At 52.6% G+C, this 70178-nt stretch overlaps 3 protein-coding genes across 3 annotated transcripts; 1 reads left to right on the top strand and 2 right to left on the bottom strand.

The window, feature by feature from the left end:
* Positions 1-6483: 6483 nt before the first annotated feature.
* On the top strand, positions 6484-7452 carry LOC103662609 (olfactory receptor 12-like). The gene has a single exon (XM_008690275.1). It carries the CDS (start codon positions 6484-6486, stop codon positions 7432-7434), a length of 951 nt encoding a protein of 316 aa, XP_008688497.1. The 3' UTR covers positions 7435-7452.
* Positions 7453-23632: 16180 nt separating this feature from the next.
* COPS9 (COP9 signalosome subunit 9) lies at positions 23633-28401 on the bottom strand. Its single transcript, XM_040638353.1, has 3 exons — positions 28286-28401; positions 26327-26399; positions 23633-23891 (listed from the first exon to the last, which is right to left on the bottom strand). Exons 1-3 carry the CDS (start codon positions 28346-28348, stop codon positions 23854-23856), a joined length of 174 nt encoding a protein of 57 aa, XP_040494287.1. The 5' UTR covers positions 28349-28401; the 3' UTR covers positions 23633-23853.
* A 3877-nt stretch (positions 28402-32278) lies between these two features.
* OTOS (otospiralin) lies at positions 32279-33495 on the bottom strand. Its single transcript, XM_040636989.1, has 3 exons — positions 33372-33495; positions 33244-33270; positions 32279-32556 (listed from the first exon to the last, which is right to left on the bottom strand). Exons 1-3 carry the CDS (start codon positions 33427-33429, stop codon positions 32372-32374), a joined length of 270 nt encoding a protein of 89 aa, XP_040492923.1. The 5' UTR covers positions 33430-33495; the 3' UTR covers positions 32279-32371.
* Positions 33496-70178: the final 36683 nt, after the last annotated feature.

The following is a 70178-nucleotide window of genomic DNA, read 5'->3' as shown; positions in this document are numbered from 1 at the left end:
GCTTTCAGTCCTTTGAAATTTGTTGAAAGCTGCTCTGAATATAGTCCATGAATATAGTCCATGTGTGAATATGTTCCTTGTAAACTTGAAAACCATGTACATCCTCTGATGAATGGATAAAGATGTGGTATATGTACATACAATGGAATATTACTCAGCCATAAAAAGAATGAAGTCTTGCCATTTGTAACAACATGGATGGATATAGAGGGTATTATGCTAAGTGAAATAAGTCAGAGAAAGTCAAATGTCATATGATCTCACTCATACGTGGAATTTAAGAAACAAAACAAATGAACATAGGGGGGAAAAGGAGAAAGGCAAACCAGAAAACAGACTCTATAGAGAACAAAATGATGGTGCCAGAACGGGTGGGGGGAATGGGTGAACGAGGTGATGCAGATGAAGGAGTGCATGTGCTGTGATGAGGATGGGGTGGTGTGTGGAAGTGCTGAATCACTGTATTGTACACCCGAAACTAATATTACACTGTATGTTAACCAACTGGAATCTAGCATTCCATATCCAGTTTGATACTCTGTATGATGGTTCTATCAGTTCCAAGAGAGGGGGTTAAGATCTCTCACATAATTGTGGATTTGTATTTTTCCCCTTTAAGTGCCATTTTTGCTTTGTGTATCCTGAGGCTCTGCGGCCATGTGCTTCCACATTAAACAGGGTTGCCTGTCTCCCGGGTGAACTGAATGTTTCGTCTTCACTGTGAAGTGTCCTCTTCTCAGTTGGTGCTTCCGTGTTGAAGTCTGCTTTGGGCTTAGAATAACAACTCTATTTTTTGCTGAAATGTTAGTTTACTGTGTATGTTGCCATCATTTTTATTTTCAACACTTTGTTTGCTTTTTATATCTCTTATATAACATATAGTCAGGTTTTGTTTCTTCAGCCTGTCTACTAGTACACATCTTTTCATTGGAAACTTTGTTCCATCTATGGTTATACAATACACTTTAGTCCTTATATAATACTGACATACTTAGGGTTTATGCATACCATGTTCTTTAGTGCTTTTACTCTCTTGTCTATTTATTTTTTTACACTCATTTACTCTTTTTTCCTTTTTTTTTTTAGTGGTTGCACACAAATTACAACTTGTATTTTTGACTTAACACAACTGACATTAGTATTTTTATTGACTTACTGAACAATGGGGAAATCCTTTTAACTCTACTTATTTCCTCCCAAATTACCTACCTCTGTTGTGGTGTATTTTACTCTCTGCATTTTTAACCTGCCGTGCATTTTATAAAATCAGTATTTACTTAGCTATTGGGACCCTTTTTCTTTTTTCTTTTTTTTAAAAAAAGATTTTATTTATTTATTTGACAGAGAGACAGCCAGCAAGAGAGGGAACACAAGCAGGGGGAGTGTGAGAGGAAGAAGCAGGCTCCTAGCGGAGGAGTCTGATGTGGGGCTCGATCCCATAATGCCGGGATCACGCCCTGAGCCAAAGGCAGACGCTTAACGACTGCACCACCCAGGCGCCCCATGGGACCCTTTTTCTTAATCTTCATTCTTTCTTTTTTTTTAATGTTTTTTTATTATATTATGTTAGTCACCATACAGTACATCCCTGGTTTCTGACGTAAAGTTCGATGATTCATTAGTTGCGTATAACACCCAGTGCACCATGCAATACGTGCCCTCCTTACTACCCATCTTCTTCATTCTTTCTGCCTTCACTTCCCCCGCAGGGTCAGTTTCCTGCTACCTGAAGGTCACCTTCTGCTTTTCCTCCTTTGTGTGTCTACATATTCTCTCGACTTAGTTTTTCTTTATTTTTAGATGTATGCCCCTTTTTATTATGGATATTCTCAAACACACATACAAAAAACTAGAGTAGTAATGGATTACCTATTCGCACCAACCAACTTCAATAATAATCAACTTACAGCCAATCATGTCTAATCCTGTACACAAATGTTCATATTTGTGTACAGGCTCTTATATTTTGTCAATTCTCTTGGGCAAAAACCTGCATGTGGATTATGGTGGGTCATATGGGAACTCTATGCCTAACTTTCTGAGGAATGGAAAGACTATTTTCTACAGAGGCTGCACCACTCTTATATTTGTACTGGCAATGTATGAGGGTTCTAATTTTCCCAAATTCTCACCAACACTTGTTCTTCTCTGTCTTTGAAAAAATGTAGCCATTCTAATGAGCAAAGTGGTATCTCATAGTGGTTTTGATCCACATTTCCCTAATGACGTTGAACATCTTCTCTTATACTTATTGCCAAGTTGTGTATTTTCTTTGGAGAAATGTCCATGCAAGTCCTTTGCCCATTTGAAAATTTGAGTGTTCGTCTTTTTCTTGCTGAGTTGGAAGAATTCTGTATATTGCATGGATACTATATCCTTATTAGATATATAATTTGTCAATATTTTCTCCCATAATACAGGTTTTGTTTTCATCTTCTTGATAGTGTCCTTTGATGCACAAGATTTTAATTTTGATGAAGTTCAATTTGTCTATTTATTTTATTTTTAGTTTTTCTATTTTGTTGTTTGTGCTCTGGTGTCATATTTAAGAAACTGCTGACTAATCCCAAGTCACAATAATTTATGCTCATGTCTCTTTCTACTCTAATATTTTTATAGTTTTAGCACTTGCATTTAGATCTTTGTCCATTTTGAGTTAATTTTTGTATGTGGTGTAAAAGCTCTTAATGCGTTCTTGTGTGTGTGGATATTCAGTTTTCCTATCATGCAAGACTATTTTTTCCACTATTGAATGGTGCCCTTCGTCCCCTCACTGAAAATTGCAGACGTGTGATTTTATTTCTGGATCCTCGGTTCTATTCCATTGGTCTATCTCTATCCACTGTTCTGCTTCTTAGCAAGTTCTGAAATCAGGAAGTGTTAGTCCTCCTACTTTGTTCTTTTTAAATATTGTCTTGGCTATTTAGGGTCAGTTTCTGCAAAAAAAAAAAAAAAAGCAATTGGAAATTTGATAGGAGTGCATTGAATCTGTAAGTAAATTTGGGGAGTACTGCATCTTGACATTATTATGTCTTCCAGTCCATGAAAATGGGATATCTTTACATTTACATAGGTCTTCTTTCATTTCTTTCAGCAATGTTTTGTAGTTTTTCTGTATCTACTGAGATAATCATGTGTTTTCCCCCCTTAATTCCATTTGTATGGTGTATTACATTGAGTGATTTTTGTATATTGATCCACTCTTGCATTCCTGGGATAATCCTCATTTGGTTATGCTGTATAATCCCTTTAAAGTTCTTCTGGATTTAGCTTGCTAGTATTTTGTTAAGGATTTCTGTATCTATATTCATAAAAGACATTGATCTGTAGCTTCATTTTCTTGCAGTATCTTTGTATCAATTTAGTGTTAAAGCAATACAGACATTATGAAATGAATTAGGAAGTGTTTTCTCCTGTTCTGTTTTCTAGAGTTTGATACGTACTGGTGTTATTCTTGAAAAATTTGGTAGAAGTCACCAATGAAACCATCTGGTCCTGAGCTTTTCTTTGTTGGAAAAGTTTTTTGGCTACTGACTCAATCTGTTTTTTACACATCTGCTCAGATTTTCTATTTCTCCTTGAGTCGGTTATGTTAGTTTGTGTGTTTCCAGGAATTTGTTCATTTCTTCTAGGCTAGCTAATGTGTTAGCAACAACTGTCAAATATATTCTTATAATACTTTTTATTTCTGTAAGGTCAGAAGTCATGTCTCTGCTTTTGTTTCTGATTTTAGAAATTTAAGTCTTCTTCTCCCTCTCCCTCTGATCCTCCTCCCCCCTTGTGCTCTCTCTCTGTCTGCCTCAAGTAAATAAATAAAATCTTTTTTAAGAAAAAGGAACGTTCCTTATGAAGAATTCAGTATTTATATCCCAAAGAATCTATATTTTGTAAAGGGTACTAGTACTATCAGACCTACAAGAAATACTAAACGGAATTGTTTGAGCTGAAATGAAAGGACACTAGAGAGTAACTTACACCTGCATGGAGAAATAAAGAGCACTGATAAAGATAACTACACAGGTAAAAATAAAAGGCAGTTAAATGTAAAAGGAAGGAAGGAAGGAAGGAAGGAAGGAAGGAAAGAAAGAAAGAAAGAAAGAAAGAAAGAAAGAAAGAAAGAAAGAAAGAAATTTAAGTCTTCTGACTTTTTTTGGTCAATCTAGCCAAAGGTTTGTCAAGTTAAACTTTTCAAAGAACCAACTTTTAGTGTCATTGATTTTCTGCATTATTTTACTCTTCTCTAATTCATTTATCTCTTCTCTAATCTTATTATTTCATTCTTTCTATTTGCTTTGAGCTTAATTTTGTATTCTTTTTCTACTTTCTTTTCTAAGATGGAAAATTAAATTATTGATTTGACATCTTTTTTAATGTTGATGTTTATAGCTATAAATTTCTGAGTCCTTCTTTCATTGCATCTCCTAAGTTTTGGTATGTTGTGTTCCCATTTTCATTAATCTCAAAATACTTTATAATTTCCATTGTGATTTCTTCTTTTACCCATTGGTGATTTAAAAATGTGTTGTTTAGCTTCCACATATTTGTAAATTGCCTTATGTTGTTGATTTGTGATTTCATCACTTTGTTTGGAGAACATACTTGGTATAATTTAAATCTTTTAAAATTTATTGAGACTTGTTTTGTGAACTAACATACGATCTATCCAGGATAATGTTCCATGTGCACTGGCGAAGAATGTATTCTGCTATTGTTGGATACACTGTGTTCTACATATGCCTGTTAGGTCTATTTGGTTTATAATGTTCAAATCAATTATTGCTGATATTTAGTTTTGTTGTTCTATTTGCTATTGAAAGTGGAGTATTGAAGTCTTAAATTATTATTGCTAAATTCACTTTGGGTCTTGAAAGATATTTTGGATAGATGTAGAATTCTAGTTGGTAATTATTTTCTTTGAACAAAGGAAAATGTAATTCCTTTTACTTTGGCTTCCATTATTTTTAATCTGGTAAGCCAACTGTCAGTCTTACTTCTAAGGTTGATACTTTGAAGCAGCTATGTCTTCTTTAAAAAAAAAATTATTTACTTATTATAGCGGGGAGGGGCAGTGCGAGAGGAAGAAAAATTCTCAAGTGGACTCCAGGTGCCCCTGAAGAAACTATGTCTTCTTTCTCTGGCTGCTTCTAATATTTTTTCTCTTTATTTTGGTTCTAAATACTTTTATTATGATATGTCTAAGCGTGGTGTTCTTTGTATAAATCCTGCTTTGATTTTGTAGGGTTAATGAATATGTAGAATAATATCTTTCATTGGTTTGAGATAATACTTGGCCATTATCTCTTCAAGTTCTGATTTAGCCTATTTATCTCTTTCCTTTTTTTTTTTTAGGAACTCATACTATGTATGTCTCTATATCTTCGGTCTCTAACTTCATTTCTGATTTTTCTATCCTTTTTCTCTTAATGCTTCACTCTGAATATTTTCTACTGATCTGTATTCTAGTTCACAAATTTTCTCTTTAGCTATTTCTAATCTGTAAAATTCATTCATTGAGTTCCTAATTTTAGTCATTGTAGTTATAAAAAGTTACATATTATTCTCTGTATTACTTACACATTTCTGCTAAAATTTTTTTATAATAATATTTTTTATTATATTATGTTATTCACCATACAGTTCATCCCTGGTTTTTGATGTAAAGTTCGATGATTCATTAGTTGCGTACAACACCCAGTTAACCGTGCAATACATGCCCTCCTTACTACCCATCACCATTTCTGCTAAATTCTTAGTCTCATCTTTTGTCCTTTAAATTTAAATTCAATTAGCCAACATATAGTATATTACTAGTTTTTGATACAAGGTTCAATGATTCATTAGTTGTGTGTGTGTTAACTCCAAAATCTGCAACCTCTTTGGGTTTTCCTATTTTTTGTTATTTTAATTCATATTGCAGGAACTCCTCAATTTTTGAATTGTGTGCCTGGCAGTATATACATAAAACTTTTGTGGATAACACTGAGGTATAGCATAATGTGTCTTCCTCTTGAGATATATTTATTTTTGCAAGGTGTCAGAGACACTAGCACTCAGATCGCATCTTAATACAATTTCAGTGATTGAAATGGTCAGAAGCTGAGCTGCCTACCCAGTCCTTATTTAACTCACTCTTATGGTGCATCTGCCTGGTTCCTAGTAACCAACCACTGTCAGCATTAGTTTTATAAGACATAAAAAAAACCTCACTGCTTAGCCACCTGGCCTCTCAGACTTCCTCTTCAAAATTGGCTTATGTCTCAAGGGAAAAAGAAGCTCTCAGTAATGAAATCCCTGGGCCTCTGTGTTTATCTTGAATTTTGTTTAGTAATTCTTTACTAAATCATTAACTCTCTTATACCTTGAATTGGATTTAGTTTTTGTTGTAGATTATCTTTTCTTAACAGTCTTCAGCAGGAAGTTTAGCTTGACCTACTTATTCTGCCAATATTGGAGCTGTAATTCTCCTGGTGAGGACTGAGGCTCATGCCACCCCACAGAAATGGAAACCTCTCCACGGTCTACTTTCAAGATTTTGTGCTGGAGGGATTTGAGGGTGGCCTGGAGACCCAGGCCCTGCTCTTTGCTGTGTTCCTGGCCCTGTACATGGTGACTGTGCTGGGGAACGTCACCATGATCATGGTTATCACCCTGGATGCCCACCTGCACTCCCCAATGTACTTCTTCCTCAAGAACCTCTCCTTCCTGGATCTGTGCTACTCATCTGTCATAGCCCCCAATGCCCTGGCCAACTTTTTCTCCCCATCCAAGGTCATCACCTTTGCAGGCTGTGTCACCCAGTTATTCTTTTTCTCCCTACTGGTCACCACTGAAGGGCTCCTCCTGGGTGTCATGGCCTATGACCGCTTCATGGCCATCTGCAGCCCCTTGCACTACCCCATCACCATGTGCCATTCTGCCTGCATTCGCCTGGTTCTGGGCACCTACTGTGGAGGCTGCCTCAACTCTGTTGTGCAGACAAGCTTCACATTCCACCTCCCATTTTGCAGCTCCAACCACATCAACCATTTCTTCTGCGATGTTCCCCCCCTGCTCCAGCTTGCCTGTGGCAACACAGCCATCAATGAACTTCTCTTGTTTGGCATCTGTGGGCTCATCATTGTGGGTGTGACATTTGTGGTCCTTGTCTCCTATGGCTACATCACAGTGACCATCCTGAGGATGCACTCAGTAACTGGGAGACGCAAGGTCTTCTCCACCTGTGGCTCCCACGTGGCTGCAGTGACTCTCTTTATTGGGACTGTCTTTGTCATGTATGCCCAGCCAGGAGCAATTGAGTCCATGGAGCAGGGCAAGGTGGTCTCTATCTTCTACACGCTGGTCATCCCAATGCTCAATCCCCTCATCTACAGTCTGCGAAACAAGGATGTGAAGAAGGCCCTGTGGAGGCTGGGCCAGAAACACACAACCATGTGAAGGATGTGCTGGAGGCAGACAATGTGTTCTGCAGACTGGATGGAGGCCTCAGAGGGACGCTGAACTGTGAGGACCCCCTCAAACCTCTTTCACTTCCAGATGGAACTGAATATGTTAAGAAACTCATTCATTTACTCTTTCAATCAATGTTGCTTGAAAGCATTTAATGGACCAGATGCTTACTAAGTGGGAAATGCATAGACAAATAAGGATGTTCTTCACCCAAAACTCTAAATGTTCAGAGAAGGAGCAATGACTTGAATCACATGAAGACTAGGCAGAGCCATCACTGGGCATCAAGGCAGGGGTGAGTCTTCTGCCTATGACTCATCACGGTTCTCTGGGCCATCCATGAGATTCAGTGGGAGAGAAGTCAGATGTTTGTGCACCTTCATCAAACTTGGAAGGAAAAAATGTCTGTAAACACAGTACCTCCACCCTCCTGTCCTCCAGATGCGGGGCCTTGCTCTCTCCTGTTGGCCAGACATGAGCATTTACCTCTCATAAATGGGCTGCCATCTTCAATACCATTGCCAGAGAGATCTGTTTAAAATAATAACGTAATACATGGCCAAGGCATTCCCCATGGTGGGTCTGGTGTCATTAGGAATAGGCTTGGCTGGAGCGGTTCGGGTCTGACGGTAGGGCCTCTCTCACAGAGGAGCCAGGTTGGTGGTCTGAGACAAATGCATTGGTTTCATTCAGGGGAAGGAGCTCCCTTGGGCTCTGCTTCATGACACCGAGGGCATGGAAGACACTGTTACTAGGAAAGATGACCCAGAGCTCCAGCTGTGACATCCACCTTCCTAGTCACAGAATGGGAGACATGAAGTATAAACATATAATTTCTATGCATCTACAGAAAATATATCAAATCATATGCACTCAGGGAGATCACCACTACCCAAGTTAAGAAAGAAACCTACCCAGTTTCTACAATACCCCTGCCTCCTTCTACTCATTGCCCTGCGAGGTTAACACCTATCCTCCCTCTAACACACCAGATTAGTTTTCTAATTTTGCCTGATGTGAACTTCCTATGAATAGAACCACACAATTTTTCTTCTTTTGCTTTTTTTTTGTGTGCTAATATTCTCTCTGTGAGGTTAATCCTTGTGATGGTATATCATAGCAGTTCTTTAAATTTCATTACTATATAAATTTCATTACTATATAAATTTCATTAAATGAAGACACCTTAATTTATCCATCTTACTGTTGATGAACACTTGGGCTGTTTCCAGTTATTGTCTTTCAAAATAATGCTATTATGAAATACATTTATTGATTTGTTTATTCATTTATTGCTGTGAATTAATTCCTTTGGGCATTCTCAGGAGTGGAATTGTTCATTTTTTTGGCAAACTCAAGTTTTCCAAATATGTTACAGCAATCTTTGTTCCCAAATATAGTGCCTCAGAGTTCCTGTTGCTGCACAATCATCACAAACAAGCCATGTTGTCTATCATATCAATTTTAGTCATTCTGGTGGGTAGACAGCCACATATCATTGTGGCTTTCATTTTCATTTTTCCAATGGCCAATGGGCTGACCAGATTTTCATATATTCAGAAGCTATTTGGATGCCCTTTTGGGGAAGTATATATGTTTTTCTCAGTTTTTCTACTATATTGTTTTTCTTTTTCATATTGACTGTAGAAATTTTGTCTATATTCTGGATATGAGCCCTTCACCAGTTATAGGATTTGCAAATATCTTCTCCCTCTTTGTGGCTTCCACATCTGCACTTGTATTGATTTAAGACTTTTTCTGTTAACGGAGGTTCTTAAATTTACTAAGTAAAGTTAGTTTATCAGTCATTTCCTTCATGGATACTTCATTCTGCAGCATGTTTAAAGAACCACTGTCCATACTAGGTCCAAAAGATATTTCTCTTTTTAAAAAAATTTTTTATTATGTTATGTTAGTCACCATACAGTACATCATTAGTTTTTGATGTAGTGTTCCATGATTCATTGCTTGCATATAACATCCAGTGCTCCATGCAATACATGCCCTCCTTAATACCCATCACTGGGCTAGCCTGTCCCTCCACCCTCCTCCCCTCTAAAACCCTCAGTTTGTTTCCCAGAGTTCATAGTCTCTCATGGTTCATCTCTCCCTCTGATCCCCCCCTTTTATTTTTCCCTTCCTTCTCCTAATGTCCTCCATGCTATTCCTTATGTTCCACAAATAAGTGAAACCATATGAGAATTATCTTTCTCTGACTGACTTACTTCACTTAGCATAATCTCCTCCAGTTCCATCTATGTTGATGCAAATGTTGGTTAATCATCCTTTCTGATGGCTGAGTAATATTCCATGTATCCCAATGTTCATAGCAACAATATTCACAATAGCCAAACTGTGGAAGGAGATGAGCTATCTTCAAACAGATGAATGGATAAAGAAGATGTGGTCTATATATACAATAGAATATCACTCAGCCATCAGAAAGGATGAATACCTACCATTTACATAGACATGGATGGAACTGGAGGGGATTAGGCTAAGTGAAATAAGTCAATCAGAGAAAGACAATTATCATATGGTTTCACTCATATGTGGAATTAAGGAATAGCACAAAGCACAATAGGGGAAGGGAGAGAAAAATGAGTGAGAAGAAATAAGAGAGGGAGACAAACCATGAGAGACTCTTGACTCCAGGAAATAAACTGAGAGTTGCAGATAGGTGGGTGGGCAGATAGCATAACTGGTGATGGGCATTAAGGAGGGCACATGATGTGATGAGCACTGGGGTGTTATACGCAAGTAATGAATCATTGAATACTACATCAAAAACTAATAATGTACTATATGTTGGCTAATCGAATTTAAATTTAAGAAAAGAAAAAGAAAAGGCAGTAAAAGAGTAGAAGACAAAAACAAGAACAAAGAACAAGGGGAACAACAGAAAACAGTAACAAATATGGTAAATATTAGTCCAAACATATCAATAATCACTTTGAATGTCAATGGTCTAAATGCACCAATTAAATTATATAGATTGTCAGAATTATCAAAAAACAAAACCCAATTATATGCTGTCTATAAAAATCCCACTTAAAATATAGATTAAAATTAAATGAATGGAGAAGGAGAATCTAGGCTAACACTAACCAAAAGAAAGCAGGAGTAGCTGTATTCATTTCAGACACAGCTGACTTCATAGTAAGGGAAGTTATCAAGGATGAAGACAGACATTACACAATAATAAAGGGGTCAGTTCTCTAAGAAGACACAACAATCTTTAATGTGTATGCAACAAACAGGAGAGCATCAAATTGCATGAGGCAAAAATTGGTAGAACTGCCAGGAGAAACAGATGAATCCATTATTATTATAGTTGGAGACTTCAATTTTTAAAAGATTTTATTTTATTATTTATTTGAGAGAGAGAGTGTACGAGTGGGGAGGTAGGAACAGAGAGAGAAGTAGACTCCCCACTGAGCAGGGAGCCCAATGTGGGACTTGATGCAGGGCTCAATTCCAGGATCCTGGGATCATGACCTGAGCCGAAGGCAGACACTTAACTGACTAAGCCACCCAGGCGTCCCTATAGTTGGAGACTTTAACACCTCTCTAATAGAAATGGACATATTCAACTGGCAGAAAATTAGTAAGGACATGGTTGAACTCAACAATGCTATCAGTCTATTGGATATAACATACACCTATAGATTACTTCATCCAGCACCAGTAGAAAGCACATTGTTCTCAAAATTGCTTGGAACATTCACCAAGATAGATTACATTCTGGGCTATAAAACACACTTAACAAATTTAAAATAATAGAAATCACACAATGTCTACTCTCAGCCCCCAGTAGAATAAACTAGAAATCAATAGCAAAGATAGCTAAAAATCCCAAAATACATGGATCTTAAACACACTTCTAAATAACACAAGGCTTAAAGAAGAAATCTCAAAATAAATTTAAATATATTTTGAACTAAGTGAAAATGAAAACACAACTCACCAGAATTTGTGGGGTGCACAGAAAGTACTGCTCAGGGGGAAATTTAAAGAATTGAATGCATATATTAATGTAAAAGAAAGATCTACAGTCAATCATCTAAGGTTCCATCTTAGAAAAAATAGGGGGGGAAAGCACTAATTATATCCAAACTAAACAGGAGGAAAAAATAATAAAAATTAGAGCAGAAATTAATTAAGAATAGAAAAACAGTAGAGGAAATCAATGAAACCAAAAACTGTCACTTTTAAAAGATCAACGAAATTGATAAGCCTCTAACCAGACTAAGAAAAACAGAGAGAACAAAAATTATTAACATCAGAAGAGACAAAGAGGAAATCACTACAGATCCATGGACTTTAAAAGGATAGTAAAAGAAAACTAAAACAACTTGATATCCAATAAGTTGGTAACCTAAATGAAATGGACCAAATTCTTGAAAAACAATTTGCCAAAACTCACACATGAAGAAACTGACAATCTGGACATGCCCGTATCTTTTAATGAAATTGAAAGCAATAATTGATAACCTTACAAAACAGAAAGCATCAATCCCCAGATGCTGATGAATTCTACCAAACATTTAAAGAATAAACTGTACCAATTCTCTACAATCTCTCTCAGAGGGATACTTCCCAATTCATTGTATGAGGCCAGGATACCCTAATACCAAAACCAGATGAAGACATCACAAAAAAAGTACAGACCAATATCTCATCTGTCATGAACAAAGATACGAAAATCCTCAACAAAATATTAGCAAATTGATTCTACAATGTAAAAAATAATTACACACCACAACCAAGTGGGATTTATCCCACGTATGCACGGTTAATGAAACATTTTAAGTCAAATAATATAATACAACAAATCAACAGGCTAAGGAAGGAAAGTCATGTAATCGTATTGATAGGTGTAGAAAAAACATTTTTCATAATCCAACATCCATTTATGATAAAAAACTATCAGTAAATTAGAAATGAAAGGGACTTCCTCAACCTGACAGGGACTGTCTAAAAGAAACCTAAGCTAACATCATACTTAATGGTGTGAAATGTGAAGCCTTCCCACTCGGATCGGGAGCAAGACAAGGATATCCCCTCTCACTACTCCTTTTCAAAATCATGCTGGAGTCCTAGCAAACTCAATAAGGTGGGGAGAAAAAGGAAACAAAAGACATCCTGATTGGGAAGGAAGAAATAAAACTTTGTTCACAGATGACACAACGATCCCTACAAAAGCCCAAAGAATCAACAACAAAAAACTCTTGGCACTAATAAGCAATTACAGCAAGGTTGCAGGATATAAGGTTAATACTTAAAAGAAAATCTCTTTCCTGTATGTCAGCAATAAACAAGTGAAATTTGAAACTGAACACACGATACTGTTTACATTATCACTGCTTACATTATCACCCCCCCAAAAAGAAATACTCAGGTATATATTTAACAAAACATGTACAAAATATATATGAGGAAAACTACAAACTTCTGATGAAAGAAAACAAAGGAGAGCTAGATGAATGGAGGGATATTCCATGTTCATGGATAGGAAGACTCACTATTGTCAAGATGTCAGTTTTTTCCAACTTGGTCTATAGATTCAATACAATTCCAATCAAAATCACAGCAAGTTATTTTGTGGATAATAACAAACCAATTCTAAATTTTCTGGTAAAAGACTCAGAGAAAACAACAAAATATCAAAGGAGAAAAACAAAGTTGGAGGACTAATACTACCTGCCTTCAAGACTTCCTATATAGCTACAGTGATAAAGACAAAATAGTCTGATTATTTGATACTACTTTCAAATATAGAAATCAATTGTTGGACAAACTAGACATTGTTGTGAAAACAGGAAATGATCCTCAACTCTTGCCTTTACTGTGCATAAATATTAATTTGAAATGGATCATAGATGTAAAACAATATAACTTCTAGAAAAAAATAGGAGAAAATTTTCACAACCTTGCAGTAGGCAAAGATTGCAAAACCCAAAAATACTAACCAAATAAAGGAAAAAAACATAGACTCCACCAAAATTTAAAATTTCTGCTCCTCCAAAGACACTGGTAAGAAGGGCAAGCCGCAGAGGGGGGGAAGATATTTTTATCATACATACCTGGCAAAGGACTTGTAGACTTGTATGCAAACTATATAAAGAACTCTCAAAAATGGGGCACCTGGGTGGCTCAGTTGGTTAAGCGTCTGTCTTGGGCTCAAGTCATGATCCCGGGGTCCTGGGATCAAGCCCTGCATTGGGTTCTCCACTTGGTGGGGAGTCTGCTTCTCCCTCTCCCTCGGCCCGCCACTCCCCCTGCTTGTGCGCTCACTCTCTCTCTGTCAAATAAATAAATAAAATCTTTAAAAAAAAAAAAGAACTCTCAAAAATCAATGATAAGACAACAAACACCCTCCAAAAACAGGGGGCCAAACATTTTAATAGATACTACACCAAAGAATATATACAAATGGCCAATAAACGAGTAAGATACTCACCATCATAAGTCATAAAGGAAACAGAAATCAAGACCACAACGTGATGGTTACTATTACACATTCACTTTCAGGGCTTTAAGTAAAATTCTGACAATGTTAAATGCTGGAGAGCGTGCGGAATCCCTGGAACTGGACATCACCACTGGAGACGTACACTTACACAACCACCTTGGAAAAGCATTTACCAGATTCTTGTAAAGCCAAACATACGTTTCCAATATGACCTCCACAGTTCTACTCCTAAATATATAACCAAGAGAAATGGAAACACATCTGCAAAAAGACTTGTACATAATGCCAATGCCAACTTTATTCACAGTACCCAAAAACTGAAAACAATTCAAACGTCTGTTGTAGGTGCATAGCTAAAAAGTTCCGGCATATCCATACAATGGCATCGTATTCAGCAATAAGGAATGAACTGCTGATATATGGATCAGCACGGATGAGTCTTGAAAATGTCATCTCAGCGAAATATACTAGATGCAAGAGAGTATGACTGTGTTTGTATGAGATGCTAGAATTGCACAACGTATTTACAGAAAGCAGGTCAGACGTTGCAGGTGGAGGGGTCTGACTACAGAGAAGTAGGAGGGGATGTTTTGGGTTTGGGGATAATGGAAATGTATCTTGAATGTGTTAGGAGTTATATGGATACATACATTTGCCAAAACGTCACCTGTACTCTTAAAATGGGTACCTCGAACTACATGTAAACTATATGGCAACAAGTTTGCTTACAAAGAAAGAACCTCTTGAAAATTCTTGTTTTTGCCTGATGACTAGAACAAGGACAGCTTCTTTTCTTATTTAGGTGAATACAGACATCTGGAGCAGGGCAAAATTATAAATCTGTTTGTTTTCTTTCTCTTTCCTTAAATGTCCACATCTCTCCATAGAACACAGTTCTAGGATTCAACAAGTTCCTTGCATTTTGCTTCTAGGGGTGAGCGGCAAAGGTGCCCAGACCCAGATATGGTTGGACGACCATCCTTCCTCTGATCTGCAATCGAGGGCAATGCCCTTGGTCAGCAAGCAGCTCTCGGAACAGAAGCACAGGCAGAGGCGAATTCCATTGATAAAGTGGTCCTTCCTGCCCCAGTGATTTCATGCCAGACAAGCAAGGACCCACACGTGTTCCTGGTTAACAGTCCCTAAGAATGGATTCAAAACAGCATGGCCTTCCAAAGCAAACTGTGATGATGACAGCTCCCTCTTATTTAGCGTGCGTGGGGCTCCGGCTCAGGTCTTACCTCCGTTGTGCAATCCGTACAACCACTCTGCAAGGTAGGTGTTATTTTTCCCTTTTAAAAACTCTCTTTGTTATGAACTGAATTGATTCCCCCAAAGTTCACAGGTTGAAGCCCAGCACCCCCACATGACTGTTTTTGGAGACGGGGCCTCTGAGGATACGGCTGAAGTTAAATGAGGTCTAAGGGTGGGTCCCCAGTCCCATAGGCCTGGTGTCCTTATGGGAGGAGGAGGACACACCAGGCACTCACGGGGACGAGGCCACATGAGGACACAAGGAGACAGCCATCTGCACGCCTACGAGAGCGGTCTCAGCAGAAACCCTGTCCTGGCAGCACCCTGGTCTTGGACGTCCTGCCTCCAGACTGTGAGAAGAGAGGTTTCTGCTGCCGAAGCCGCCCGGCGTGCGGTGTCTGCCATGGCCGCCCAAGCAGGGTAGTAACACTGCCTGTTAAAAAAATTATTGAGGGGTGACTGACGTATAATCAAGTGCACAGACCTAAGTGTTCAGTTTGATGGGTACTGACAATTAAATGCAACCATGTAACGACCAGCTGCAGACAAGGAAGAAAATTCCATCCCCACCAAAATGTCACCTTTCACTCCCAGTCGACCCCACCCCTGCGTCTAACCTGCGCCCTCCTGTATGAGCTTTGTCTGCACCCGGACTTCACATACATGAAGTCCTGATTACGGGCTCCTCTGCGTCTGGCTGCTTTCTCTCAGCACCATGCTGCTGTCCGCCTGCGTTCTCACTGTGGGGCGCGCCCCGCCGCTGAGCGCACTTGGGTCAGCGTCCCGCGTGGGGCCACGGCGTGGAATACTCCTGCACAAGCCTCTCTGTTCCGTTTGGTGCACACAGTCCTCATCTCTCTTAGGCAAACGCTGAAGGTGCAGCTTGCAGACAGATGGTCTGTAGGCGAGATGCAGGCTTAGCCTTCTACGGCACTGCCAAGCCACTGCCCAGACTGGCAGGCTGGATCGCCCACCAGCAGAGTCCTGCCTCCGGACCCTGCACACACCCAGGCCACTCTCCTCTCCCTCTCCTGATGTTCCCTCTCCTACTCACCTTGAGGACCCTGATATCTTCAGTTGTCATTTTAGACTGTGGCCATTGAAGCAAGTGTGAGATCCCACCCCGTCACCATCACCCTGACTGACGACGGCGAGCATCTTTTTAGGTGGCCACGGGTCATTTGCATACCTCCTTTTATAAATGTTCTGTTCCCATGTTTCATTAGGTTGTTCATGGTTTTATTGCTGATTTGTAGAAGCTCTTTATGTATTTTGAACACGAGTCCTTTGTCAGTTAAATGTACTGTTAATATTCCTCAGTCAGCAGCTTGATTATTCCTCAATGGCATCTCCTGTCAAGCAGAAATACTTAATTTTGTCTTGAGCTAGACGTCTCTCTAGATGGGAAACAGAGGCAGGGAAGTTTTTCCCAAGGTCACACATCTCAGAGCGTAGAACTGAGACCTGCACCTGAGTGCCCCGAGCATGGTCGCCGTGCCGGACATCTCCAGGACAAAGCCGGGCTCTTCCTGTCCTCAGAGGGCCTGTCTGGGTGAGTCAGTCACCCTGCTGAGCCTCGGTTTATTCATGCAAATGGCACACGCCCTGCCGCTCTGGAACATCCCGGGGAACTTAATGGTAGAATATAAATGCTGTGCTCCAAGTTGCCTTTCAGTGAATGCCATCCTGTGGGATTGTTAAGGTCATCAGCAAGACGCTAAGAAAAACTACAGCTAACTGTTCCAAATGTTGTTTTCACAGCAGGTCTGGTGGTTTTCCTGTCTCAGCAAAAGTTCTAGCAGGTTCTTTCAACATTTACTTAATGCACTGGGCACAGTGGGGGACAGAATTCTGCCCTCCTAGTGACAGGATAAATTAAGTCTCAGCAAAACAAAATCTAAAGTGAAAGAGTAAAAAGAAAAACCAAACAGAACAAAACCGACAACACGATCCAAAGAGTACAAGCTAGGACAGATCATCCCAAGTCCTACACAAGTCCCGTCCTGTAGGAAGCCTCCGTCTACCGACCCACAAGTGACCTTCCAATTGTGCAAATTCATCTCCGTCCTGCCATGGCGTAGACGAAATCGCCGCTGGGCACAAAACCCTGCCGTGCGGGGCAGACCGCAGATGAAGGCCCAGGCGCCATGCCTGGCAGAGCCCGGCACACCCTCTTCCTCAGGCAGCTCCCACCCACCCGCAGGTCTCGGCCAGGCCCTGGCGCTGACAGCTTCTCCACGCTCTGGGGACTCAGCCTCGAAATCACTTAATGGTACTTGATCTTGAAGGCTGGACCTTCTTTCTCTGCTTCAGCTGGCGACCATGGAGCTAAAAAGTTGGAGTGCGCCCCAGCGTGGGGCAGATCCAGGAGACGGGAAGAAAGCCATCGGAGTGCTGCCCCCCACACCATCCGGGGCTCACCCCAGGGGCTCCCTCCAGAGTGGGGCCTATACCTGCCCCAGCACCTGCCCTCACACTGTTTTCACAGGCTCCTCCACCCTCTGTGACACACTCACACACACGCATGTGTGAGCATGTCCCAGCCGCATGATCACGGCCACACTGAGATGGGTGCACGGGAGGCGTGCGGAACTGTATACACACATAGGTACACTCTGCACACACGACAAAAGGTAAATGCCATGTAGCAGATGAACAGGCATAAATGTGTCACTAACAGCACCCAGCTCTCTGCACCTCACCTTTCCCACACACACACACACTCTCACGGTCCACACCACTCACCCACGCCTGTGCACGCACACACACACACACACACACACACACACACAATGGAACATCACTCAGCCATACAAAAGAATGAGATCTTGCTATTTGCAATGACCTGGATGAAGCTAGAGGGTATTATGTTAAGTGAAACAAGTCAGAGAAAGACAACTACCCTATGATTTCACTTATTTATGTGAAATCCAAAAAAATAAATGAATAAACAAACAAAAAGCAGACTCAGACCCACAAATACAGAGAACAGGCTGGTGGTAGCTAGAGGGGTGGGGCGGGGCGGGCAGATGGGGAGGGGATGAAGAGGCACAAACTTCCGGTTACAGAATAGCGAGTCACGGGTGGAAAGTACGGTGTTGGGAGTGTGGCCAACGATACTGTCGTCACACTGCGTGGGGAGCGCTGACTCCTGGAGAGAACCTCCGATCACTATGTCGTACGTCCGACACTGATAGCCTACATCAGCTATACTTCAAGTAAAAATGAAAGTTTCTTAAATGTTTGCCCGTCTAGTGGGCAAAGTGATGTCTTGCTGCCTTAGTTGACATCCTACCAGCTTTGGGAGACTTTGAGTACCTGTAACGATTTACTGCCACTGGCCGTTGGTTCTGTGAGTCGTCTTCTGGGTCCCGCGTGCCCATCATCGTCTGATGCGTGGCTTCATCTGCCATTTGGCACAAGTGCCCTACGTTGGTAGGTATCAGCACTTCGGCCCTTTGTCTGTGATGCACGGTTCCTGTGGCTCCTTCCAAATCCACCGTCTGTCCCCTGGCCTTGTCTGTGATCTCTGGGGAGAGAGAATGCAGCCGGAGTCCAGGACGCGGGTCTGGAGCCTCCCGAGAGCCGTGCGACCTGGGGCGAATCCGTGTGCTGAGAGCAGACGGGGACTCCAAGTACAGGAACTCAGGAGAGAGGGGGGGAGCCGAGGACAGAGGACACAGCGCTCCTGCGGCCCACGAATGTGCTCACGGCACCGGTAGCTTGCATTGCCACATGCGCAGGGGGCTGTCCCAGGTGTGACTCGGGGTCACTCAGGCTCAGCACCCCCATTTCACAGGCTCAGGCACAGAGACTCCAGTTGTCCCAGGACCACCCAGGGGACGAGCAGCTCCAGGGAGCCTGGTGATGCCATCTGTGCTCCATGTGCCCCCGCCTCTGTCTCCTGACCAAGCAGTGCATGGAGCACGCGCTCCGGTCCCGTCCCCCATGGGCCGTGTGGCAGGCAGCCCCTGCACTGGGATGTGTTTGCACAATGCTCTGATCCCAAGGCACCCCAGGACACCAAGTCTAGGAGGTCACCTGGGGCTGTGAGGACCCCATCTCTTGCAGTCTTGGGCCTGCAGGGCTGGAAATCCTCAGGCCTGGAAGACCCGTGGCTGTGCTGTCAGCACAGCTGCTCGGTTACCTGTCCCTCCTGCCTGATGCCTGTTTCCTCTGTCGCGCATCTCACACACGGCTGGACTGGCCCCACCAACATCCGAGTCCACAGCCTTGCAGCTCAGCCTGGAGCCCCGCTGGCCACAGGGTCTGTCTTCTCTCTGGGCAGCCTCTGGGCCACGGTTCACCCCCCATCTAATGATCTAATGAACTGGGTGGGGGTGGGCAGCAGGGAGGGTTGCCACATGGCCTGTTGCCCCCAGAGCAGGAACGGGGAGCTCTCTCCAAAGTGCAGCCATGCACCCTGGCACCAGGAATCCAAGGCCTAGAGTCTTACCCAGGCCCCTCGAAGCCTCTGGCCTGTCCCCAGGCAGGGTCAGTGCAGCCTGCACTTTCTGGAGGCAAGGGGACAGCAGTTTCCATTTGGCTAGGCCTGTGGGGTCCAGGTGATGTCTGGCCTGTCCCACCTCCAGGATTCTGGGTCAGGGGTCCGTCAGCGTCTCTCTAGCCAGGCGTGACTTGAAGACCAACAGGAATCCAGGTTTCCCAGCACCACGTCCCAGCCTCTCCCCCGCCCTGTGTCTGGCTGTGCGCGTAGCCGTGCCGCTGCCTTGAGGTGTGCTGGGCCCCACGAGGTGTCGAGTGTGGACACTGGGCCAGGGCGCAGAACCTTTCCGGGCTGCTTTCCTTCCCTCTCCAGCAGGACCCAGGACTTGGCTATTTTCAAAGTCCCTTGCATATCAAACACACCATTATTTATTTAGATTTATTATCTTTATTGAAGTGTAGTTGACACGTGATATCACATTCGTTTCAGGTGCACAACGTAGCATCGCTACCATGTCACCAGACACCATCACAGGATCACCGACTGCTCCCCACGCTGCGCCCTTCACTCCCGCCTCCCCGCAGAGCTGCAAGCAGCACCTCCCCTCTGGCAGCAACCAGCGTGTCTTCCGTGTTTATAGGTCTGTGTCTTTTTGTTTCATCATTTATTTTGTGTTTTCGATTCCACATACAGGTGAAATCATATGGTATCCGTCTTTCTCTTATTTCACTTAGAGTAACACCCTCTAGGTCCACCCATGTTGTGGCAAATGGCCAGATCTCATCCTTTGTTACGGCGAGTAATATTCCATTGCACATGCATGTGTGTATGAGCGCGCGCGCACACACACACACACACCCCTTCCCTATCCACTCATTTGTTGATGGGCACCCAGCTGCTTCCATGTCTTTGCTATTGTAAATAATGCTGCAATAAACATGGACTGCATGTACCTTCAGATCAGTGTTTTCGTTTTCTTTTTTTTTTTAAGATTTTATTTCTTTATTTGACAGAGAGAGACAGCCAGCGAGAGAGGGAACACAAGCAGGGGGAGTGGGAGAGGAAGAAGCAGGCCCCCAGTGGAGGAGCCTGATGTGGGGCTCGATCCCGTAACGCCAGAATCACGCCCTGAGCCGAAGGCAGACGCTTAACGACTGAGCCACCCGGCACCCCAGTGTTTTCGTTTTCTTTGAGTAAATACCCAACAGTGGATCATTTCTCACAGAACTAGAACAAATATTACTAAAATCTGTTTGTGCAAGAGCTCAGAGGCCTGCCCCCTCCCTGGCGGTATCCAGGAGTCCAGATGAAGGCCACAGGCAGGTCTCTGCTCCAACGAAGGGCCAGGACCAAGGCTGCGTGGGGCGAACGCCGCCCCTGCCCAGGAGACACTGAGGGCTGGGAGAAGAGACGGTCCCTTCAGAGGCCCTGACTGCAGTCCTGCGAGAGTGTGAAACACGGACACAATCTTACTCTCCAGTTGCTTCCCAAGCCCTACGCCCACGTGGTTGGTCACAAGGGCTAGAAAGGGCTCCCTCTTGCTAGCATCCTCACATCCAAGAACAAGCAGCTTCGGATCCCGAGGATTCTGAAAGTTAACGTTAGCACAAATTTCCCCAAAGACCCCATCACAGCCTTGGAGCAGTGGCCATCCCTCAGATGCCTTCCCCTGTACAGAAAGGTGCTTCCCCAACTGCGGGGCTTTGAGTAGTCCCAGGGGACGGGACCAAGGGTGGGTGCGCCAACTGGAGGCCTTCTCAGGGACACAACCCCCAGGAGGGGGAACACCAGGACACATAGAGCCAGCACCATCAGAACCCTGTTTCCACCTGGCCAAAGAAGCCTGTACAGAGGAAGCCAGGAGGCGGCCTTGTCCATGGTCCCTGAGCCCAGGGCAGCTGTCCTCCCCTCACACGTCCTTCCAGCCTGCCAACAAATCCCTGCTCCCACTCTCCAGGTGCTGGGGCGTAAGCTCCCTCCTGTCCTCACTGAAGAGTCTCCTCCCTGCTACCAGAGGTCTTCCTCACCCTCAGCCAGTTCTCCAAGGAGCCAGCAGCCATTCCAGCCCAGCTGTGTCTCACCTCCTCATGTCCCACAACTTGGCTGGCAGCCGGGCCTGGGGTCAACTGTGGCGTAACTTCCACAGCATTTTTAAATGTGGCAGAGATGGGCACATACGTCCCCGTGATCAAGGCAATTAGGTATAAGAAGTGAGAAAAAGTGTGTTTTTGTCACTATCAATGAAAATATATTACTAACAACAGAAAGAGTTTGCCAAAGGAGTCAGCACAGGCACAGAAATAAGCAGGAGCTGCCATCTGTCTCCTAACGCACCCGCCGCTCCCCCATGGGGATGGATCCAGGCGCAGCCGCATGAGCGAGGGAAGAGGTGCAAATTCTGTCTCTGGGCCTCACGGTCCCGAGGCCCAGGGTGCTCTACAGCTCAAGTGCTTAACCAGGTCTCACCTCATGCAACACACACGGGGATTACCATTCCCAGAGCTGCCTGGACCAGAGCAGTCTGGAATTCTAAGGCTCACACAGAGCCCTGTGGGGTCCTCACGCCAACTCCTCACCGGGGCCCACGGTGCCATCGAGCTCCTGTGCTCGGTTCCCCTCCCTTCACCTCAAGTCACTCGCTCCTGCTGAAGAGCAGAGATCCAAGAACCAAGAGGCACCTCAGGGACCAAGGGCCTTGTTGGCCAGCAAGGAATGGAGGCCCAAGAAGTGAGGCGTTTGGGCAGGGCCCACAGCTCCTCGTGACACGCAACACAGGGGCCGCTGTGGGGCTGAGCCAGGGCCAGCCCTAAAACAGCACAGCACAAGCCTCACGGGACTCTGTTGCGAACCTTAACAGACGAGGACTGTAGGGTAACCGCCGAAGAACTCACCCCAATACCTGGTGATCCCCACAGACACCTGTGGGCCTGTTCTGAGGAACCCACTTAGGAAATGGTAAAAACTGCTCGTGAGAAAGCTAAACCTGAGAAAGCCACTCTCAGAACGCAGACAGCGTGCAGCCTGCCTGTGGGGAAGCCTGTCGTTCTGAGTCTCTGACACAGAGGCAGCCCTGAGTCCCGGCCCAGGCCGAGCCTCAGAGGAAGGGGCCTCCGACACCACAGAGCACGTCTGTCCCGTCACCGGGCAGTGACCCTGTTCTCGCTCCGGCTCAGGGAAGCGTGCCTGACTAGTTCTCCCAGGGCCTGGGCTGTCGTGCCCTCAGGACAGGAGCACCGTCTCAGCCACAGACTGCAAACCCGCACGCCACTCACAAGATCACAGCAGAGGTGACGTCACCTCCAGTTTCAGACTTCACGTGTCTTCAGGCCATCAGGGTGATGCTGTTCAGCACATTCTCCCAGGGGGAGGTCGGCATGGGCCCTGCTTAACTCTAAAATATGGGGACTGCAGCAGTCCTGTGTCGTGGGCGTTTCCTGGTCAAAGAAACACTCTTCGCTTTGAGATCAACATGAAATAGGAATCTTAATTTTTATAGCCATTATCTATTGCTGAGCTGGGCCAAGTAGAAAGACAAAAACACCTTTTAATCCCCTCCACGTTACATTCCCTCTGGAATGGCCCAACATGCATTCTCACGAGAAAGGCACCTCTGTCAGGGTCACTGTCTAGCTGTCCTGAGTCTCAGAGCCTCAGGTCTCGGGACGGCAGCTGCTCTGGGGCTTAGGCAGGCGATGTGAGGCCCGACGGTGGTGGGGGAAACGTGCCACGCACACCTGCCCACCACAGTAAGGTCTTAACAGAGTGCCACGAGGAGGGCCCCCCGCATGCCTCACACTGCTCACTGACCTAACACGAACACCACTTCGCAGGCTGTGAGCCTCACAATTACTCAATACGCGTTCAGGAAAAAAGCACATGGCGTATTTATAAGCTGACAAATGTGTTTCATTCACTAAGTCAACACACACACGCACCCACACGTACGCACAGGGGCTTTTAGGGATTGTAACATTTGCTCAAAAATCCAAGAATTAAAATTACCCTGCAAATGATGGCATCGCTTTTTAATTGAAGGACAAAAGTTGGTCACATTCAGAGATCAGCGGGCCTCATGCAGATAGTTAAAACCATCCTTCTCTTCCTTGGTTAACAATCTCCTAATTTCAAGTAACGTCCACGAGTTCTTTAGGACCATCTGAAATTGTCCCCTGAGGCGCTCTGCCACACCACCTCGCAACAGGCAAGACCACACGCGCGGTTGGACGGCGTCTCACTGGATATCATCATCATCAAACAGGTCTTCAAAATCTATGTAAACGAACAAAACCGCGTATTAACGGGGCACAAGGTAAACAACCGAGAAAATAACTTCAAAAAGAATTACAGTCATTCAAAATAGAGAAAGAGCAGGAAATGGTCTAAATAAAGGACTCTTCCCATGACAGACACGATTTTATCCAGCAGTTTGTATCATCCAAGAGGACAGTGGCGTAGAAGACATCTTTATTCTTCCATTTAGATGACAACCTTAAGAAAATGCATGGAGGTGGAGGCGAGGCGGAGGTGAGGCAGCCAGAAATCCCAGGAAAGCATGAGAATGCGGGGGCTAGGCAGGAGGAAGGTGCTAGAAGAGCAGGGCCATGCAAGAACGGCTGTCTTTAAGGGAGTCCAACCCACGGTCATGCTTGAGAGACAGTCCGAGCCCCTCCCACTAGAAGAAGGGCCACACCCTCACAGCGTGCTATTTACTGCGATGGATGGCAGTCAGGGTCACTGTGCCCTTCTGTTTACTTGTCTATGGGTTTCCTAAACCGTCTACCACGGGCATGCCCCGCTCTCACGATGGGGAAAGGAAAACTGAGGGTCCTCTCAGTCCCACGAGTTCAAACTGTGCAGGATAAACAGTGAGCTAGAAGGAGGTGAGTGGGAGGCCCTGGTGGCGTCTCCGCATGCCAGCTGTCACAGACCATCTGGGAGGGTGGTGTCCTAACCACCTCTGCTCAGCACTGACGTGGGTGGTCCCACCGCAGCAGGGCTGGCCTGTGCTCCTATAGCTCTGTGCACTTTCTCCTCCCCCAGCCCCTAGCCCCAGCTAACTCCTCACACCCCCCCCCCCCGACACTGCCCCTGATGTGCTCCTAGAAACAAGACCACCCACCTCTGCCAGGGCTCTCATCACAGCTGTCCCTGCATGCTGCCTTGTCTAACACTCCCCTACTTTATCAAACACAGTGAGTGAAGACAGCAAGCCTTGTTCATGGTCTGAACCCCAGTGCCCGGGGGGACCAGAGGTCAGAAGCTCTGCTCCATGAACAAGAAGGACTCAGGAGAAACTCTATCCAAAGCACTCGTGGCTTTCTCACAGTAAGTGGCTTTCTGAACACATGGGGCTGCCACAACCTGATGGGGCAGCACGTGCTGTGTGAACTCTGTCGGTGGGCAGACCAATGCGGCACCAAGTTCCTCTGTGTTCTTTCCCTTTCCAGCCCTGACCCAGAGGGAGGAAGGCCCCACACTGCTTATGTTGCTCACACTCCCTCGGCAGGGCAGCCCAGGTGCCTCCCAGATACCCTTTTGGCAGGGCTATTAGGGCTATTTTCAGAAACCACATGAACTTGAACACTGGAATACAGCCAACAGTCTGTAAATCCAGAGGACGCGTGGGACCTTGAAGGAGATCATCACATGTGGGAGCGGGTCGGGTGGTGTTAGACATCGCCCTGCCCTGCCCAAGGTGAGGACCCAAGAGGACCCCACGTGAGTAAGGGCTTTCACAGGGTGGCTCCGGAGACCTTAGAGAAAGGCTGAGAAAGGCTTTCCCCATCCTCAAGGCCGGTGGCAGTCCGGATGTCGCCTCAGGGGAGCGGCCAGGCTCCCTGGAAGATGGCACCTAATTAAGCAGCCTGGCTTCTCTTTTTAGGCAACAACTTGCCGAAAAGATGCCACATAAAATAATATGGATTTGGGCTCCAGGGAGATTTGGTGCGTCAAACCAGTGTGGCCCGGTAGTGTCCCAGCTGCCACTAACTAGTGATAGTTCTCTGTAGTGGCAGGCACCTTGGACGAAAGGAGGATGACAAAGGGAGTCTCCTAACAACACCTGTCTTGTGTTCCCGCTCATGATTTGAACCTTTAGTAAGAATATAATCTGTAGGAACAAGGCCTCGGGAAATCAGAAGACAGCAGGAGAAACAGCCCTGTGGCACGTGGGACGGTGTCGCACAGTTGCTTTTTCACTGCTTACTGTCCATGTTCTTGGGAAGCAGCACAGAAGCTCTTCAATACAAACGAGTCCCGCTTTCAGAGAAAGGGCGGGGAAAGGTGGTTGTCACTGCGGAGGGGGCCAAGAGACCAGAACCCAGCAGCACACAGGGAAGGAAGGAAAACCAGCCGTCTCCTGACAGCAGAGATGAGAAAGCCGGACGGGGTTCCTACACCCATGTCTCAGGTCACGAGCAACAGACCAGCCTCTGCAACAGGTTCAGGGGCCAAAAGCATGGCCACAGCTCAAGCTCAACTACTGGAAGGCAAGACTGGGAGCAATTTTACACTGTTCTGTCTTGTGACACACAGCGCTGACGCCGGTGCTAACAGCCGTGTTGTCGTTCTGTACAAACCACACTGCATCTGGCCTTTCCTGTTCCATGACCCCAGTCAGTCATGGCACAAAGTACTCCACTGTTTAACACACACACAAGAAACACTCAGATTCAAACTGGAATCCCCATTCCCAGCATCCTTACCATTAAAAAAGTCTGCATGAACTGCCTTCTCATTGGCTGCCAAGTCCATCAGGAGCCCCGTGCTGCCTCCTGCCTGGGAAGGGAAAGGTGACGTGGTGTCAGTGCTCTTCTCCGGGAGAACAGGAACAGCGCCTTACAGGGCCCACTCCACTCTGTGGCAGAGGAAGGCAAGGGATGGAAAGGCGCCCAGGCTGGAGTCAAAATTTAATTTGACAAAATTCAGGCAAACGAAGTGGGTGGGAGAGGCAGCATTCCAAGGAATTATTCTGAAGATCTCCTTGGGTCTTACCTTCCTCGATTCCTCCTGTTTTTTAAACAGAATCCTGCTGTTGCCCCAACCACCACCACTTCTCTGTAAACCTTGAGCAGAGGTTCTGATTCCCTAGAAGAGGCTACCACAGAAGCCCCAAACATGTGCAAAACTGTGCTGATGACTTCCCTACTCTGCATTGCCCCCTGCTCCTTCTGAGAATGACACCATTTCCCTTGGGAAACTGACCTGCTGACCCCGGGTTCTGCTGCAGGTGGCATTACAGCACCCCCCACTGCAACAGTTTACGGTGGCAGTAAAACCACTGCCAGGCAATCTGATGCGTTCAGCATTTGGGGTGTCTGTGGAGCCACCCAGGGATGGTCAGAGCAGAGACCTCTGCCCACAGGTCCCTGCTGCTGCCCTGATCCCCGACTTTCCAAGGCTGTCTGCTCTGACCTTTCCTGGCTCTGGAGTAGCTGAGCATCTCCCATGTTCCTTTTCCTGGCTGCTCTCAGTAGTCCAAACCCGAGAGAAAAGTCCAGGATTCTCAGACTTCTCTCTTCTCAACCTGCCTCCCTTCCCCATGATCACAGCAAGCCATGCAGAAGCCACCGCTCGCTACTATGTTTAGTCTGTCCCTACTTCCATCCGCAGGTGCTGCCTTCATTCAGACCCTCCTCAAGGCCCCTGGAAGCAGTAATCCACTCTTTCCCCTCCAAACCCAGTCCCCAAACTCTCAGAGTGACCTGCCAGGAAGCTTTCTGCCCCCCACCGCAATGCCCTCCAGCGATTCCACACTGCCTCCGACAGTGACTTTAACAAAGAACGGAGAAACCGGGGAGAAGCTGGGGTTTGCCTGTCAGGAGTGGGGTGCAGAGAGACCACCTGTTCCAGAACAGCTACAGGCCACTTCATGCTCCACCCCTGACAACTTTTCCAGCTGCAATCTCTCCCCAGGCTCAGACACCTTACAGCCTGCTGTTGAACTGCAGGACCTGCCCTTCCCTTCAAGGCTCCACTCCTTCCAGGCCTTCTTCCTGCAGCCCGTCTCCTTAGCAAACACCAGCATGCCCTTCAGCATTCACCTACAGTCAGCAAGCCTGTGCTGGGCCACCCCAAAGCCAGGAGGGTGCTTCTATCAGGCACCTCCAACATTCCACGCAATCCGCCTCTCTCTGTCATACCCTAATCTCAGCGAGCACAGAGACAAGGTCTGTCCCCCTAAGCTTTGAGAAAGAGAAAATGAGGCCCTGACATTAGGCAGCGGACCTGACACCCAGAACTGGGCTGGGGTTCCACCAGCTCACAGAACACCTACATCGGCCGAGATCACCCCGTGGTCACGAAAGAGTGAGACAAAAACGCTAGACCACCTGCTAGCCCTGCATAATCGCCTGAGAGACCGGGGTCACTGTGCAAAGCACGCACCTGCCAAACACGCCCCCCCACCCCCACCCAGCTCCCTGTGCCGAAGGCCGCTTCCAGCCTCGCTCTAGCGGTGCCTCCCTCCGCATAAAACCTATTTCAGGACCCCGGCAGCACGCAGTCCGCAGCAAAGCCCACCCTCTTCCCCACGTCGCCGAGCAGAGGTTCAAGCGCCAGCCGGTCATCCGTCGCGCTCCCCGGGGGCCACGTCCCGGCCCCCCGCCCGCGGGCTGGAGGGCGCCACCGACTCGCCCGCCCCGGCCCGCCTCGGCCCGCCTCACCTCGTCCAGGTCCACGTAAGGCCCGGCGCCCTCGGGGAACATCTCGTCCACCGCCGGCTTCATCTCTCCTGCGGCGCCTCCCGCGTCCCCGGCCCACTTCCGGCCCGCCTGACGCGTCTTCCGGTGCGCGCCCGGCCGTGGTGCATCTAGACGCCGGAGGACCGCCGACTCTATGGTTTCTCCTGGCACCCGGGTCGGGCACTTCCCGGCCTCCCGCTCGCCCGTCCGCGCTCGGGGGAAGCTGCTCGGGGACTCGGGGTGGCCCGCGGCCACAGACAGCTCGGCCCGAACGGCCTGGCACGCAGAAGGGCCCAAAAGATGCCCGTTCCAGAATGTGCGTGGTCGGAAAGAGCCTGGTGGTGGCCGCAGCGGCGGGGCGGGGGGCGGGCCACATGGGGGAGGGGGTCAGGAGTACAGACTTCCAGCTGCAAAGTGAATGTCTCCGGAAAAAAGATTAAAATAAAATAAAATAGTCTGGGGGATGAGAAGCACAGCCTGGGACCGTAGCGGATGGCACTGTAATAGTCTTGTACGGGGACAGGTTGTGCGCACTTGTCAGCGCCGTGTTGCACGCCGGAGACTAACAGGGTATTGGAGGTCAACGGTGCTTCACAGAGGAGAACGGGAATAGTCAACGGAGTGAGAGGCAACCCACGGAAGGGGAGGAGAGATTTGCAGGTTGCACACATAGTACCTGTCTGTAAACACACACACATACGCGCACAGTAAAGGGTTACTATCCAGACTACAGAGAGAACTCCTAAAACTCAAGGACAACAAATCCCACTCCAAAGGCAAGTGACTTGAATACCTTTCTCTGGAGTAGATGTACGAATGGTGGAGCAGCCCGTGCAAGGAGGCTCAACACCACTGAGCATTAGGGAAATGCAAATCAAAGCCAGCTCACTCCTCAGAACAGGCACCATTTAAAAACCCAGAGGACAGCAAGTACTGGAGAGGGTGGGGGGAAGTAGAAACACTTGCACGCGGCTGGTGGGAATGTGGGGAACGGGATGGGGGTGCCTCAAGCATTAGACTTAGAACTACTCCATGAGCCAGCAGTGCCGCTCTGGGTACACACCCAGAAGAGGTGGAAACAGGGTCTTCGTGAGATATTTGCACCCCCGTGTTCAGGGCACTGTTATCCCCAAGAGCTCAAGTGCGGAAGCTCAGTGGATGAGCAAGATGTGTTCTACAGTCCATAAGATGGAATTCCATTCAGCCAGAGAAGGAAGGTAATTCTGACAGGTGCTTCAACATGGGGGAAGCCTGAGGACATTATTGTGAGTGAAATGAGCTGTCCCACAAATCCTGTAAGACTCCACTGACATGAGGTCCCTACAGTGGTCAGATTCACAGAGACAGAGAGCAGAAGGGTGAGCACCAGGGGCTGGGAAGGGGTGGGCAGTCAGTGTTTCATGGGGACAGAGATTCAGTGGGGGAAGATGAGAAAGTTCTAGAGATGATGGTGGGGATGGGTGCACAACAGTGTGAATGTGCTTAGTGTCACTTGGAAATAGTTACCGTGGAAAATTTTATGTTATATGTATTTTATCATAATTATTTAAAAATATGTGAATGAGAGAAGGGGATAGGAGGGAGGGGGAAGGAAGGAGAGGGGAGGAAGGGAGGGGGAGCGTGAGATACTTGAGCTAGACTTGTGGAAGTAGGTAGTCTTGGGCTGGACTGTGTGAAGTGGAGGTTGGGGGGCAGAGCAGGGAGTCAGGGAATGAGCCCAGATTGAGGGGGACCGTGGCCCATGTGGGCAGTGCAGGGCTCAGGGAGAGGGGAGGAGAGGCTGAGAGTGTGAGTGAGCCTACGGTGTCATGGTGACAGGATCACCATGAAGTACCCCAGCACAAGTCAGACCAGGGAAGCCATGACTCCGCGGCCACCAATAGGCTTCTCTTCTGAGTGGTTAGTAAACATGGGGGGCCCCATTCCCAGGCACCGCGGCAACGATGAGAAGGCGGTGGCTATGGTGGTGCTTGCCCCTGATGAGGAGCTCAGTGGGGCAGCATTGGAGGGGAGGGGCTGAGGGCGTGGGGCAGGAAGTGGAGGGTCCCCCACGGGCTCTGCCCGCAGGGGTGGAGGACTCAGGAGGGTGTGCCCAGAGGAGAACTGAGCCCGTTGGGTGCTGAGGTGAGCAGGGAGGGCTGCGCCAGATCTGAGTCCTGACCACGGAGTGGGATGCCCCAGGGGCGGCCAGCGCAGCAGGTAGGGGGTCAGCTGAGGGTGGCTCGGGTGGGGGGATTCTTCCTCTGAGAAGAGAAGGGCAGAAGGGAGGCCTTTTAAGAACAGAAACGCAGCTGCGTGTCCTGGGGAGGCTGCAGGCTGCTGATGCCCGAGAGGCAGAAGAGAGGAGAGGGTCAGGCCGGGCGGCTCGGGGTCTTCCCTGGAGCAGGGGCTGCATTTGGGTCCCCCGAGCAGCCTGCAGGGCGGCGGCCTGGGCGGTTCTGTAACACGCACCCCAACAGGAGGCGTAACAGTCTGAGGGGACTAGGACCGTGCACACGTGCGAACTGACAGGCAAGTGAACAACACGGAAATCCCGCGGTAAAGCGTGCCATTTGTCTGGTATGTTTGGTTGAGCCCAATTGTCCCCAGTGGGATCTTGAAGACCCATCCTCTCCCCTGGCTATCCTGTGAATGCGGACTTGCGTGTTGTTGAGGTGAATTTACGGAAACCAAATTCACACCAGCTCAGGGTGGGGAAAGAAAGAGATGAAGAGGTAGTGGCTTTTCCTAAAGCCACTGGCTTGGCCTCCTCTGCACAATGTCACCTGGGGCACGGGCAGCCGTGGCAAGAAGTGTGGCTGGAGTGAGAGGGACAGCTACGGGAGGCGAGGGGCCCGCTGCCCTGGGCACCTCCGACCTTCCAGCACCCTCCCCCCCCCAGGTGGCTGTGCCCTGTCCCAGGAGCGTTTCCTCCCCTTTGCAGCCATGAGAAGCCTCATAACCATCTCCCTGCCGCATGAGATAGCTCGCCTGGCCCACCCCAAAGGCCAGCCTCTGACCCACCGACGTGCCCACAGCCCCAAACCCATTTCCCATCACGCACTTCCACCCAAACATAATGTGTACAACTACTAGCATCTATATTTAAAACAGTGTTTCCCATTACTTTATTTTAAAAGAAAAACTGGTTGTGGGGCGCCTGGGTGGCGCAGTCGTTAAAGCGTCTGCCTTCGGCTCAGGGCGTGATCCTGGCGATCCGGGATCGAGTCCCACATCAGGCTCTTCCGCTATGAGCCTGCTTCTTCCTCTCCCACTCCCCCTGCTGTGTTCCCTCTCTCGCTGGCTGTCTCTCTGTCACATAAATAAATAAAATCTTTAAAAAAAAAAAAAAAGAAAAGAAAAACTGGTTGTAGCTCATTAAAGCAATTTCTTGTCATCTGATGGGCGTTGACGACAGGGTCCGCAGCTTGTAAGCTTGGATGCGTGCCCGTGGGAGCTCACCACCCGCAGAGCAGCTGGGCAGTGCCAGAGGGTGGTCCCAGCGACACTGTGCAAGTGGCCTGCCGGTCCTTCCCTCGCTCCAGAGCACCCAGGGCAGGTAGCCCCGTTCCTCCCGCAGCCCCTCAGCCTGCCGGCTGGTGCCCAGGTTTGGGGGTTCTTCCCCGTACAGATAGGCCCTGGCCCTTCCTCACAGGCTGGGCTCCTGCTGCCCTGGTGTGAACTGCCCTCAGGAGTGCACTGCGGGGAGCAGGGGACAGGCAGGGCCCCCAGCCCAGGGGGCCACAGGGGGGTCTGGCTGCTGCCCTCCTCAGTGGCTGAGGGCAGGGACTTTGGGGTGTGGCTGCCTGGATCTGGGTCCGTCAGTAAGTCAGGCAGTGTCCTGGTGTCTGTTTGCCTCAGTTTCCCCCCTGCCTTCCGGGGATCTTGCAGCACCCCCTCCGAGAGGCTGTGAGCTTAGGTAAGAGGGTGACATGTAAAGCAGAGTCCTGACTCAGGGCCGTGGTTCATTTGTCAAGTAGGGAAGGAAACGTGGCCGGACCGGAGATTTTCTTGGAAGAAAACCAGAAGCATTTGCGCGTGTTAAGTCAGGAATTTATTGAGCAGGAGGCTAGGGATCTGGGCTGCTGCTCAGTCCTGCTGATAGGGGACATGGAAGCCCAGCGTGGTCCCCAGCGGGAAGTGCACGAAGAAGGTGCGGGCCATCTCCTCAAGCTGGGGGTAGGCCCCCAGGGTCTGGAAGTACTGCACATAGTTCCAGAAGTCAGAGGTGGAGAAAGGCCAGTAGGGCATGGCGGGCAGCTCGGCATAGGGGTCTGAAAGACACAACAACCTGCCTCAGTGGCTGTCCCCACCTGTCCTGCCCTGAGGCTGCCCCTCACGATGCCTCAGGGCAGGTGGATGGTGCCCAGCAGGGCCGCGGCCCTGAAAGGGCCCTCCCAGCTGGGAACCGGGACCTGGGCCACTGCTGGGTCCTCCGTGGAAGTATCCAGGAGCCTTGTCATCTGCGTGATGACTTGGGTCTGCCTCTTGGGACTCCTGGTCTGGGGGGACAGTTCAGGGAGAGAAGAAGGGAGAGGAGGAGGAGGAGAGGGAGGGAAGGAGGGAGAGAGGGGGAATCTGGCCCCTGTCCTGGAGATGGTGAGGGCGTGGGGGCATCCTGGTGGGATTTCAGAGACCGCAGCCCCAAGCCCTGGAGTCCAGACGCCACTGCATGGTGATAGGACTCGGGTAGAAGGACCATGGGGTGAGTCCTGGCTGAGGGTGAGAATGGCAAGCCTCAGGGGCTCAGGGGTCACTCCTGCGCTGTGTATCCCCAGGTGCTGGAGGGCAGGGCCCAGGGAAGAGGCTCCTGTCCCTCTGCCTGCAGAGCTTGTCCTTGAGCTGACCCAGGGCCCCTACTTCATTTGCTCAGGATCAGAAGCCAGCTCGCACCGGCTCCCTCTTCCAACCCCATCCCACCCAAACACACACAAGAAAAGAACCAGAGGGCAATACAGTACCTCCCTCCTCCTGCACTGGCTTGGCCCCTGCAGACAAAGAGAAGAGCAGTCACGCCGGAGAGCCCCCCAGGGCAGGACCCCCCCCAAGCAGACAGGGAGACAGCAGGAGGGACAGAGCCACCACTTACCCGCCAGAGGTCCCAGCAGGAGGCAGAGGGCCACCCCTTGCACCCAGCAGGGCTTCATCTCCCCCAGGCACACCCTCCGTCAGCGGACAAAGGTCCTGTCCACCTGTCTCAGGAGGGACCCAGAGGTGGGACCAGCCACCCGTCAGGGCCCCAGGCTCTCCCCCTCCCCATCCCACACCCCGGGCAACTCCCTAGAAAACAGCTCTGGGGAAACACAAGCTCCGAGGGTTTTCAGAGCAGTTTTGGTTTCAGTGGCTTCAGACGTCATCCTGAGGCTACACCCCACCTGTCAGCTGGCTGTTCCTAATGGGAGCTGCGACCCTGCGTCTGCCCCTCTGGAGGTTGCTCCCCGCACTCAGCCCTGCAGCCCTGCAGCAGGAGGGGACTCTGCTGCCAGCCCAGCCCGCGGCTCCTCTTTATAAAAGGCTGGGGGGCAAGGAGGCGGCGTCACCATCCTGAGCCTTGAGCCGTCAAACTGAATCTTTCATCCCTGACCCGGGGACCGAGGGCTCCTGCGACCTTGCTGGCGGCAGGATCGTGAGCGTCCACGTGTGGGAATCTGATCCAAGGAGCAAACTGGGAGGAAAACACCTCTGCACAGGCCACGACTGGGGTTTTTAGGACTGAATTCACCACCGGTGCTCAAAATAAACACAATTTCCTCTCCACCGGGGGAGAAAGATGTTCCAAGTCTGACGCTGGGGCTGAGATGCCTCCTTATAGGAACAAGGTAATTGCAGAGCTGCCACTGGGGGGCCCTTGGGGAGCCACGAGCAGCCACAGATCAGCACCCTGCCGACAGGACACCGCTGGGCAGAGGCCATGCAGGAAGTGTGGGCGTCCAGCCCCACCTCACATCTGCACACCAGAGCCTCCCTGCTTGTGCGCGGGGATTAAGCCTGTCATCAGCAAGGCAGCTGCCCCAGCCCCTGGGACGCCATGGACGACACCTAGGGGCTCTGTGGGTCAGCTCTGATTAAACCTCAGGGCTGTGGCTGAAGAGACGGCCATGCCTCGTGGCCCTGCCACTGAATCCACGCAGGGCACAGCACGTCGTCTGGCTGGCGCGCCGAGTGGCAGAGAGCAGGTCTTACGTGACAGTTCCAAACAACACACACCTGTCTCCCCAAGCCTTTGGGCACCTGCCTGGGCCGGGGACCGAAAGGGCTGGCATCTCAGCCTCGTGCATGGGCAAGTTTTGCACAAACACAAACGGCTAGAGCCACTCCTTGTCTCGCCGCGAGTCCGGAGTCTCTGCCAAGTGGGCCCAGGCCGACACCGCGTATCCTCTCCAGCTGAGCTGCCCCAGTATGTTCCCTGGGCTTCCGGTGACACCAGTGATCATATGCGGGGACCCGCGGGGACGCACTGTGTGCCTCACCTTCTAAGTCACATGTGAGCCTCAGGGTCTGCTCACAGATGTGGAATCAGAGTCACGGGGGGGGGGGGCGGGTCCCGAGGAGAATCAGCAGCCCCCCGCAGATGACTGCTTTGGGGGGGACTACAGGTTCTCCAGGCAAGGGGGACTAACCCACTAGAGGGGGAGGACGGGCGCTTCTCCTGGCAAAAGACACTCCACAGAATTAGGGGCTCGGGTCCCCACCTTCCTCAGAATCTCCCCACATGTTCCCGTTCAAGTGACAAGACTCATTCTTGCCCAGCGATACCCTGCCCTTCAGAAAAAATGGTTCAAGAGACCAGACTCGCCTTGGGATGCAACCACCCACCGGATTAGACCTGGGGTGTTATTTTCAGAAATCTGGACTCCGTGCCCGCAGGAGGTAATGAATGCCCATGCTGCTGGCCCCCAGAGCACACTCAGGGTCTCGGGGCGTGGGTGGGGTCCCGACCTGGGGCAGTGTCAGGATCACCGGAAGGCATGTGTAGCGTGCAGGTGGCGGGGCTCCGCCTCTCAGAGGCCTGCCTCAGAGCTCGGGGCGGGCCTGGGACTCTGCATATCTGACATGTTCCCAAGGGTGTTCCTCAGGTTCAGGGCCAGGCTGTGGGAGCCGCTGTCTAAAGCAGAGGTCCTTAACCCCGACTGCACATCAGAACCACCTGCGGAGCTGGTCAAGAGCCGGGATTTCGGCCCCCAGTCTCCAAAGGCAGGATGCTACTGTAACGGGTCCAGGTAGGGCCCAGGTCCCCTGCTCCCCCAGCCCCTGCCCCTGCCCTGCACAGGATTCTTCCTGTGGGTGCATGGGAGGTCTCCAAAGGTCCCACCTGCCTGCAGGTCCCAAGATGGGCCTTGGCGGACACAGTGGACAAAGGTCTGCCTCCAGGCTAACTCGGCAGAGAGCAGGGGCAGCTGTGGCCTCTGCCAGCAGTGCGAGGAGGGAGAAACCCAGGTGGCTGGCTTGGGAGCCTTCTGTACTCTGCTGCTTCACCTGAGCCAGGTGAAGCCTAGGGCAGCTCCGGCCCAGCCAGCACAGCAGACACTCCCGTTAGGAGGCCTTGGGGCGCCCTCTGCCGTCTGACTCAGGAACACACCAAGCGTGGCCTCTCGCTAAGGTCACTGAGAGGGCAGACACCCCGGTGGGGGCCCCTGAGGACGAGCCCCCAACCCACCTCAGGTCTCCTGGAAGGACGGGCAGGACGCCTTGGGTCACAGCCCTTCCAGCTGTCCCAACACAAACCTTGTTCATTATGAAGTCTTAAAGCCAGAGGTCCTCACACACTTGGCTTCCCTGCCTGTACCTTCTGGATGTTTCTCTTCCCTGAACTTGCCTGCAGCCACCGTCAGTTCAGCTCCCATCCACGGCTTCCGTTTGCTTCTGGAAGTGTCCCCATGGCTCAGCCGGTCCAGCCTGGGAACCTCAGCCCTGACTGCAGGCTGCCCCCCAGCTCCCTTCTGGCCAGCCCCCCTTTGGGTCCCTGGAGTGTGCACACTGCTCCAGCCCTGGGGCCTCCTCCATCCCTGCCCCTCCCGAGTCTGGGAACTTTGCGCCCTCTGGAACCTCTGCCATCACCAGAGCATGGTCAGTCACCCTGTCCCATGGCCTCGGTCCCAGTAAGTGACACAGTCCTCCGGCTTAGCTATGTGTCCCAGCCTATGAGGTAGGGTTTGGTGTCCCGTGGGTAGGGTTTGGTGACAGGGCTGATGGGCTGAACACACGGAGGGTCAGGGCCCCCCGGGTCACCCATTTAGCATTAGAGCTGCTCACTCAGCTGTCTGGGCGTGCGGGCCAGCGTGCGGCCGTGTGCGCTGTTCTTCCCGTCTCCTCGACAAGCACGTGTGCCTCTGGCCTGTCAGGTGAGGGGACGCCTCTCACGCTCACAAATTGTGTTCCCAAATCTACAGTTTCTGACTGTTGTTGTCATTTAAGAAAAGGATTTAAACATCATAAAATCTAATGAACGCGGAGAGTTTTGTAGATGAAAACAAAGTTGCCTTGGAAACGCCCACTCAAGGTGAACCTTCCTGGAAACTAGTGTCGGTGAGATGTGGCCGGGACGACGCTGAGATTGGAACCCACGGCCTAACAATCCCGAGGGAGCTGCCTTCAGATCCCGTGTCTGAGGAAACCCAAACCTGGAGTCACGGCCGGCGTCTCCGGCAGCCGGCTCCAGGGGGCGCCATCCACGCCGGAATCCAAGCAGCCCGCCAAGGATGCACGGGCAGAAGGATGGGCGGACGGTCAAAGAAGGAACAGTGTAGAATTGAAAGCTAATATGTGTAAGGCCCATTCAATTCTTTTAAAAACTCATCTTTTCCTTTAGCTGATTTGTGAGAACTCCTGACCACGTCCCGGTTTGGTCGGTGAGAGGTCCAAGGAGACCCTGGCCCGGGGTGGTGTGAGGCCCAGCAGTGGGGACCCGATTCCAGGGTGGGCGACCCCATACTATAAAAGCATTCACTGACTGTTTGAAATTCTCATCTAACTGGGCGACCCGCATTTTTATCTGCGAGGTCTGGTGATCCTGTGTGCCCTGCCTGGCTCTGGGCATGGGCTGGCAGCGAGAAGGGGCTCCAGCCCTGCGGTGGGGCATGTCTTTTCTAAGATGTTTTCTCCTGGAGCTGTCGGGTTCTAGCCATGACACGGGTGGGCAGTGGGCTGCAGCCCTGAACCCCCTTCCCCCCCTTCCCCCCGGTCAGCGGGGCTCCTGGCTCAGCACACCCAGTCTCCACAGCAGGCCCAGCGGGGTCTACACTTGTGAGATGCAGAGAGAACTTGATGCAGCCAGAGAGGTGGGGCAGACCCCTCCGGGCAGAGCCCCCCGCTTTCAGGCCTGGGGCCAGGGATGGGGACATGGGGGGCAGTGCCGCAAAGGCCCATGACTCGGAGCAGAGAGGCACTGGCGTTGCATGTGAGCGGCCATAGGTGCCCGGACCCCACAGCATGCCCGCGCTGGATGCTCTGTGCCCCCAGACCCCAAAGTTCCTAGCACCAGGGTCTTCTTTCTGGAAATGCACCCTGAGAAGTCAGCCCGGGGCCTCAGCACCAAGGTGGTGTAAGAATTCTGCCCGAGGTCATAGGTGTGATCCTGGCTGGGTGGGAGGACAGAGACCTGGAGAGAGAGGCCACAGTCCCACCTGGGAGGGCAGCCGGAGATGCATGTGGGGGCTCCCCGTTCATCCTCCTCCTTCCGGGGTACTGAGAGCTTGCCAGGGTCACACCCCAACACCCCAAGACTTAATCGGTGTCACCTTAGTGTGTGTGCTCGTGGAAGTGGTCTGCAGGAGCCGGGGTGGAGGACTGGGCGGGCTGTGAGCAGAAGGGGAAAGTTATAACGCGGCTGTGTTGTCCTGGCACAGCTGTGGGCAGGTGGTGGCCACCTGGGGCTCGTCTGAGACTTCAGACCAGGACAAGAAGTGCTTATCTGTTGCTTTGTGTCTCTGTTGGCCAGGGTTTGGCCCATGGGGGTGAACTCCCCCACGGCAGGTGGGGCACCTGGTGGGCCCCTGCAGGCACCCAGCGTTGGGGTCTCAGAGAAGTGTGGAGGGTGTGGGAGGCGGGCTCTGCAGAGCAGGTGAGGCCTGGGAGCTCATCCTGTGGCTGACGCTGCTCTGTGGGGCCGGAGGGCAGAGGGGGCCTTGGAGCCGCCCCAGGACCATGTACTCCCCAGTCTTCCCATCCCAGGTGTCCCCAAAAGGCACGGAGCAGCCCTGGGGACTGCACTTGTGACAAAGGCCAACCACAGCCATCTGTGAGAATGCAGTGAGCCAAGGAGGGGATCCAGTCCCTGTATTGTCTGATAAAACACGGAGATGCCCACTCAGATGATCCCACCTCTGGGGGTGTTCTCCCATCCAGGAACCCGTGTCACTTGCTAAGGGCCTGGCGTCATCATAGTTCACATCTCCGAGAGGATGCTCTGTGCCAGGCCCCTCCATGGACCATCCACCGAAAACCTCGCTCCTGCTGAGCTCAGAGTTGTTCTACCCTCTCCATTTATGGAGGAGGGAACAGAGGCTTTCCAAGTTAGGGACCTGCTGGAGCCAACAGCAGACCGTGGAGCCCAGGGACAGGCCCCTGCGTGGAGGGTCGGACCCCCTCCCTCCCTCCATCCCACACCGTGAGCCGTGAGCCCGTGTGCACACCCTTGGCAGAGTCTTGCTCGGAAGGCGTGGCTGGCCTGAGCTTCACATTGCCAATTCACCCCCAGGCATCCTGGGGTCTTCCCAGGGCCGTCCTGGGAGGCACGCGCTGCTGGGTGCTACTGCAGACCCGCGGCAGGGGCTTGAGGGCCCCCTGGCCAGGGGTCTGCTCACCAGAAAGCCCAAAGGGCCTCTGAACTCCTGGCTCTTGGGAAACAACCCAGGGACTGGTTGAGATTGACCGCGGCGCTGGACAGCAGCTTGCTGGAATGTTGCTCAGGCTGACGTTGGTCCAGCTCTGGGCTCTGGGTCCTGAGGGCCGGAGGCTGCGAGAGCCAGGTGGGCACACAGGGCCACCGTCCAGACGTGGACACAGGCAGGGGCAGGAGTCCGGTGGCAGAAGGCTTGGGAGAAAACGCCACAACAGTGTGCTTCCGGGTTCTGGGCCTGCGGTTCCAAATCTGGTTCCGTGAGCGGCACGTAAGGGCAGGGAGGCCACCTTGCACACGTGGGTGGGCTCCGTCGTGGGCACTTCTCCCTTAGGGATCCCAGATGCCCATCTGAGCCTGAAAGGCTCACTGGAGAATCTACTTAATGTTAATGCAGGTAAAACCCATTCCCTTGAACACCAAACCACCCCCTCATGTCCCCAGAAGTACAACAGGAAAGGACTAACAGTGGACAGCAGTTGGGTTTTTGGCCTGGTGGGAGTGGGTCTGAGTTTCTTCTAGGCCTGGAGGACTGTGGGGTCTGAGGTGGCTGTGGGGGCTGTGGGAGGATGTGGGAGGATGTGGGGACTGTGGGGTCTGTAGGGCACTGTGGGGGACTGTGGGGTCTGTGGGAGGATGTGGGGTCTGTCGGGGGATGTGGGGACTTGTGGGGTCTGTGGGAGGATGTGGGGTCTGTGGGGGCTGTGGGGGGCTGTGGGGGCTGTGGGGGCTGTGGGGGGCTGTGGGAGCTGTGGGGAGCTGTGGGGACTGTGTGGGTCTGAGGGGAGTTGTAGGGACTATCAGGGGCTGTGGGGACCATGTTGGCCTTGGGGGTTTGGGGACAGGCTGGGGGGTTGTCCAGAGGAGGAAAGGGACCCGGGGGTCTGGAGGAGGAGACTGAGCTCTGACCTCCAGGCTGGAAAGTGTGACCCCCACCAGGGTGACAGTGGGGTCACAGCGGTGTCGCAACGTCAGGGTTTCAGAGTCTGCTTCTCTAGAACTTTGTCTGGAGATGCAAGAGAGGAGAGCGTGCCAGGCTCTGACACAGAGCTCACTCACTGGCCTGTGCACAGGCCTGGTCCCACCCAGCTGTCAGAGCGGGACGTTCCTAGCGCCCAGACATTCTCCTGCATTAGTGCCTCTGCTTTTGATGACGAAAACATACGCCCAGGGCAGACCCTTCTTTAGTTGGGCCGGTCCGTGTTTCTGCATCCAGGGGCACTCAGTCTCTTCTGGCCTCTCAACTCCTGGCTGACAGCAACCTGCTCCACAATCCCCTGGACTCCCCCATGGGAAAGGGGGGGCTGGCAGGTGAGGTCAGGGAGGCAGCACGTGAGGCTCGGGGTGGGGGGCATGCACAGGGCATGCTGGGGTCCCTGCCTCCCGGGATCCAGGACCTCGGAGGGAGGCAGGTGTCCTGTGTCACGCAGGCCCACCGTGAGGCTCTAGGGGCCCTCACATACTGGTCCTGCTTCATCACCAGAAAACAGAGGCTGGGAGGGTGAGAAGCCCGAGGATGAGAGCTCTGTCCTGAGCCTCACTAGCCCTCTGCTACCCTGGAAGGTGACGGCCTGCTTAGACTCAAGCGCACCCAGCTCTCCCGACGCCCCACAAGCACAATCATTGGCCCCCAACAAAACACTCATCGGCCCTTTTCCAGTTCAGGATCTTGGGCTGGGCTCGGCTCCCCAGGGGATCTCGTGCTGGCTCCTGGCGCCCAGCGGGCAAGTGACAAAAGGCAGGCTCCTTCCAGCCGCTGGCACCAGGGCTCCATCCTTGAAAGCTGCACCTCTCTCTAAGACCCAAGAAGAGCCAAGAGATCCTTGTACTGGGGACTCTCCCAAAGGCACAGCCTGTGAGGCCTGGGCATTGACTTCCTCCAAACTTCGATATGGCTGTGTGGGGAGGAACGGGAAGTGAAAGCAGTGGGAAACAGCAATATTCAGCAGATAAGGTCTAAATGTAAAGGAACAGGCATGTATTAGTTCCTAGACCAGTGAAGTGGGTCATCCCAAAGTCTTTGGGCCCAAAACAACAGACCCGCAACTAAAAAATATTTATCACCCCCCCATTTGAGTGGGTTAGGAATCCAGGCTCAGGACAGCGGGGCCTTCCGACTCTAGGTCCCTCACAGGGTGTCAGCCGAGGCTGCCATCTCCTGAAGGCCTCCCTGGGGAAGGATCGACCTTACTCACAGCACTGTTGCCAGGACTCAGATCCCTAACGGCCATGCTGAAGGCCTCCCTCTGGTCCTTGTCACAAGGGCCTCTACACAGGACAGCTCACACTGCGGCTGCTGCGTTCCCTCAGAGGGAAGGTTCTGGCTCCAGCAAGAGCACAAGAGAGGGCGAGCACACGGAGGTCTTTCTGTAACCTGATCTTAGAAGCGCATCCCATTACGATGGCCATACTGTCTCTATTAGAATCCGTCACTAGGTGCCTCGCACACTCAAGGGGAGGGAATGGTACCAGGGCAGGCGCACCAAGAGTGGGGAGTCATTGGGGACCGTTTCAGAGGCTGCCCACAACACGGCTGTTATCAGACAAGGTTCTCCAGAGAAACAGAATCAACAGCATGTGAATATAGAGAGAAAGGGAGAGAGATTTATTTGAAGGAATTGGTTAAGGTGATTGTGAGGCCTTGCGAGGCTGAAATCTGGAGGGCAGGCTGGAGAAGCAGGGAAGAACTGAGGTGTCAGCTTGAGTCCGAAGGCCACAAGGAGGCAGGATTCCCTCTTCCTCTGTCTTTCCTCTTCAATCCTTCAACTGATTGGGTGAGGCCCCATCCGCATGATGGAAGGCCGTCTGCTTTCATTTTGACAATTCCTTCATGGTGACATCTAGATTGGTGTTTGACAAACACCTGGGAACTATAGGCCAGTCAAGGTGGTGACACACAGAATTACTCATGACAAGGCATAAACCTATTCTTTGGAAATATGCAGGGTGAAGAGCAGAACAGCTAATAGAGGTGAACATGATAGCTGCTGAGAGGTAAAGCCGGGAGTTGGGGAGGGACAGACTGGCAGAATTTCTCTCCGTAAGTGGGGCCTGGGGCAGGATGCAAGGAAGCCTGTCTGGCCTGTTGCTGAGTGAGGTCAGTGTGATGCTAGGGTCCCCTCCGAAGCCCTCGCCTGGGCAGGGCACGGGTGGGGAGATGAGAGTCTGGGGAATATGCACTTTACAGGGACACTTGTCGAGGGGGAGGAAGGACTGCGGAGGGGGCTGGATTCTGTGCCACCTTACACCATGAGGGGGAGACTGTTGTGTAGGAGTGGCTGACTTGCTCGGTCTGCCCCCAGCACATGTACACTGTCCACTCTTGGGGGGTGTGCCTGGTGTCCGTGGGCGGAGAGATGCAGTGATGGTGACTGGAGGGAGTGGACGTGACTTTCAAGATGTCTGCAAGGTGGCTTTGCTTCAGTGGGAGGATGTGAGCGGAGGCTGGCCACCACGGAGGAGGGGGCAGTGGAGGGGTTCCCGTTCTGGAAGAAGTTGGGAGAGACCACCCAAGGCCAAGGGCCGACTCTGTGCTCACTGAGATGGGGTGATGGGGCAGTGCCCACCAGCGGGGTCCTGCCAGCAGCTGGGGCTGCCGACTGCACTTCCCCCTGCGGCTGGGGAGGGGTCCTGCCAGCCACACACCCCAGGGGATGGCGGAATCTCCTCCCCCACACCCGAGCAGGTGGCTGTCTTTGTGAGGCTTCAGGCGGGCAGGGGATTCCGGGACCCGCCATGTTGAGGCCCCTCGTCACAGGAGAGGGACCCGGGCTGAGCTACTTTCTCTACGGTCTGAAATAGAGCCATTGTTTACCCCTATTCATTGCCACATAAAAGCCGGATTTATGGGAACCGGGGCTCAGCGTGTTTCTCAGCCTGGCTGAGGCGTCTGGGCAGCATGGCCCCATCCCGCCGCCATCGGGGGCTCCTCGGGCTCTCTTGCCTTTGAGGGGCTCTGCTGGGAGCTGGGCACCAGCCATCCTGCTCCCCCTGGCGGGCCGCCCACCTGGCCTCCTCCCTCTGCCTTTTGGGATCTTTCTTCCCTGATGTCGGTGGAAATAGGTTGATGAAAGTGCAAGCTCCTGTTTCACTTCTAGCTCGTTGTCCTAGATTCGTTGACTCATCTCAGAAGCAGGTATTGTGAGCCCGGGATGTGGGGGGCTGGGGGGCTCATGCTGGGCCAAGAACAGCATCTCGGAATTAAAGGGCTGGAGATGCCTTTGAAACACACGCTAAACCTGTCTCCTTGGATGGCTGTGACCTCGAAAGCAGAGCTCCCCTCCTGCTTTGCTCACAGGGAGATGTCCGCCTCTCCCTCCACACGCAGGCCAAAGAATGGGTACACACTGCAAATAAAGAAATATTTTTAAAGTGAGAAAAAGAAAAAAAGACGATACCCCACCCCCTACCCTCCATCTCCTTTCTCCGAGCAAACGCTCAGGGTTAACAGCCTGGCGTGGCCAGACCGTCTCAGCATCTCTGCCCCCCCAGCCAGGCTCTGGGCGCACCCCTGGGGCTGTTGATGTGTGTCGTGCTATGGACACGGACTCCGGCCACAGGCGTTCACACGCAAACGCACTGAACGATACATTTGGGCGTCTGCCAGGTCTCTCCATGTCAGAGTCGCTTACCCTTCCCAGCGGCTGATCGCACTGGGCCATGGAGCTTCCCGCCTCGGCACTGTGGATGTCGGGTGGGGTCCTGCTCCCCAGCGGGGCCGTCCTGCGTGCTGTGGGGTGGCTAGCAGCATCCCTGGCCTCCATCCCCCAGGTCCCAGGCAAGACCACCCAGCATGTCTCCAGATGTCCCACGTCCCTGGGGGCAAACTCGTGGGAGGTGAGACTCTTGCTCTGCGGACGCCCAAAGCCGCGTGTCCTTAGCAGTCGTTTGACCAACAGTCCGGGGCCTCGGCACTCTACGTGGAGATGCCGGAAACATCGTGAACTGGATCTTACACCCGTGGTTTTACTTTATATGACCGGCTGCCCAGTGGGACTCCCTACAAGGCAGGCTGCTGGAGCTCCTAACGAGGAATTGCGTGGACCCGCTGTAGAGCTCTGGGGCTCCGGGGCTGTGCTCATACTGTCACGCGGCTCCGTAAATATTACACAAACCAAACCAAACCGTGATACTTTACCAGCAAGCTAAGCCCATTGTCTTTGCTCTGCTGCCCATGGCCGAGTGCTGGGCGGGCGGTGGGCGCTCAGGGACTGGGTGGGGGGTCTTCAGTGAGGGTCTGTGGGACTCGCTTAGGAGGTCTGCAGTCACTTCCAGGCAGAGATAAATTGCCATCAGTGCTGTCCTCGGATGGGGAAGAGCTTGAAGGATCAGCCGGCCACCACCGTGCTGGTTCAGCCCGGATAGTGACAGAAGGGGGCAGGAGGTCGTGTCACAGGAAGGCGCCCCGCAGGGCCTGGTACCAGAAGTATGAGACAGCAGAGGCAGAGACGCAAGGCTGGACATGCAGAAAGCCAGAAGCTACTCCGGAAAATGGTTGGAGGTGGCGGATGCCCTCCTCACAGCTGTGCCGACAAAACGCAAGCTGTCCCCACCGCGGGCCAGGGTCACCACTACCTTCCTGTGCCAGCTTGACCGGGTCAAAGATGCCCGGAGAACGGGGAACATTATTTCTGGGTGTGTCTGCGAGGGTGTCTGGAGGAGATGAGCCAGGATAACCTTCCCTCTCACGAGTTGAAACTTAATCCCACCTGCAAGATCCCCTTGGCAAGTAACCTCATAGTCTCGGGTTCTGGGGTCAAGGGCAGACGTTGCTGGAGCTCTGGTTCTGCCCACCGATGGCCCAACTCTGCGCGGTGGCTGCCACTAACTGGAGCATGATTCAGACGCACATGCAGCAAGAGGCCTCCCGATGGTTGGCATTCCGGGACCTCGGCACAGTCCGCTGTCTCAGGGACACTGGGGACACGTCTGGACAGGAGGGTGCCCGAGACGCTGGAGATGGCGCTGGCTCTTCCTGCTGGAGGGCGACGTGGGAACACCGGCCACCCCAGGGGAGTCAGCCCTCTGCCAGGGCTGCTTCCTCTCCACCCCTCCCTGCCCCTGGCTGGTGGCTGGCGGCTGGCGGCTGGCAGCCGGGCCTCCAGGTGGGGTCCGTTCCAGTGTCACAAAGTCCCTCACATGCCGCAGGGGTGGTTGCTCAGGGCCCACAGGCAGCGTCCTTGGGTAGATCTTCCACAGAAAGGTCTCCCAAGCAGCTGACATGCACAGCTTCCTCCCTGGAGTTGATGCATCCCCGGGGGGCTCAGCGTGCCTGCTCTTCCAGGCCCCCACCCCATGCCCTTTGCCTGCAGGTGTCCCAGCCTGGGTCTCGCGCCCTCACTGCAGGCAGGCAGGTGAATGGAGGCAAGTGCCCCGCTCCTGAGATCTGTGCCAAGCAGGTGATTGTGGGACGGCCCAGCTGGCCTCTGTGGGGTGCAAAGGAGATGCTGAGGTCCTCTTGGCCCTTGGTGGGGGGGGCATATGGACGAGGACCGCGGCCTTGGTTGGGAAAGTGCTGGGTCAGCTCAGAGGGGTCCTGTGTTTGGCGGTGGGACTGTGCCAGCCTGTAGGTTTCCGGGGGAAGGATGAGAAGAGCAGGGCCTGCTGGGGGAGAATCCTGAGGAAGCTGGGAGGAGAGGCAGGAGAGAAGGTTCAGGCAGGTGCAGGTGGTGGGAGACCCGGGGGCTTCTCCACAAGTCAGTCCTGATCCCAGATGCCACCTGACCAAAGGGCTGAGTTCCTTCCCCGAGCAAGCTCTCAGGTCCTTCCTATGTGTGTGCAGCGGGCAGCTTTCTCTGGAGCACTTTCCTGCCCGAATTCTTTCCCGACATGGGCAACGTTCTCAAGGTGCCTGCCGGGGCTCGGGGCTCGGGACTCGGGGCTCAGGCCATTCTCGGTAGTAATGAGCATCTCCCACAGTGACCTGTGGAGGAGCCCAGCCCAAGGCAACCTGCTCCCAGCAGCGGACTCTGCTGCTTCTTCCTCTCTGGGAGGGAGGGTGACCAGGTTCCTGCAGCCACCTTCTCCTGGGAGCCTCCCCGGCCTCCCTGACTCTCAGGGACTCATGTCCAGACATTCTCGTCCTGCAGCTCTGCCCCTTCCCTCCTACCTCCCCCACGTGCCTCCTAAATTCTTGCGACTTAGGACCCCCGCAGACCCCAGGGGTGGCCCTGGTCTTCCACGGTGCCACGTCACGCCGCTCCCTGGGATCCATGGCCACATCGAGCTGTCTGCCAGGAAGACCGCTCCTCCTCTGACAGTCAACTCCAGCTTTCTCCTCTGTGAGGCCCCCACCTGCCCCCCCCCCATGAGATCTGCAGCCACTTAGCATTAAAATGAGCCCCACTGGCTTAGGGCTTCTCGAGTGAGGCAGGAAACACTGAGTCTACACCGACCTAAATCAATGAGTTCATGGAAAGTCTGATGAGAAATGGGATACGTGCACTGTTCTAAAGAATCTTCCACAAAACACATACTAATTACACAGGACATTTCATAGTTACAGAGTCACATAGTAACGCAGTATCTTTACAGTTTGGAAGCCTGGTGGACAGCAACTCAACCAAGCAACTGAAGCGGATACCATCCGTGATGAGCCAACCAGGCAGGAAGGCCAGAGCCCGCCGTGAGCTGCCTGCCCTGCGCAGTGCCTGGACCCAGCATCCCGGAGGGAGCACAGACAAGCCCACATGGAGGGGCGGCTATGAAGTGACGGGCCGGGGGGCCTGGCCAGTGTCAAGGTCATCAAAGCCAAGGGAAGATGAGAAACTCATCCAGGTGGAAGGAGACTCGGGAGACGGGACCGCTGAATGTGACATGTGATTTTTGACTGGGTCCTTTGGCTGTAGAGACATTTTAGGGACAGGAGAAAACTGAACTGTGGAAATTTGGGAGGCAGCAACGTGCCAATATGAATGTCCTGGCTGGGGTGGCTCCCATGGGCATGAGCCATTCTGAGGGGACTCGGGGCTCGGCCCACGTCCGACCCCTTCCTCTAGGCTCACAGCTCCTGCAGGGTCCCAGGACGGGCGTCGGGGAAGGGGTGTGGGGAGGGGGCTGTGTGATGGCACGTGCCAACACACTGATACACAGAACCAGGGTAGGAGGCGCCAAGGGCTGGTGAGGAAATGCAGTGTTTTCTCTAAAGCTACAGAAAAAGTGAACCAGGAGCCTGGACCCCAAGTCAGGGGCTGGGTTCCTGACTGCTGTGTCCCAACTGTGTGGCCAGAGGTAGCCCTGGGCTGACCCCTCCTGCTCCACCATTCCGGAGCCTTCTGCCACAGCCTCTGCACTGAGCTCTGGTTCAGAAGCTTATCTCCTATGGCTCTGGGCAGCTAACGGGCAGAACCAGGCTAACGGTGCCGTCTCCGAGCGCCCTGAGTGTGGACAAATGCTGTCTTGGTGCAATTGCTCTCCCTGCCCTAGCCCAGTGGGCGGGAGATGCCCATAAATCCATGAAGCAGGGGGCCTGTGGCAGGGATGGATCCCTGTTAATGGCCCCAGGGGGCTTCACGAGTACATGTCACTTCAGGCGGCAGAGCCTGGGGTAGCCAAGTGGGAGGAGAGCAATGATTCCTCGAGTCGGTGCTGTTGTTTTAAGATTTATTTATTTATTTATTTATTTATTTATTTATTTGAGAAAGAGGGAGGAGGGGCAGAGGGAGAGGGAGACAATCTCAAGCGGACACCACGCTGAGCTTGGAGCCCGATGTGGGGCTCAGTCCCATGATCCTGAGGTCATGACCTGAGCCAAAATCAAGAGTCAGACACTTTATGGACTGAGCCACCCAGGTGCCTCTCCAGTTGATGCTTCTAAAACCAGTGCCACCAAATTGAATAATTTCTTGCTTTTCTCAATTCGTGACTTTGAGCCTCAAAACTGCACCACCTGTGGCAAGGACAGCCAGCAGGCCTGTGACACACGACCTCTCCCTTCCTTCCCAGAGCAGCTCCCCTCTTGGACATGATCCGGGCAGCTCCCCTGATGGGATCGGGGGTGGATGCTGGGCTGGTGGGGCCCTGAGAGTCTCTGGCCCAGTCAGGGTTCAGCAGGAGCTGATCTCGGTGGGATCGGCAGCGGCCAGCAGGCAGGGCAGGGTCTCATTGGACAGCTCGTGGTCGGGGCATGAGCGCCTCACCAGACACGTGGCCCAAGTCAGAGTTGGAGCCCACCTCCCTCCATTTGTCAACAGTGAGATCTCAGGCAGGTTCTGACCACCCTGAGCCTGTCTTCACCTGCACCCAGGTGGGGATGCCTGGTTCACTATGTGCCCCTTAGAAAGGAGAGCGAGGAGGAATTGGGCAGAGCTTGGAACCTGCTGTTGTAAGAAAGAGAGACCCTTCCGGAGGAACTTGGGAGCAAAGGACATTTGCTGGAGGAGCTCAGGGGTCCTGATGGTCCCCAGTATCTGCAGGAGGGCCCTCAGCCAGCCCTCGTGGGGACTGAACATTTACCTGGCCGATGCCACCTCTGCCTCCCTCCCTCCCCTCCTCTCCCCAGTCCCCTGGCCTCCATCCTTCTGTGTCTGCCCTCTCTCCTCTCTGAGGCCTGCCACCCCCACCCCGGCTTTGTCTCTGCCCTCTGGCCACCAGGTTTGGACACGACTGTGACTAGTCCTGGTGGTGGAGGCTCCACGTGACCTCCCGGCTCCAGACTCAAGCTCGGCTGACCTGCCTGGGTCGCTGCATATCCTGGAGAGACTCTGATGCTCCCCTGGGTCATGAAGCTATGGACACGGGGACGGAATTACCCAGACTGGGAGGAGGGTCACCGGTGCTCTCCTGGGGCCTCGGGCGCACCCATCACCTCCCTGGCCTGGGGCTCTAGCTTGTACACAGAAGGCTTGGGCACAACGGCCTGGAAATAGGGTGCCCTCTCTCGCTGTCGAGGAAGCGTCAGCATTGGGGCCCTCTGCTTGGTGAGTCCACCGAATGCCTCCAGGGCTGACGACTGGGGAGCCCCCTCCCACACTCTGTTCTTCGTCTGTCTGTCCCAGCACTGAGACCAGTCCTGCCAGGTGCTGGCTTGTCACGTGCCCGTGACTCGTGGTCACAGGAGGACACATGGGATGTGGTTGTCTCAGTTGGCACAGGAAGGGTGACTGTGCATCCCGAGGCCTCCTGCGTGTGTCGGTTCCTAGCCCCCGTCACTTTCAAAGGCACGCTGGCACACCACGTGGTGCTGAATCCTCTGGTGTCCGAGGCCCTGCCGTCGGGCCGCGGAATTCAATCTTGATGACCAGGTGAGGGTCTCCTCGGAGAAGCCAGGAGCCCCCGCCATTCATCCACACCCTCCCCTTCCTAGTGTGCGAGGTCGGAATGTCCGCCCTCCTCGAATCAAGCGCGGCTTCCAGAGGACCCGGGGGCTCCGAGCTGTGTCAGCAGAAGTGTCTGCCACGGAGCCGTGTGTCTCTTCTCGGCTCTGAGCACGAATGCAGGGAGTTGACAGAGAATTTCCGAAGAGACAGAATGCTGCGTTTTCTTTAGTCTCAAGTGGCAAGGGGTTAAAAATGTGATTATAGGGTTGTTTGTTAAATTGAGATTTATTTTGCTGCTTTATTCCATCAGCATTATTGAGTGGAGTGAGAATTTGGTTTTCAAGGTGATGTGGAAGCTTATGTAATGAGGTTAATCATGAAAAAGGCGAATCGGTTTCTCACGTATTTTCTTTTACTTAGTTTTGGCTGAAAGATTAAAGATGGGACTCTGATCAAATTCTGTGTTGGCTGTGCCTGGGTGTTCGGTGGTAGGTCCAATCAAATATCCGTCTTCCTTCGGGTCATTAGAAGAAAATGATGCTACCAGGTGACGGTGTATGAGGTCAGGAGTCCTCTTTACCCCGCAAAGCCTGAGCGCTACGGGCGTCTGTCCTCTACAAATCCCGCGCTGCGGCTGGATCCGCCCGGGGTGGTGTGCAGGGGACCGACTGACATAGACTCAGATGCTGGGTCTCTTTCTGATGGAAAGCTTCCAGAAAAGGACGAGCAAGGCCGTTCTTCTATTTTGCGAGCAGTAACCATGTTGGATCCTCAGCGTTATTTTTGGGTCTTAAATAATACCTGTTTTGGGCCTTTCTGTGATAAGTCCTCCCGTCGCAGAGTCGGCTTTATGTCATCTGTTGGCTGCTCACGGCTCGCGGGGGTTCCCGGGGTGCCGAGCGCTGGAGACACCGTGAGGAACAGCGCTCTTCTGGGACATTGAGCACGAAGAGCCTGCTGAGTGGACGGTGGCAGGCATCCATTTCTAGATGCCTACCAAATTCACACACACACAGCAGCTCATACTGTCCCGTTTGTCATCTCCCGTTTCTGTAGGTCACAGCGCAGGCACAGCTCGACGGGGCTGTCGGCTCAGGGTTTCGCCAGATTGTAACCACGGGGTCAGCTGGGCTGTGTTCCCACCTGCGGAAGGGAAGGCCATTCTTCCAACTCACACAGGTTGTTGGCGGGATTTGTTTCCTGCGGCTGGAGAATTCGCGGTGCCGCCTCTCCAAGGCCAGGAGGAGCACGTCTCCCTGCAGTCGGCTGAGACCTGAGTCTTCCAGCACAGTCACCGGAGTGACCATCCCGCCACGCTTGCCGTACCGTACTGGTAGAAGCAAGCCACACTTTCAGCCACACTCAAGGGGAGGGGATCCTTGCAAGGGTATGACTCACTGGGGTCACTTCAGGTTTCAGACACACAGTAAGGGAGGTAGTTCCAGCTGGGGGGGGGGGCAGGGGGCAGCCAGGATTTGACACCAGCCAGGAGGACACAGAGAGGGCCAGAAGCTTGCGAGGCGATGGTCAGTAAGGCTGAGAACTTGAGCGTGCTGCGGTGAGGAATTTTGACTTCATTTCGTAAACAGCATGAGCCCATCATTGTTTCTGAACTTTTTTTTTAAACACTAATATGAAGATAGGCAGACAATGGGATTCGGCCAGAAACCTGACGTTCCTAAAGTTATGGACCCTCAAAAGTGTGAGGCCACCTCCTCCCCCACCTCCACTTGTGCCCATGGAGTCCAGCTGGCCCAAAGTGGCCCAAGTCGTTCCCACCATTGTCCAGAACTGGCCACGGTCTCACAGGAGTCATGTGCAGCAGTACCTACGGCCTCAAATGACTTCCCCAGGTCACCCAGACCTCAGGAACGTGAACGTGCCGGCCCTTCGGGATGGGGCTCTTCTGTTTACCCGCGTGAGGCTTCCACGGTAGACTGTCAAGCATCCGCACCACCGAAGTGTTTAGGGTCCTAGAGCTTCCCGGAGCTCCCCGTCTCACCAGGGTTGACTGCCCTGTTCTCTCTGCTCCCCTGGACAGGCTCGGCTTACAAGGACAGCTTCCATGAAGCTAAACGTTCTGCCGCAGAGAGATGCCCTTGGATGAGGTCTCTGTCATGGTTGCTCTTTTCTCCTGGGCTCCCAGTGGAAAGGGAAGAGACGTTTTTCCTGATCCCAAGCTTATCTTGCCCACACGTTTGTCCACTGGCTCACCAAATGCAAACTCGTGCTTGCCAAGAGGAAGAGAATGCATACCAAATGGGAGCTTTAGAGGAAACTGAGATGATTTCAATACTTATTTTCCAAGCATTCTTAAAAATAACAAAGAGGTTTTAGAAACAAAACCCAGAATCTTCGAGGTCTTCATTTATTCCTACAAGCTGCCTACTTGGAATATTTAGAAGGTCCAATCGTTTCCTTCCTTCATTTCGTTTGTGTCCCACCCACCTGCCAAAACAGAAATACAGTTATTATTCAGTGACGATAAATATGTCCTTGAGGAAAAATGTTCACACTTTACGGAAGTGCGTAACGTAAAATAGTGCAAGTCCTCACAGTCCCACAGTCTAGGTAACTGTATGAAAATTGATAAACGGAAACCTCATTGAGAGCAGCGTGGTTGGGATGGACTTAGCAAGGGACAGAGTTTTCAGAATTAAGGTCAGAGGGTGAATGGAGGACAGACCACATGGGGTCTTAAAGGCAACTTTTTACCTATGATGAACTGCACGTATTTAGAGTACAACTTGATAACCTTCGACACATGTATAATTGAAAAGATCGTCACCATAATCGAAATACAAACATATCCGCCACCAGAAACCTTTCTTGTGCCCCTCATAACCCTGTACGCCTTCCTTCCTACCCCTCTCTGCCTGGTACAGACCTTTTATTTTTCTTTTCAAATTGAGATCTGATTGTTCCAGGATCATTTTTGAAAACTTTCATTTCACCAGTGAATTATCTTTGTACTTTTGTAGAAAGTCAGCTTCCCGTGGGGGGGGGGGGTCTCTTTCTGGACACTTCTGTTTCGATGATCTAGCTGTATCTTCTCGCCAACTGTGCACTGTCTTGGTTACTGCAGCTTTATAGTAAGTCTTGAAACCACATGACGCTAGTCCTCTGACTCTCTCTCTCTCACTTTTTTTTTTATTTTGGTTATAAGCATTACCTTAAGATTTTATTTATTTATTTGGGAGAAAGAGTGAGAACAAGAGTGAACGAGTGAGTGGGGGGAGGGGCAGAGGGCCAAGCAGACTCCCCGTTGAGCAGGGAGCCCAATGAGGGACTCGATCTCACAACCCTGAGATCACGACCTGAGCCAAGATCAAGAGTCAGACGCTCAACCGACTGAGCCACCCAGGGGCCCCTGACTCTCTTCTTTTTCAAGTTGTTTTGGTTATTCTACTTCCGTTACGTTTCCAGAAGGATTTCAGAATCAATGTGTCCTGTTTGCTTCAAGAGACCCTCCCCGGGATTGGGACTGCATTTATAATATACATTAAAATGAGGAGAATTGAGGCCTTGGCCACACTGAGCCTTGCGGCCCATGAACATGGAACATCAATCCAATTTTTTGTTCCTCACTTTTTCTCGGCGATGCTTTGTGGTTTTTGTGCACCGTCAGATCTGTCCCTAAATATTTCGTATGTTTGGTACTATTATAAACAGTGTTCTTTAATTTCGATTTCCACTTGTGTCTTTCCGGGATGTAAAGATAGAGTTTGTCTCGATACGTTGACCTTGTAGCCTGCAACTTTGCTAGACTCCGTGGTTAACTCTGGCAAGTTTTTTGTGGACGCTGTTGGGTTTTCCTACAGAGATGATTAGGCTATCTCCAGACAGTCCAACTTCCTTTCCAGTCTAGATCCCTTTACTCTCTTTTGTGACTTACTTTACTGACCAGACCTTCCAGGGCCATGTTGGCTAGAAGGAGTGAGAGCAGGGGTCCTCGCCTTGTTTCTGATCCTACACAGGAAGGTTTCAGCTTTTCACTATCAAGAAATGTCGGCAGTGGGTTTTTCACAGATGCCTTTTATCGGGCTGAAGACTCTCTGTTTTATTACTGATTTCCTCAGAGTTTTATATTGGGAGTGGATGTTGGGTTTTGTCAGATATATTTTTAGCATCAGCTGAGGTCATCTGTATAAACATTTTCCTTTTAGTTTACTGTTACTTTTCAAATGTTTCACCAACCTAACATGCCTGGGGGCTGCCACACTGAGTCATGGAGAGTTCATTCTTTTTATGTGTGATGGGACCTAATTGGCTAAAATTTGGTTAAGGGTAGTAATGGCTACACTCACGAGAGACACTGATCTGTAGTCTTCCAATGTCTTCGCTGTTGGAGGCAAGGTAATGGCTTCATCGACGAGCAGGGAAATCTGTCCTCTCTTTCAAGTTTCTGGAAGAGTTTGCGTAGGGAATATTATTTCTTCCTTTCACGTTGGGTTGATGCATCCGTGAAGCCATCTGGGCCTGGGGTTTTATCGGTGGGAAGGCTTTCGACTATAAATTCAATTTTTTTTAATGGATATACGGTCATTAAGATATATGTTTCTGCTTGAGTGAACCTTGGTCATTTCAAAAAAATTATTCATTTTATCTAAAGTGTCAGATTTATTAACACAAAGTTGTTCATAATATAACCTTAAAATCCTTTTATATCCACAGAGTCTGTCCTGTCAGCTCCTCGTTCCTGACACCAGGCATGGGTGTTTTGCCTCTTCTCTCCTGGTCTGTCTGACCAGAGACTCAGCGCTTCTAGTAAGAACTAGCTTTTGGTTTCATGGATTGTCTCAAATGTTTTCTGCTTTCCAGGCTATTGATTTTCGCTGTCATCTTGGCTATTTCCTTCTTCTGTTTACACTGGATTCGTCCACTCCTCTCGCTCGAGTTGTTTCAGGTGGAAGCCGAGGTCATTGGCGTGTGACCGGCCGTCTTCTCTGACAGGCGCGCAGAGCCGGGAAGCGCCGCGATCCCTGCAATCCTGACGCGCTCTATTTTCATTTTCGTTTAGTTCAGTTTTTTTTCTTGTCTTCTTCGTGCCTTCCTTCCTCTTTGAAGCCCGGGTTCCTGAGAAGTGTGTTACTTACTTCCCAAACATGCGTGGGTTTTCCAGCTGTCCTGCTCTTGATTTCTGCGTCAAGTCCATTTTGCTTGGAAGCATGCTCTGTATTCCCCGAGTCTTCTTAGGTTTATTGAGCCTATTTTTCGGTCCATAATATGGTCTGTCTTGGTTCAAAAGTACACTTGAGAAAGTGCACATTCTGCTGTTTCGGGTGGAGTGTTCTATGAACGTCGGCTAAGCCCGGGTGTCTGAGAGCGGTGCCCAAGTCTGCTGTGTCCTTACAGGTTTTCTGTCTACTGGCTTTTTCATTATGGAGAGCGGGCAGTATTAATGCCTACTACACACGTCCTCTTTTCCCCTATTTTACATAATGCTGCACTGAACGTGATGGTACATTTGCTTGTAGCCTGGGCTCTGTTTCTTCCAGAAAGCTGTGCCACTCTGTTTCTGCCAACAGTGTTGAGCACGCCTGTGTCCCCAGCCTCTCTTACTCTGAGGTCACATGTCTGGTCTGCACCTTCCCGTGGTGTCCCAGATCGCGTGTCCCTGAACGGCGGCCTCTCGTGTGGAGGGGCCCGAACGTCGGGCTGAGTGCCCTGCTCTTGGCTTCCTTAGAGGCTGCCTCACCTAGAGACAGGGTCTCCCCTCGTGACCTGGCCCAGCCTCCCCTCAGCGCCGTCCCCACCCGCATCTGTCTCTGAAGCCCAGTACCCCCCTTCCACTCAGGGAGAGAGACTTTCCAGCGGCAGGGGCTTCTGTTGGACCCCATGGACGGCCGTCTCCCCGTCCTGCGGGGCTCACCGATCCTCACCCGCGCTCCACCCCTCCTCCTCCCTCACTCCCCTGTGGTGGCAGCGTGGTTTCCGCATCCTTCTGTGAATCCAGTACTCGACGCACTTCCCCAGGAGCTGTCCGTGTCCAGGACGCTCTGAAGAAGTCGCGGGCTGGACATGGAGGACGAGAACGGGAGGCGCCCGCTGCCCAGGGGAGGAAGGGACACCCAGGGGAGGAGGGGACCACCCTAGCCCCTTCCCTGCATGTTCACACCGAACAAACCACATGCTCCCCCACTGGTCACAGAGACGGGACCCCTGGGCCACTTCAGCCGCACAACTGACCCCCTTTCACATAGAGGTGTGAAACAGTGGCCTTCCAGCATTCACCCAGAGTCACCCGTGGGGGCTGGACACCACAGGCACTGACGTCCCCTCATCTCCCCATCACACAGCTGTGAGAAAAGGCAGGGGACGTTCATGTGTTTGGGGCGGTCTTCCTCAGCCTGCTGATGGTCACAAGTGGCCCCGCTCTTGGGACCCGTCAGCCCGTTCCTTGGGACCACTCAGCCCCTGAGGCGGCGCTTGAGTAAGTGTCCGAGAAGATGTCCACTCTCCTATGGGAGAGCCTTGAGGAGGGCGAGGCGGCCATGGTGGCTGTGGAAGCTGCGTGTGGGAGGGAGTCTGGACGGCCGTGTGCGCTGAGGGGAGCAGTCGGCCCCACTGAGCCAGGAGAATGGGCCGCCAGACAGGGGCAGTCACTCCCGGGGGCCCAGATGACTTTGTCATCTCTGTTCTCCACAGAGCTCTTCAGGGGACACAGTGACGCGCGAGGGGAGCGCGTGTGGATTCCCCCATCCTCTTCAGCCCCTTAGGGTAGCTCTGTGTGCCCAGCGTCTTCCCCGGGGCCAGCTCCTCTGCCTGTCATCCCTGTGACCTTGGGAAGGTCATCCTAGCTCCCTGAGCCTCGGGCTCCTTGCATATCCAGTGGCTGCCTTCCCTGTCTGCTTGATGCCAGCTCTCTTGGGGGACTCACTCGGAAGTGCTAGGTCGGCTGGAGCGCACGTGTGCACGCACACACACGTGCACGTGGGCATTTCTGCCACCACACTGCGCCCCATGCTCCACCATAAGTGGGACCCCACCGAAGCCCTGAGCTGCTGTCACGTGTGGGTGTGGATCTCAGGTCTTCCTTGGAGAAGGCGCTGGCAGAGGAGGGTATGGGGACAGAAGGGTCTTCTGGGGCATCTCCTGGGAGGAGGGCCAGACCTGGGCTTGAGCGGCCCTAAGGGAGCAGGTGCCGTACCCCATGAAGTTGAGACTCCTTTTTTTTCTCCAATATCTGGGACCTCCCTGCAAACTGCGTTTTTACCAGTGTACCATTTTAAATAGATTCATACGTGTGGTGTAGACAAGCAGTTGGGTCTGCTGTTCCAGCACAGGCTTGGGGCCTCTGGTTTGTGCTGACTCTGGCTGGCCGGCCCAAGGCCCCGAGGAGGACGCTCAGGACCCCGGGGCCTGATGGGCTCTGGGAGGGTGCAGATGCGTTTCTCCCTCTCAGCGCCGGCCGAGGGCACCGCCTCTGTGTCCACATGCCCGTGCTGGAATGTCACCAGCCCGGCCCACGTGTCTTACACTGCCAAGTGTCAGCCAGCTGCTGCAGGCCGGGAGCGCGGAGGCTCTTGGAAAATGCTGGAAAGCGTGATCTGTTTCCGTTCCTCGCTCCTCAGGGATACAGCACACCTGAGGGCCAACAACCACTCCATCCCGTCCTTCTGCCATTCTCTGAGCTCCACACCATCACCCAGCCCCTGCCCCCAACCCACCCCCCAACCCCGCACCCTTCTGCCAGGCCAACCTTTCCAGAGTGTGTCCTGGCCACGTCTGGCAGCTGGGCACCTGGGCTCCACCACTGCCCCTCACTACTGGATTCTGCTCTCCATAGGCTGCTTCTGCCCTAGGCAACTGGGCCCAGCCTCCTCCCCTCTGCATTCTGGTACATTCCAAACCCAAACTCTTCCTCGGCAAGTGACAGCCCGGGCATCGGACGCTGGGGCTTCAGAAGAGATCCATCCGATCGGGCAGACACAGTTTCCAAACCAAGAGGAAGCTGAGGGCAAGCAGAGGCAGCAGGCAGGCTGGGAGCGTGGGGCATGGGGCTCAAATGGAGGGGCATCGGATCAGCTGGGTCAAGGGGTTGGGGAGGAAGGGGTGGACAGGAGGGAACGGGCATCGGGCCCACCACAGGAGCCGTGGGCCTGGCGAGCAGTGGCTCAGGACCCCTGTGGGATCATGTCTGAGTGGGGAGTAAGCTGTGCCGTGGGCTGGTGGCCGGCAGCCACGTTCCCTGTCATCCGTGTGTCCCTGCTGTGTTTTTACAGGTTTAATTAAGTCTCTCCAGGACCTTGGACTTGTCAAGCGCTCTTCAAGATGACCGAGCAGGGTTTCCCCAGCGAATGCTGTGCTGATTAAAAAGAAAATTGAAAATCTTCACACCTCTGCCCCGCTGTAATGAGGAGTGTTAGTCCTGCAAGTCTCTGGGTTGGAATTTCTCCAAAGCCTCTCAAGTCAAAACGCCTTTCCAGGCAGCAGGTGACCATGGTGACGGAAGGGAGGGGACGTCCTTAGTGAGAGCCTCGGTGCTGACAGGGGAGGGGTCTTGAGCTCCCTGTCCATCTCCCTCAGGCCCCTCAAAGGCACCCAGGGCCCTAGGGTCTGCTGCACTGAGGGGGAATGCCACAGCTCCAAAGGCCGTCTTAGGATGGCCTGGTGACCCCCTAAATTCACAGCCTGGGTGACCTCTCCCTGTGAGCAGTGAGGGCCCAAAGTCGCCTCTAAGCAGAAGAATGCACAGCATTGGGACGCTGTTCTGAGGTTAAGTGTGAAAGATCCCAGCTACTGTCTTGCTCACCCTCTTTAGCTCCCCCGAAAGCCACCTGCTGTGCCACGAGCTGTCTGTGGGGGGGCTCCGACCAAGGTGACAAGGAACAGAGTCCTTCCGAGGACCCAAGGACCGCGTGACTGAGCGTGAAGGGGCGTTCTCCCACTCAAGCCTTCAGGCCAGACCTCGAGCCAGAGTCCGGACTCTCGACCCACAGAGACAGGGATACTAAGTGCTTATTGTTTTAAGCTGCTAAGTTTGGGACAATTGGTCCTGCGTAGACAAGTAGGTTTTGTGACCTCGAGATGGGGCAGGGTGCCAGGGAACCCGCCCCCCGAACCTGAACCTGGGTCTGCATGCCCCTCTTCCAGCTCCCAGGATGGGGCAGGGTGCCAGGGACTCCACCCACCCCCAGCCCCCGGGGCCTATGTGCCCTTCCTCCAGCTCCCGGGATGGGGCAGGTTGCCAGGGATCCACCCCCCGCCTCTAGGCCTGTGTGGCCCTCCCCCAGCTCCCAGGATGGGGCAGGGTGCCAAGGAGCCCCTAACCACCCCCGGAACCCTCGGCCTGCATGCCCCTCCCCCAGCTTCCAGGATGGGGCAGGGTGCCAGGGACCCCCGCCCCCTGCTCCTGGGCCTGCGTGCCCCTCCTTCAGCTCCCGGGATGGGGCACGGTGCCAGGGAGCCCCCACCCCACCACTTCCCCCCTCCCCTGGGCCTGCGTGCCCCTCCCCCAGCTCCAGGTGCTTCTGCCTCTAGCAGCCCGGGCTGTGTCTCTGCCTCACAGATGGCCCTGGGGCCGTGAGCCCATCCTAGTTCTCACACCGTGTGCCCTGGCAGCCAGAGTGCAGACTTCACACCCCAGGGAAGACCACCCGGGGCAGGAGTCTAGGTGTGATGACAATCAGGGACTGTAACCTGGGGACCAGGCCAGGTGGGGCTTTACCAAAATCATGCCCCTGCTTAGTTTCTCATCCTTCCCCATCCTGTGCCCCCACCCCAGCTATGGCCCCAGACCGATCAGTCTCTGGCTCAGAATCCTCTCTGGGTCTGGGGTCTTCTTCGGGGAGGACAGGAGCTGAGAAAGTGGGAAGGCGGCAGGAGCACCTGTGGTGTGACCAGGGAGTGGGGACCTGCATGAAGGTTTGGGCGTGGCGGCCATGGCCAGGCATCTGACCCACCGCAGGCCGGGGGGGTTGAGGTCACAGCAAGGACTCCGAGACCCGGTCCTAGATGATGGGGCTCCTAAATGGAGAGGGTGTTGCCTGCTGACCTGGCTGGGCCAGAAGGCACCTGGCACCCTGCTCGCGGCCCACACAGCCTGCTGCCTGTCGAGTCCACTGAGATAGGGGCAGCCTGGGTGCCATCCCCTTGCATCCGTCTCCCCTGGGACCCTCGGACCTGCTGATCAGCACTGTGAGCATGAACCAAAATAAAACCAGCCCTGGACCCAGCCCAGCTCTCATTCCTACACATCCTGAAACCCGGAGAGACCGCGGATTGAGCACCATGCATGGCAGGCCGCCTGGGGTAGAGAAGGGGAAGTGGAAATGTGGGGTGTGAGGGGAGTGGGGTGGGGTGGGGGAGAAGGAGACGGCAGGAATGTAGTCACACAGGCTGTGGCCTGATGGCCTGACCCGTTGGGCTCTGGGGTCCCCCCTCAAAGTCTGGAAGGAAGCCGGGTTGGGGGTTGCAGGGGTTGCAGTGGGAGGGGGCCTCTGCTAGGGGTGGGTGAGGCTGTGAGGAGGGTCTTAGTCTCTGTCAGCCCTTCTGTCTGCCCTCCACAGAGCGCCTCCCCCAGAGGGACCTAGAACAGCCACTGGATAGAGTCCCTGCCCTACTATCAGCCCCCAGGGCCGCCCGCTGCCCCCTGCCCCCTGCAGAATGGCTACCTGACTTTGGTGGCCCGGGAATCCCCTCATTCCCCAGGCCTGCCTGCCACAGGCACGTGCTGGATCCCCGTGTTTGTGCGTCTCAGGCCACGAGGTTCCTAGGAACAACCATAAGGAGAAATAGTGGCACTTCGTGAAGGAGAGAACGACGCGGGGACACAACGAAGTCTGAGAAACACACAGGGACGCGTCCTGCTCCAGGCTAGAGCAACAAAGTGAATTCAAATATCAATCCTTTCCTAAATTAAGTAATAGATTTTTAACAAAATTCTCCTCTAATCCCAGTGAACTTTCAGATGGACTTCAAAGCGATGTTGAAAAGCATAAGCAAGCTTGTATATGATTATTATTGTAAAGCAGTAGTTACATTTATTTTTAAAGATTTTATTTATTTATTTGAGAGAGAGAGAGACAGTGTGCACGGGAGGGGAGAGCGTCAGGGGGAGGGTCAGAGGGGGAAGCAGACTCCCCGCTGAGCAGGGAGCCCGATGCGGGACTCGATCCAGGACCCTGGGATCATGACCTGAGCCGAAGGCAGACGCTCCACCGACCCAGCCCCCAGGCGCGCCGGTATTTAGATTTCTGGAAAGGAAGTGTCACGAGGAGCGGCCAGTCCGGGCAGACGTTACAGCGTGGCAGCGATGCAGCCGTCAGCTTCGCGATCGCGGCGTCAAGTGAACTGTGAGGTCAGCGGGACACAACACATGTAGACCCCTAACCTGTTGCACCTGGAAACCTCATTTCTGATAGGGCAAGTGTCCTAGAAGCAGAGCCCGGTGGTCGGTGGGTGGGTTCTTGGGGTTCTCAGGAGGCGGGGCGTGAGGGAAGCAGCGGCGGGGGAAGAGCTGAACTGAGCAGGTCAGCCCCGGCCCCACGGGAGCGCCAGAGTCTGTACGGCTCTGCTGAGCCAGAGCTGGTGCCGGCCTGAGGCAGGGCCGACCCGCCAAAGCTTCACGCCAGCTAGTCACTGACCGTGGTGGGTCCTCGGGGACCAGCTGGCTTCTGTGTGGCCTGGGGCGGTTCTCCAGGGAAGGGGTAGCCGTGGACAGCAGCCAGCGTGGACGGCAGCCAGGGGGTCGGTGACGGGGTCGGAGCCCGGCCGGCAGCAGCTACTGCGGTCTGCGTCCCCGCTACAGGGACAGAGCTCATTCCTCATGATGCTCGCGTCATCCTCCCTCGCAAAGCGTCTATTCGAGTATTTTGCCAGTTTTCCCACTGGGTTGTCTGGCTATTTGCTCCTGATTTGCTCTATATATGTCCTCTGGCATTATACGCATTGCAAACGGCTTCTCTGGAGCTTTGGCTTCTTGCTGACTTTCCATGCTATAGAGACTGGCTCGGTCTTACTTGCAAGAGCCAGGCCCTTCTTACCGGAAGTCAGGGAGGGCTGGAGCGCCTTGTCTCCTCAGCCTCTGCCTGAGCAAACACCTTCCACCAGCACGTGCACTCGAAAATTATGAAACCTGATAAAATCAGAAGGGAGAACGTGTTTTTGACAATTTCCCGCTGGATAATCAGAGTCCAAGTACCTCAGTGTGGGCAGACCGAGTCAGGACGGAAGGGCTCCTACTAGAACTGGGATTCGCACTCAGCGTCTCGCCTCCCGGAAACAATGAGTGCAACAGTTACAATTTAAGGGATTTGAACGTTTTTGTGGGCTAGACATTTATGTGGGTATTAATTTGATAAATTTTGGAGGTTATTCACATCCCCTCTGATTTTCTGCTTTAAAAATAGCTGGTGGAGGAGGGAAGCTCCCACTTCACCGTCCGTTCACTGGCACATATCCGGAGCCGGGAGCGCCCGGCCGTCCTCTTAGCCGGGCCTCCGCCTGCTCCCGCCTGCGCTGCTCTCTGATCTGTGCCCGCAGCCCGTAGGCCACACCCCCTCCGGAGCCTGCCCCTCGCTGGCCACAGTGACCACAGAGGTGGGCGCAGAGCAACCCCTCCCCAAGCCGGCCATCCCCAGCACTCTCACTAGACCGTAAGCAAGAAGAGCCAGAGCACATCCAATCCCCATCACAGATGCCAAAGCCCTGACCCAGGGCATGTGTGTTCTCCTGATCAGTCTGTGGCCAGCCCTGGGGTCATGTTCTGGTGGCTCCTGCAGCTCTGAGAGCCGTGGCACGTTCTGACTTTACATTTGTGTAACTAGAGGACCCTGACCAGAGCAGCAGGGGACACCGTGAGGGGCCAGGCGCCCCCAGAGTCACCACCCCCTGGGGAGGCCTTCCCTGTCCTGTCTCAGCAGTGAGCTTACATAACGATAATTCATTCCGGTAAGTTCCATTAATTTCCCTGGACCTGGTCTTCACTCCCGCCATCATCCATTCTGGGTGCTGACAGTTGGCAAGGGTTTACTGCTGGACTTCAATAATACGATACGGGGTCCATACTCCACCTGGGAAGGTGTCTTCACCTCCTGCCTCTCATGGAAGTTTTGCCTCCTCGAGCGTGGCGGTGGGCTCGCCTGCGTGCCCGCACACCCTCTGACACTCTCCCGCCCCTGGTGAGTGTCGGCCCCTGGGTTAGCACATGGTGCACAGCGGAGGTGATGGGGACCCTACTAGGTCAGGGACAGCAGCTGCAGTCATGGGCACCCTGTCTCCAGATCTCTCGTCCTGGGAGAAGCCAGCTGCCACGCTGGGCTCCACGTAAAAGCCCACGTGCTGGAGAAGTGGGGGAGCCTCTGGCCAACAGCCCTCGAGGCCTCGAGTAACGCATGAGTGAGCTGGGACTTGGACCCTCCCCACCGGCCCTTCAGATGGGAGGCAGAGACCCTGGTCCAGCCGCGCTCAGACTCCTGGACACGGAGACGGTGAGCTAATGCATTCATAGTTTTCAGCGGCTAAATTTGGGGGTCAATTTGTCACACAGCCATTGATTGCTAATACAGTTATCAAATAGCATCGAACATCTTCTGAACATCCGTTAAAAATACCACTTTTCTCTCTTTATGCCATCAGTGTAACAAAGTTTCTCCTCGTATTTCCTGGGCTGGAAACTAGGTCATCGTGGATATACTTTAGGCCCCTAACGGCCCACTACCACCTCCCCTGCCTCCATCCTCGTTGTCTGTGGTCATGTGGGCCACACGGCATCTGGCGGCCATGCCTCACGGCCAGATCTGTCGCTCGGCCACCCCAACAGCACGGAGAGGCCTACGCGCATGCTGGGGAAAGGGAAGGACCCAGGTAGTGGGGCTGATGAAGATTCCCCAGCAGCCCTGCCTCAGTCTCCCCGCCCCCAGCCCCCAGCAGCCACCATCACTCAGCGCAGAGGCCAGGCGGGCGCTGCCCTATCCATTTCCAGCTGCCTTTCCGCCTAGAGCTGAGGGCACCACCTCCCTCCACACGCGGCTTGGGCCTCCCATGCCCGCTGGGGTTCCGTCACCCAGGGAATTAACCCCGCCTTTGCGGTCCATGTTGTGGTCGCAACACGAATGTCCCGCGGGGCTTGAGCCACGGGCCCAGCGATGCCCGCAAGGCTTCTCTGGCGCAGGGGTCCTGGTTCCGTTGGCTCATTTTCCTGTTGCACAAGTGCTCTGACCTGCCTTCCGCCCAGAGGAAGGGACACACGGGGAGGTGTGTTGTTTCCATGTTCTGGTCTTGCTGGAGCCATCTGTCCTCCGGTCCCTGCAGGGCAGCCAACCTGGGTGGCCGAAGCGCCGGGCGTTCCCCGCCTGGTGGCGGCGCTCCAGGGCCCTGCGCTTCGCACCTGCTGCACTCTGGGTGGACCCCGCTCGTGGCGGTCGTCCCAGAGCCTCCCCCTCTGGTGGCGGTCCTCCCAGAGTCTCCCGAGGAACACGCAGGGGACGGTTTCTGTCACCCTGACGCTCCTTATCCACATGGTCTAATGCATTTTAAATACTTTCCTTCTAGACTTGTCATGTTATATTGGTTTGTGTTTTCTAACAAATTTTTCACTTCACTGTCTCTGTTTCAACTTCTTCATGTCTGTTACCTCACTGAATTTTAAAAATGCAGTGGAATTTGTGTTTTAAAATCATTTTCTGGCCTTGTTATGCTGAGGAAAGACTTTCCCTCCCTTCCCTTATGTTACATAACATTGTTTTTATGTATTTTAAAGATACATAAACCTTTCATCCCTCTGAAATTAATTTTTGTGAGGTAGCAAAAATTGTATTTACTTCTTCAAGCATAACATATAGTCAGTAAACATCTGAAAAGATTTTCATCTCACTAATAATTTTAAAACTGAAGCTGAAGTCGTGAGAGGATGTTTGCCGCCTCCCTGAGCGGCTGTCTGACAGAGATGGGCGTCCACGGTCACCGGCAGAGCAGGGGCCCCACGCGCTTCCGCACTCCTGATGGAAACCCAGCCCGACAACGTCCATCAAACCTGAATTTATGCATGCTTTTGACCCAGCAATGGCACCTCCAGAAATCTGTCTGCATAACTCTCACACAAGAATACAAAGATGCTCATTGTGGCGTTATTTTTTATTCTAAATAAATAAAACCAGGCCAAGTGTCTATCAAAATGGAGTTGGTTAAATAAACCAGTGCACATCCCTAATTTAACACGGCCCTTAAAACAGACGGAAATATATGTGCATGTGTTTGCATATGTAAATTAGTATGTTGTGTGTATGCAAACACCCATAACTATGCATATGCTGTATGAATTATATATGGTTTGTCTATCATACAAATCTATATAGAGCTTATATCTATGTTTATCAACGTGGAAAATCATCCAAGGTGCCTTCTATGCACAAGTGAAAACGTTAATAGGATAGTGTTAATAATATAATCCTGGTCTTGAGATAATTATATTTTCATATATTCTGTGCAAAGGCTTTGAAAGCACAGCAACCTCTGGTGAGATTCCCACGGATCCTTCTCCACTTTTTTCCTGACATTTTCTGAACCTGTGACTTTGTAAAAATGACAATGAACAAGCATTATTTTATAAATGAAAGCAGTACAGCTATTTCTCACAGGACCCGTTCCGTTGTGAACAGGAGCGACCATGGTGGACCCCAAGGAAGGAGCTTTCTCTCCTCAGAGAGACACTGCGCCCCGGCAGCAAGAGAAATGCCAGCCAGAATGGTGCCATCGGTCAAGCTGTGCTGGGTCCCCCGGCCTTTCCAGAGGGACCTCCGTCTGTCTGTCCCTGGGCGTCTTCGAACAGAAGGCTGAGAGTGAAGCCACCAGTGTTCACTGGCACCATTTCTTTTGCATCCAGCCCACACCAGGCCACGTCTGTCCATGGTCCCACATCTGTCCATGGTCCCTCATCTGTCTACGGTCCTCTGTCTATGGTCCCACATCTGTCCACAATCCCACATCTGTCCACGGTCCCACATCTGTCCACGGTCACACGTCTCTCCCCAGTCCCACATCTCTCCATGGTCCCATGTCTGTCCATGGTCCCCCATCTGCCTATGGTCCTCTGTCTATGGTCCCACATCTGTCCATGGTCCCACATCCGTCCACGGCCCCTTATCTGTCCATGGTCTCACGTCTGTCCACGGCACCCCATCCATGCACAGCCCCATGATCTCATCTGCCCTCACTGAAGCCTCTGAGGAAGAGGTGGACCTCTGCCTTCCATGACCCTTTTCCGGCAGCTGGCACCATGCAGGGCGGGACCCGGGACACCCAGATGACCAGGACACCAGAGGGGCGGAATGGAGGGACAGGCCCGGTCACCAGGGTGCAGTGAGTATACCAGGGTACTGTGGGCCTGTGCTGGGAAACGGCAGGCTTTCTGGGAAAGACAGTGGCTGAGGAAAAGCTGGGGTGGACAGTGGGCAGGATCTAGGCAGAGGACACCCTGACAGTGACCAGGGGGCCTTCGGCTCCCCACCCATGGGTGACTGAACCCCCACCCTGTGCAGGGCTGGTGCTGAATGCCGGGGTCCTCACCCCGCGCAGGGCACGTGTGACCATCGGGAAATGGAGGTACAGGACTCGCCCTGCTCCCGGAATATGTGTGCTGAGCTCCAAGGAGGGCCGGACGCCTGCCTGGGCTGCCCTGGGTAGGCCGCCACAGGTGAGGAGCGTCCTGCCTGAGCACAGAGGAGGCGGGGAGCACAGAGTACCCCTGGCCCTGGCAGACGGTGAGCCCTCTGCCGGGTGCCAGGGGTCAGGATGGTGGTGGCTCCCCCCAGAGAGCGCTGTGCCAGGCAGTCCATGAGGATGCGAGGATGGCTGTCGAAGGAAACACAGGAGGGAAGGGTGTGGGGAGGAGGTGAGAACGGGAGCAACGTGTCGGGGAATCTTACTAATCACACCATGCGCTGCTATTAAGTACATTAAAACTGAACTGGCAGCCGCTCAAGCCAAGAGCCTGCATTTGGCGCCTCTGCCGGCATCCTGACAGGAGCCGCCCCAGGATTCTCCTGTCCTCCGTCCTTCCTGTCCCAGCTCGCTGGCCCCGCCTGCGTCTCCTCACGCCCCCAGGGCTGCTGGTCCAAAAAGCAAGGTCGGAAACCTGCCTGTTCCACGTCTGGCCAGCACTCCAGACACCAGCTCGAGCCCTGCACGAGAAGGGACAGGAACCCGCCCTCCCCTGGGACAGCCGCTGGGGGGGCGCCAGGACCGGACCGTTCTGTCGTTCCGCCGTCTGCAGCAGGTCAGCCTCATGGCCAGCCCGGGGCCTGGGAACTGGCTTGTGCTCTGGGCAGCACAGATCCTGGGATTTTCTCTGCACCACAGGCCAGGACCCCCGCCCTGCTGCTGCCATACGTTCTCTGTCCTCCCGGCCGGCCGGCTGCTCTTCCCGCCGCAGGATGGTACTGGCCTTGAGTGAGCAAGTGGCAGGTGAAACCCAGGGTTTCACTGATCTCACTGTCCTGGGTTCAGGTGTGGTCGGCACTCTCTCGTGCGCAAGACTCAGGCCTGTGGGCCTCAGGTCTGGGTGGACGTCTGAGGACCCTGCCCGTAGGGGTGCTGATTGGAAACCCAGTCCTCGGTGCCCAATCCTCCAGGCCTCTGGTCTGGGCCCCCACACTCACCCCGCCCCCGCCCCTGCCCCCAGCAGACTCCCCTGTGTGGTGACAGGTGTCCCGTCTCCGTCTGAGCTCAGGCCAGCTTCCAACTCCTAAGCACGCGGGGCCTGAGCACATTCAGGTGGGATCAGCTCCCTGCAGACCCTTCCCAGACAGAAACAAACAGAACTCCCTTCCCGGGCCTCCCTCAGGCGGGTGGGGCCCCCAGCCTCCCCGCTCCCTGACCTAGGCACCTGTCAGCAACCCTCCAGTCCTCTGCCTCTTGGCCTGGAGCTGCCAGGGGGTCGAGGCTCCCAGAGGGACGGCCCTGGACCCACCCCTCTGGCCAGGCCTGATGCACACCTGCTCTCACCTACAGCTGCCTTCGCTCACCTCTCCTCTCCTGTCTTTTTTTTTTAAAAAAGATTTTATTTATTTATTTGACAGAGATAGAGACAGCCAGCGAGAGAGGGAACACAAGCAGGGGGAGTGGGAGAGGAAGAAGCAGGCTCATGGCGGAGGAGCCTGATGTGGGGCTCGATCCCCTAATGCTGGGATCACGCCCTGAGCTGAAGGCACACACTTGACCGCTGTGCCACCCAGGCGCCCCTACTCTCCTGTCTTTTATGTAGAAACGCAGTCATTCACATGTCCCGCTCCGCGCTGTCCAAGGAGGCACCACTGCCTCAGGACAGAACGCGAGCCCCTGAGCAAGGTGTGTTATTCTTGCCCTTTCTTCTGGAAGCCTACAGCTGGCCGGCTGCCCTGCTACCAGCCCGCCTCACAGGTCCCACCTGCTGTCCCCTAGTAGGTGTGGGGTGCGGGGGCAGGTGGAGCTGAGGGTGACTAGCACAGCCAGCCCTAGTGGTGGATACAGAGCTCCCGCCACACCACGTGGTAGATGCCGCCCCTCCGAGGCTATCCAAAACCAAAGCTGGCGTGGCCTCCTGCTCCAGAGGGAAGGGGCTTTCTTACTTGGCGGTGTGGGTGTGAGGTGTGCGGACGGGGCCGTCCCCTCTCCTGGGCTGCTGCTGCCCTGGCTGCCACACTGCAGAGAGAGAGGAGGAAAGGAGGGAGGGGGACGGTGGGGGCGACCACATCCACACCACAGCCCCCTGGACACCTGTGTGCAGGGGCAGGCTCGGCGGTGTCTTCCTTCTCTCTCATGCGAACGACACAGAAGCCGCCCAAAAGAACACCCCAGGCCGTAACTACAGCGCTGGTAATCACATCTGGCCCCAGCACCCGCCGTGGCCCCTCCTGGAGGACCTGCTGCGGGCAGAGCCCCGGGCAGGGTCAGAGATGGGGCTTCTGTGTCTGTCCGCACGCACCCCTCTGCACTGAGCCCGGGCACGTGGCAGGGGTGTGGCTGGGGAGGGAGCCCAAGCCAGCAGGAGCCAGCTGTTGTCCCACCGGGGTGAGGGGAGCGTCCAGGCATCGTTCCCAGCATAGACTGACCCCCGGGGGACTCCGCTGGTGGGCCTTAAAATAAAAACGTGCACCCTTTATAGGGATAAATCTACCATCCAAAATGCGGACTCTCCACACTGCATCGGGAAGTGAATGCTCTGCTGTGGCTGTTTAAAACAAAGCCACTCGGAGGGAGTAGGTGGACCGGTGCCCCAAACGCAGCAGGCCAGGCAGACCACCCTCCAGCGCAGGAGAAAGGGCAGGGCCGGGGTGGCCATTCCAGCCTAATTCGCACTGAAAGAAGGCAAGCATCCAACGGGATAAAAAGGTCACTTTATAAGACCAAGGTTATAATCCACTTCAAAGCGATTATTCATCAACAAAATGGGACAAATAAATGGCACCATGTGTAGAAACAGCTGGAAACGATACGAAATCTAATAGGAGAGGGAGGCATGTGTCAGTCCTCAACAGATCGAGCAGATTCAAATATGATTAGGAACTTAGAATCCGAGCATAACGAAATTGATAAGAGAATAAGGTTACTGGTGTGTGTTGAGTACGAACCCTACGTACAGAATACACGCTCCTTCAAGTTCTCGGGAAAGCTTCGCGGGAATCAACCCCGCGTTGCCCCGTGGGGCGTAAACATCTTCCGTCGCGAACCTCACCGCGACGACCCCGTCCGTCATGCTCCCCAATACACGGGTGCCTAGTAACTGATTTATAAATTGCAATTCATGGTGTGGGATAGAAAAGCGTCCTGCGTGCCGTCCGTCATAGGACACACACGGGAGCGGACACGCAGGAGGCCGTAACAGCACCGTGCGTAAGCAGGAGAGCCGTCCCTCCTCCCTCCCGAGTGATGCAGGCACCTGCCGGGACCCACGTGCCTTCCGGGGTCATGTCACAGATGGGACCTCAGCAGACCCCCAAGCCAGAAACCAGGAAGATCGCACGCCTGCATCACAGTGAAGAAACGAGGACACGTAAGAAATCGCTGGCAAAATTAGGACCAGTCAACAAAAACAAAGTCAAAATCGGGAAGAGCACTTCGAAGCTTAAGCATGTTTTTTCAGACCAACACGGGGTCAACAGAGCAAGAAACTGCGGAAGGGCTCGTAGACGCGGGTTACAAAACCCGGCCCGAGAAAGCCCCCCCGGGGATGCCGCAGCCAGAGTCACCCGTTACAGACATACCTGTGAGTGAAAGAATAGCAGATAAAGTGGAACCTCTGACTCAAAAATTTAGAAACAGAGCAGCAAAATAAACTGAGAAAACCGAAGAGAAACGAGCTGAAGTGACAAAACCAGGAAGTGGTGAATTAGGGACACACGTGAGACCTGGTCACCATGTCCGGGTGCTAATTCTGTGAAACAACTAGTAAAATAGACAAGCCACGTTTTAAATTTTGCGGCCAGCATGACATGACTGAAGGCCGCCAAGCGCATTAGAGAAATGAGAAGCTGCAGGCGTTTGATAGAGACCTCGCGAGGAGAACGTCAGGGAGCAGGGTTTACTAGCACGCTGGAGAGCACGGGACGCCACATCACTCGCTCAGATGGCAAGGATGCTTCTGTACTAAGAACTCTATTACTTTTACATATTAAGGGTAAACAGGGAAAGCACGTGCTCGTTGCAGCGCTGTGGATGGCAGCGAAACGCTGGACGTGAACCAAATACCCATCAAAGGTGGGGCGGATTAATAAATCATGGCATCCTCACAACGGCCCCGCTGTATGAGCCCGTCTAAAGGAATCGGACGAATCTGTACGTCCTGTAGGGAGAGAACGGAGCGTAAATTATTAAGTGAAAAGAG

The sequence above is a fragment of the Ursus maritimus genome, unplaced genomic scaffold, assembly GCF_017311325.1.
Source record: "Ursus maritimus isolate PB19 unplaced genomic scaffold, ASM1731132v1 scaffold_1, whole genome shotgun sequence".
In the NCBI taxonomy this organism is placed as follows: Eukaryota; Metazoa; Chordata; class Mammalia; order Carnivora; family Ursidae; genus Ursus; species Ursus maritimus.
Note: the sequence above shows the minus strand (reverse complement) of the source record. Positions and strands in the feature narration are given on the sequence as shown.

Excerpts from the sequence above, each read along its gene's own strand:
- COPS9 (XM_040638353.1), bottom strand. The coding sequence starts at position 28,348 with ATGAAGCCGGCGGTGGACGAGATGTTCCCCGAGGGCGCCGGGCCTTAC. Across the intron at positions 26,400-28,285 it reads CTTACGTGGACCTGGACGAG|GCAGGAGGCAGCACGGGGCT; the intron begins GTGAGGCGGGCC and ends TTCCCTTCCCAG. Across the intron at positions 23,892-26,326 it reads TCATGCAGACTTTTTTAATG|ATTTTGAAGACCTGTTTGAT; the intron begins GTAAGGATGCTG and ends TCGTTTACATAG.
- LOC103662609 (XM_008690275.1), top strand. The coding sequence starts at position 6,484 with ATGCCACCCCACAGAAATGGAAACCTCTCCACGGTCTACTTTCAAGAT.
- OTOS (XM_040636989.1), bottom strand. The coding sequence starts at position 33,429 with ATGAAGCCCTGCTGGGTGCAAGGGGTGGCCCTCTGCCTCCTGCTGGGA. Across the intron at positions 33,271-33,371 it reads CCTGCTGGGACCTCTGGCGG|GGGCCAAGCCAGTGCAGGAG; the intron begins GTAAGTGGTGGC and ends CTTTGTCTGCAG. Across the intron at positions 32,557-33,243 it reads GCCAGTGCAGGAGGAGGGAG|ACCCCTATGCCGAGCTGCCC; the intron begins GTACTGTATTGC and ends TGTGTCTTTCAG.